Source organism: Dysidea avara, chromosome 11 (assembly GCF_963678975.1).
Source record: "Dysidea avara chromosome 11, odDysAvar1.4, whole genome shotgun sequence".
NCBI lineage: Eukaryota > Metazoa > Porifera > Demospongiae > Dictyoceratida > Dysideidae > Dysidea > Dysidea avara.
The window spans coordinates 6,822,070-6,893,719 of record NC_089282.1 but is presented as its reverse complement, the minus strand read 5'-3'; the positions used below and the strand labels follow the sequence as shown (position 1 = coordinate 6,893,719).

The 71,650-nt window shown below is 38.6% G+C and overlaps 6 protein-coding genes across 7 annotated transcripts; 4 read left to right on the top strand and 2 right to left on the bottom strand.

Moving 5' to 3' along the window:
* Positions 1–2,610: 2,610 nt before the first annotated feature.
* LOC136237855 (uncharacterized) lies at positions 2,611–3,613 on the top strand. The gene is made up of 4 exons (XM_066028081.1): positions 2,611–2,757; positions 2,814–3,035; positions 3,172–3,369; positions 3,435–3,613. Exons 1-4 carry the CDS (start codon positions 2,677–2,679, stop codon positions 3,477–3,479), a joined length of 546 nt encoding a protein of 181 aa, XP_065884153.1. The 5' UTR covers positions 2,611–2,676; the 3' UTR covers positions 3,480–3,613.
* Positions 3,614–14,156: 10,543 nt separating this feature from the next.
* LOC136237634 (52 kDa repressor of the inhibitor of the protein kinase-like) lies at positions 14,157–15,853 on the bottom strand. Its single transcript, XM_066027851.1, has one exon. The coding sequence runs from the start codon at positions 15,851–15,853 to the stop codon at positions 14,294–14,296; it is 1,560 nt and encodes a 519-aa protein (XP_065883923.1). The 3' UTR covers positions 14,157–14,293.
* A 6,939-nt stretch (positions 15,854–22,792) lies between these two features.
* Positions 22,793–38,890, top strand: LOC136237832 (tyrosine-protein kinase Fer-like). The gene is made up of 14 exons (XM_066028048.1): positions 22,793–22,929; positions 23,074–23,327; positions 24,277–24,557; positions 27,130–27,297; positions 28,017–28,154; positions 28,685–28,810; positions 33,685–33,792; positions 34,067–34,154; positions 34,279–34,407; positions 34,830–35,015; positions 36,233–36,409; positions 36,755–37,438; positions 37,540–37,650; positions 38,682–38,890. Exons 2-14 carry the CDS (start codon positions 23,094–23,096, stop codon positions 38,856–38,858), a joined length of 2,607 nt encoding a protein of 868 aa, XP_065884120.1. The 5' UTR covers positions 22,793–22,929; positions 23,074–23,093; the 3' UTR covers positions 38,859–38,890.
* Positions 38,891–39,603: 713 nt separating this feature from the next.
* On the top strand, positions 39,604–43,049 carry LOC136237851 (tyrosine-protein kinase Fer-like). The gene is made up of 5 exons (XM_066028077.1): positions 39,604–41,255; positions 41,457–41,567; positions 42,086–42,443; positions 42,521–42,742; positions 42,790–43,049. The coding sequence occupies exons 1-3, from the start codon at positions 40,974–40,976 to the stop codon at positions 42,263–42,265; spliced, it is 573 nt and encodes a 190-aa protein (XP_065884149.1). The 5' UTR covers positions 39,604–40,973; the 3' UTR covers positions 42,266–42,443; positions 42,521–42,742; positions 42,790–43,049.
* Positions 43,050–46,665: 3,616 nt separating this feature from the next.
* LOC136238008 (tyrosine-protein kinase Fer-like) lies at positions 46,666–70,274 on the top strand. Its single transcript, XM_066028315.1, has 13 exons — positions 46,666–47,072; positions 55,182–55,450; positions 56,587–56,754; positions 57,372–57,509; positions 58,709–58,834; positions 58,880–59,002; positions 60,364–60,451; positions 61,592–61,702; positions 62,207–62,401; positions 63,890–64,063; positions 64,864–65,550; positions 68,257–68,367; positions 69,842–70,274. The coding sequence occupies exons 1-13, from the start codon at positions 46,839–46,841 to the stop codon at positions 70,016–70,018; spliced, it is 2,601 nt and encodes an 866-aa protein (XP_065884387.1). The 5' UTR covers positions 46,666–46,838; the 3' UTR covers positions 70,019–70,274.
* LOC136238009 (uncharacterized) lies at positions 51,217–52,454 on the bottom strand. Of its 2 annotated transcripts, none has more exons than XM_066028316.1 (2): positions 51,728–52,454; positions 51,217–51,679 (listed from the first exon to the last, which is right to left on the bottom strand). In XM_066028316.1, exons 1-2 carry the CDS (start codon positions 52,419–52,421, stop codon positions 51,384–51,386), a joined length of 990 nt encoding a protein of 329 aa, XP_065884388.1. In that variant the 5' UTR covers positions 52,422–52,454; the 3' UTR covers positions 51,217–51,383. The 2 variants fall into 2 exon arrangements, with proteins under 2 accessions (XP_065884388.1, XP_065884389.1); XM_066028317.1 differs by having other exon boundaries at positions 51,217–51,676.
* Positions 70,275–71,650: the final 1,376 nt, after the last annotated feature.

Here is a 71,650-nt window from a genome sequence, read left to right as displayed (position 1 = left end):
GTGTTTGGTTTCATTTGAAGTCTTTGAACTAATTAGTGGCCAGACTGTGTGGTCAAAAGGAGGTACTTAGCCATGTTACAATTATTTGTAAACCAGTTTACAACTGATTTGTAACACTGGCAGCAGCCTTTGATCTTCCCATGCACCATACTACAAGCATCTTTGAAAGTAAAGGGTGTCTGGATTCAGTGGAATGGAATGGTGGAATGGACTGGAATGGTGGAATGGAATGGAACGGTACTTAGGTAATTTCAATTAGTTGTCACCTCTTTTAAAAGACCACCTTCTAACAAAGACCACCTCTTTACAAAGACCATTTTACTGTAATATCTGAATTGTTGTTTTAGAGCCCTATAAGACAGTCTTATTGATGAATTGTGTGCCACATGTTATGTCCCCTAGAAAAGCCAGTGATATCTGATTTATTATACAATACAGTATTAGCTATATACCCCATACAAAAAACAGCTTGGCTATACAAAAAAATATGTACATGTGTCCACAAAACTAAAAACAACTGGTGACTAAAGGAGCTAATATCTAGTCAATATATACTGGCAACTAAGTATAATTTACAATAATCTTGGTCCTTTATCATTGACTTGTACAGTCTGACTGTATTAATTCCTAATTGGCTAGTAAATTGGTACCTTTCTCAATAGTCCGGTGTTGTAGAGGAGAAAAAAGGCAGCTAGTTCTAAGTCCTTGAATTAGGTTAGGTAATCCTAAGGCTGCAGCACATGTTGCTGTCAGACCTTCAGTGCTGGTCACTGTAAAGTGTTAATAATAATAAATTACTAGCCAATTAGAGTTACAGGGAATTAATTAGGAATGCAGCAAGACTGTACAAGTCAATGATAAAGGACCAAATTTTTATAAATTATAGCAAGTTATTTGTCAGTATTTCTTGGCCTCACCCAAATAATAGCTCCTTTAGTTGTCAATTACTTTTAGCTTGATGGGGACGTCACTTTATACAGTCAAACTGATTTTGCATAGGGTATATTGCTGTATTACAAATCAGATATCACTCTGATTTTTCTAGGCATGTGGTGCACAACTGATCAATAAGACCATTCTATGGGGTACACTCTAAAACAACAAGATAGCAGCATTTTAAACATTAAAGTAAAACGGTCTTTATAAAGAGGTGGTCTTTGTTAGAAGGTGGTCTTTATAAAGAGGTGACCACCAATTAAAATTACCAAAGTACCGTTCCATTCCACCATTCCATTCCAGTCCACCATTCCATTCCGTAACCTTCATAGCTGCCCAATCTCGGTCAAAGTGAGTTGTTACAAGTCACTTATTAAACCAATCCTAGAGTATGCCTGTGTGGTCTGGGACCCTTATACACAAAAGGATATCTTAGCTATTGAATCAGTTCAAAGACGGTGTGCGAAGTTTGTGTATAATAATTATTCTTCATATGCAAGTGTCACAAACATGTTGCAAAATTTGAATTGGCCACCTCTGGCTCACTGCAGAAACCAGCTGAAAGCAATCACAATGTTTAAGATCATGCACCAATTAATAGATATACCGACTGATACCATACTCATACCAGCTCCATCTAACTACTCTCTACGAGGTCATCCAATGAAGCTGTTACAGCCAAACACAAGAGTAAACTCAAACCTTAACTCATTCTTCCCTTCAAGTATAAAGATTTGGAATAACTTACCCAAAGACCTCATCACCTGTCCAAGTTTAGACCAAATTAAAGCAAGGCTAGCTGAACATCAATTAACCACATAATTAATTTTGCTGATTTATTATCTGTGCTTGTATATACTCTTTGTAAGAGGTTTTGCACAGTAAACAATAATAATAATAATTCCAGTCCACCATTCCAGTCCATTCCACCATTCCATTCCATTCCATTCCAGTCCATTCCACCATTCCATTCCAGTTCATTCCACCATTCCAGTCCACCATTCCATTTCACTGAATCCAGACGCCCGAAAGTAAATGCGTTTATCTGCAATTTCTTGATTTTCATAATTTATTAAATCTAATGAAGTATGAATTTGTCAAACAACATTTCTTTGCGTATGGTACCCCATAGCTACAGTTATTGTAACTGGTGTATCATTAACATTTATGGTACTTTAGTAGCCATACCAAGGGCTTAATAGCTAGTTGATTTAAGCAAGGATGACAAAAGTCAAAATGAGGAAATTCATACAAGAAATGAAACTGAGGGGTCACTGAGTAAGTGTGTAGACAATTTCTAAGTTGGTTCACATGTTCAAAATTAACCAACACAAAATTGGTTGACTAAGATTGGTCCACAATTTTGGTCAGACTGGATCAAAAATATTTTGGATGCCGAAGTTCTGACCAAAAATAAGTCGGTTAAACTGAAAATGGCCCAGCTGGAACAAATTTTTCCCTAGATCTAAATTTTCCCTTTACTTAGTAGGTGCCAACACTGATAGTTGCCATGTGGCGCGAATTACATAGCTGAATGCATGCTGGTGTTGTCATTGGATACATCATCTCTCAAGTGTTGAAATGTAGGCATGGCAAGAGTATCACGATTTGTGTGGCTTCATGTTACGTCATGTTTGCGCATCACGTGCAAGTACGTATAAAATTGCTGGAGCAATGTAATAGCTACACAGTACCTTCAAATACAGAGAGGACTGATCTGTTAACTAACAAGAGATAGACATGGGCATACCAGAGCTACCTAGTGTTAGTAAAATTGTCTGCACAATAATTGTGGGAGCCATTCCCAAGCTAGTCGTCCTGGTAAGTGTTAGTATATTAAACAAGCTTGATGTCGCGTTACATTGTTACATTTGCAGATTTTATCAGCGGTCGTGGCTGCTACGATAGCGGACATGTACACTGGAGCAGAAGAAACGCCAGCCAGCATCTGCGCCGTGTTGGATCTTCGTTATGGACAGCGTCGTGACCGCGCGCCAAGAATTTGCTTCAACGGAGTGGCTACATCGATTATATCCGTATTTACAGCACTGACTCTTATCCAAGTGGACTTACTTCTTATTTGCGCCCCTATAAAATCGGTAAGTCTCTGTCTGAGTTATTAATATTACTTAGCAATTTGACATAGGCGTAGCTTTAGTAGCTAGCTATAGCTGTATTGCAAGGTTTAAAAGCTAGCTATAGAGTATATAGTTAATTTCTCTGTATCCATAACAGATCAAACGTCTTGGGCATGCGTTCAACTTGTTGGTCAGTTTTGGCATGGGCGTCTTCTGGCTGATCACCAGTGCACTACTGGCTGATCTCTACAGAGATTATTGTGATAAATTGGATGATAGAGGTGATGAGTGTACCGACACAGATGAGAGGTTCATTGCTACTCCTATACTGGGATTCTGCACATTAGTGGGATGGGTAAGTGTGAAGTGTAGTAATATCACCCACCGTGTAATATGCCTGTTTTAATTTTCATTGTATAGGGTGTAATTACCTTGATCAGTCTCATCCGTGTGATAACAGGCTGAACAAACTATACAGACATGTAGTTAGCTAGCAGAGATTTGTCTATTACAGTGCCACTATTATAATAACTGCAAAATTCTTGTGTGTATTGTTGTATCGATTCTTGAATTAATGATCATTGAATTATCAGGACAAATATTATTGACAGATACTGTAGTCATTGCCATGCACTGTGTATGAAACGTGCTTGCATAATATGTGTGTGACTGTGTGACAATATTATGTGGAACCAAGCTTGGTGATCTGTAGCTATAGATAAGCTAGCTAGCTAGCTAGTGAGCCACATTGTGGCATGTATAATCAGACATTCAAATTCACTACTATTGAATGTCAGTTCCCTGACATTTTTGAACAGTAAAGCTGAGATGTTGGCTTTAATTTTACTGTGATGGTTTTTTGATGTGAAAAAGGGAGCTACCTTAAACCTTTTGGCAGCTCCTATAGTAACTTGACTCTTCACCAGAGAACAGTAGGGAGGGTAGATGAGGCTGCAACAGTAAAAAACAGAATGTAGCAGCTAGTGCATCTACCAAAATTTTCTACCATGCTCCATCAGTAACAACCTTCCCACTATTATGTATGTGCACATTCACTGGTAGTTATATTGCTGCAGATGGTTGACAAAGCATGATACCGGGGGTACATGCAGAAGCAACTGGCCAGTGATCCCAACTTTTCAGTGTTGCTAGCTAGAATGGTAGCTATTACACTTCGTAGTTGAAAATAGAAGTACTTTAAAACACCCAGCTCTAACAATGTTACGTGCAGCACAATATAACTAGCTATTCATAAGGTAGCTATACAGATTTAGAATTTAAGTCTTCTGCATGTGAACCTGTACATACGTACCATATCAGTTTTGCACATTCAAGATCCTCCGCTGTATATTCATACATTATAGTTCTGTCTGTCTCTGTTTGTCTCTCTCTCTCTCTCTCTCTCTCTCTCTCTCTCCCTCTCTCTCTCTCTCTCTCTCTCTCTCTCTGTCTCTCTCTGTGTCTCTCTCTGTGTCTCTCTCTCTGTCTCTCTGTCTCTCTCTGTCTCTGTCTCTGTCTCTGTCTCTCTGTCTCTCTGTCTCTCTCTCTCTCTCTCTCTCACACACACACACACACACACACACACACACACACACACACACACACACACACACACACACACACACACACACACACACACACACGCATGCATACGCACGTACAAGTGTACACACACATGCACTAACACATGCACACACGCACACACTACACACTACACTACACACACAATGTATGGCATGTGTTGCTGATGTACCAGACTATCTCTCTGTATGCATGACATACAACTTGTTACCCACTACATGATCAGATTTGTTACATATTAGTTAATATCAAGTTAACATTGACAGGTTTTGTACATTTTTAAGTGTTCATGTTTCAGTATAATGATCAATTACAAGAGTTACACTCCATGAATGTGCAAGTTGTAAACGTCGTGGGTGACTGGCATCATGGATTTGTTTACTAAAAGATCACTTATACATACATGATATATGCTTGCTACATAGAGAACATTATTACAAACTGGTAGAGAGATGTACTGCATCCTATTATAGCTCTCCTTAAATTGTATATACATACAGATATTGTCAGATTCATAATGAACTTGTGTAAAAGTTATATCTAAGCCTTTGCTGTGGACACAAATGTTTTAACTTCAAAGTAGTGGTATAATTGGAAATGGAAAAGTATTATGGATGAATTTTAAAGCATAATAGACTCAACAAGCCTAGCAATTTAATGGTCATTGCTACTTTTTCACTATTAATAGTGAATGAATAGTAGTGACTGTCACTGGGCAGAAAATTATAGAACTGTTTAAAATAACCTCCACTCATTAACCACCCTACATAACCGGCTAATCATCGTTCTAATGAAGTATGTGGTAGTACTAAGTAAATTAGTAGATTCAAGAACCTAGCTGAAGATAAGCACAAACACACTGATCAGTATATAAGACATAATACACACAGGACAACATCCTCAGCACCATACAGGCAGGCCAGTTTCAGTGCTAAATAAACACAACTTGATTTAAAAGCTATCTAGGCCTGTACATGTACATATACGCAAGTATCCTCTATTGTAGCTGTGATTACTATGCATGCATGCATGCGCCTATCAATTAACAACCGAAGTCATGTGTTCACCTGCATTGCATTCTTTATCTTGTATTTTACCAGTCATTTTTTTAGGTTCATTGATTGTTCCCTGTTATTAAAACAGTATACACCCTTGTATTATTTCATTTAATAAGAGTTCATGTTTATTTACTTTTGTATGCTATATATGGTGCATGGGATTAAGACAGTGGGATACGCCTGGTTAGCTATCATGTACATATATACATACATGTACAGATTCACTGTAAACAAACTGTTAGCTAATAAGCTAGCTTATAGCTTATAAAACATTCTATTTGTTAATCCAGTGCAATAACCATACGTCATTGTATGTGATGGGATCATTTGCTGATCAGTATGACAGTTGGTCTCTGATTCTCAGTGCCCCCTTTGGAGTAATGGTTATACTCCCTAGGGCTGTTAAATCCTCAGCCCATGCAGCTATATATAGTTCAGTATCATTAATACTGTACTACTAGGCTGTTAAACAGTTCCTACACTCCTACACCTGTGTGTACTGTATGTAATAATTATTACTTAGCTAAAAATAATTAAAAATACTATGTATTTTATATGCACCTGATCATACATGTCTGATTAACAGAAGTAAATGGAGTGGTTACTGATGACCGATGTATGCATCATTGTAGAGCTTTCTAATGAAACAACCAGTGCAGTACCTATGCATGTTGTGTCTAATAGAACAGTTACATGTGTGTCATTTTGGTTAGGCACCTACTAGTATATATGCTGGTATAATTTTAAGCACATGCATGCAATAGTTGCCTGAAGCACTCAGCATAATGCTAGCTTAATAGGCAGAATTAATGCAGGGGCGGATCTAAGATTCCTCAAGGGGGAGGGGCCAGTCACTATTAGAGTAGTTGACTGTTCTATTAGAATAGTTGACTGTTCTATTAGAGTATTTCGGATCTTTTAGTAGTTTTACCCTTTGATCCCCTCTTAGAGGAGATTGGCTCTTTTCTTCTTATGTTTTCATTGCCCATGTATGCTACTACACCTGTACTGTAGCTTCTGCTCTTTCTAGCCAGCACATAGTAAAATTTTGGAGGAGGTGCTCCAACCCCCATACACCCACCCCCCTTGGAACCTCTCTAATCCAACACCTGCATAATCCAACCAAGTTGTCATTCATTTTACCAACATTTTGTATGGAAATAACCTCTGTAGCTAGCTACTCCATAATCCAACACAAAATTTGAATTCCTAAACTTGAAAATACATTGATTTCAGCCAACAAGATAGCTGCAGTAAAATTTTAAGCATACTAATTATAAATTATAGGAAATAGTTTATGTTCTGTCTTCCTGGCAATTTTACAGAACTAGTGTCAGATTACAGAGATGGCTTGATAATCCAACAATCTCCTAAATCCAGAAATTATGTCGGATTAGAGAGGTATGGCTACATTTAGAAAAACATTGACTTACTCTAACAGAACACTCAGTAACTTTAATAGAGCAGTCAGGTAGCTGTTTGACATAGTCATTTTGTTTGAGTGCATTAAACAAAAAGCAACCAAATTGATACACTTCACTTTTGAACCGTTGCTCACAAGCCTAAAATTATTATACGTATCTATATATTGGGATTTCAGAACAGCGAGCTTATTGCTAAAACATATGCTGAGCTAGATTCATTTGGCAGTATAGCACAACAATTCTTCTGTACTCTACATTAACTTTTCCACTTCCATCCCTTGTATCTTCAATGTAATAGTCTTATGACTATAGTTAACTGTGCAGTAACTCACATATTAGCCTTGTAGCCAGACAGATTTTTAAAGTGTGTGTCAGTGTAATTGAGCGGCAGCAGCTTGATTATACAATGGCTTATATACATAGGAATATTTGTTTTGACCATGGACAGACTGTTAAAATTCAAGAATCTTTTGTCAAGTACCACAGTGAGACCTATGAATTAAGGACACTGCAGGACTGATCTGATTATCAAGATGCAAGTCCTGATTTTCCTGGTTTACATGCTAATGGATTATGTACTTTGTGACCATGACCATTATCCAGATCATGCAAGTGTTTTATTTTCAAGTGTCCTGATTAAAAGGCTCACACTATCATCTGTGTGCACTTGGGTCTTTCAATCTTCAGGGATTTCTTTTCCCAAAATATAAATGTTTTGCCATCATAACTCGCTGTGTGTTGAACAAGTACAACATTACAGTCAATTTAGGGTAATCTCTTTGAGTTAGTTATTACACACATGGAACTCCCAGAAACTTCTGCTGGACTTCATGTGAGAAATGAAAAGCTTACATTTACTGGGTACATATCTACTATAAAAGATAGACTTTTTGGTTCAAGAAATGAAAGATGTTTTGATTGATAATTGTATAGAGCACATGAGCATATGTATATCATCTGCATGTTTCATGCAGTGGTGTGTGTGTGTGTTCCAGCAGGTCACGGAGCCTTTAGGTTCCGCGACCTCTCAGACCTGGACAGTCCTCCTGCAGGGTACTAGCCCAGCCCCAGGATGAGCTACCCAGCTGTTAAAATGTGACCTGGTGGCCTGCCCACCATCAATAGGTACCTAGGGAAACACATTCCAACTGTCTGAAGGTCCAAGTGGGACTTTTGGTGACCACACCTTCACTTGTCAGACATGGCAAAGCCTCCTGCGGGTTACTAGTTCTGCCCCAGGAGGATTTGCCTGTGCTGACTCCTATAGCACCTGAGCAGTGCACAAGTGTCCCAGTGCAGGTACAATGGGTAGATGTGACCACACCAGCGGCTTGCTTTGTGTGTGTGTGTGTGTGTGTGTGTGTGTGTGTGTGTGTGTGTGTGTGTGTGTGTGTGTGTGTGTGTGTGTGTGTGTGTGTGTGTGTGTGTGTGTGTGTGTGTGTGTGTGTGTGTGTGTGTGTGTGTGTGTGTGTGTGTGTGTGTGTGTGTGTGTGTACATGTGTGTATACAGGGGCGTAGGGAGGGGGGGTTCCGGGGGGTTCAGGAACCCCTCCTGTAAAATGTAGACTTCTACAAGCAGGATCCTAACACACCATTTAGTGTGGCAGGACAAAATGAGTGAGCAATATAGTGTAAGGCACAGCACAACAATTAATAAAACTTATATTCATCTCTCAGGGAAGGATTTACAGAGGTAACATGAGCCCTCTTCAAAACTTGTTAAAAAGATCGATATACTCTAATAGAGCAGTCAGGTATATACTCTAATAGAGCAGTCAGGTATACTCTAATAGAACATGCATTTAAATATCCATGTCCATATGAAGTTTTTCAGACATTCCAACATTAAATGCAAAACTTAGCATGACCTTATACTGATATAGCTTTAGTGTGCAGTGTTTAAAGATATAGAGCTCCAGTAATTTATCACTTGTGTTATGCAAAATGAATTCATGCTATGCATATTTGTATAGTATTATTGTTTTGATTGTCATTTGTATCAGTGGATTCATGGCTCCTATATACCACAGTGAGATATAACCATCACATACAGATTACTATATGTGTTCTCTCTATGTGTTATGCTGTCTGTTTCCACTAGGTGACTTTATCTAGTACTACCTTCATCCCAGGGGCCCTTAATGCATCATAATTAATGTACTTTTTTGCATAAAATATAGCAATTTGCTGAATTTTGATTTATTAAAATATTGAAAGTCTCCCAGCGGCTGGGGGCTGCGCCCCCAGACCCCTGCTTCTAGTAACTCAATGCTGGAACCCCCCTTCAAAAAATCCTGGCTACGCCCCTGAGTATATACGTGTGCATGTGTGTGTGTGTGTGTGTGTGTGTGTGTGTGTGTGTGTGTGTGTGTGTGTGTGTGTGTGTGTGTGTGTGTGTGTAATTGAATCTGTATCATTCTTTCATTACCTAGGGTATGTGATGGAATTACATTGGTGGTGCAAATGCAGCTGGAGTGTCCTGTGCTATGGGAGCTTTGCAAAGATCTGTCCTCTCTGACAAATTGTTGTCCTTGCAAACAAAGAGAATAGTGTACCAGGCTGTAGTATTGGGTGTCTTACTGTATGCTGTAGAAATATGGCCTAGAAATTTAAAATAATTTTCCATCATTAAACAGTGACTGTTAGATATAACTACATGCAATAATTTGTACAGAATCTTTCAGGACACTTTAGATTGATCAGTTTTATATAATTATGCCAAATGTTATGAATTTAAACAAAAAATCAAAATCACTTAAATTATTTGCAGCACCATGCCATGGACATGCTGTACTCAGTAGAATTTAATTGTAAATGGAATACATTTGTAGGAGGATTCTTAGTGCAGTGTGCATGATGACTGTTCTATTAGAGTATTTGATGGTGCAAACTTAGTTAATGTTTGAGGAGGAGGGCTAGTGCCTGCTACATGTTGTATTTACTTTTTGTGAAGTGTGTCCATTTAAACACTTAGTAACTTTGTCAACACGTTTTGCCAAAAGCACTTTGAGTTTTTAAGGAATAGTATTATGGAGTATTGTGGTGGCAAATGTAGATAACACTTTTCTATGAATGTACGATGTGGCATTTGTGCCACTTTTATATGCATAACAAGAACCTTATACCTATCACTATAGTGTATAGCTAATAGTTCATGGTGTAAACTGTAAATCTCTTGTCCAAAGAACGTGAAAGTAGCTATAGACTGGCAAAAGTATATTGAGCCATTTATCCAAGAGTACATTCAAACAAAGATGAGATACATATACAGTACATAGCTATATTAAATAATACTTTAATACAGCAACCACAGCCACTTAGTTATAAGCATTCTAACAGAATATTCATACAGCAATAGGAATCTTCAACTATCACAATCAAGGAGAATTTTGGGGCATATTCCTCAATAGTTTGATAGCATCATTGAACATACAGTGAGACCGTACATGATACACAATTTCCACTAGGGATTCGTAGCTGTGAGAAGATCATAGGCCAGGACATGCACATGCATGCAAATTGTGCATTGGTGATAGTTTTGCATTTATTCACAAAGTGTATCATATTTGATTGACAAGTACCTCTACCAGTAATTTTGCTGGCAACATGCATGGAAGGTGCACCAACCAGTTGGGCCTCAAAGGCTAAGATAGGTCCTCCTGCATTTGATATTATTCCAAGCCAACTTCACAAAGCCAGGTTACTTCAATTTGAGTAGCTATATAGATGCAAGGTGTCCAAAATTATAATTATGCACAATCTGTATGTAATCTTAATATCACAAATAAATTAAAATGTTGACTTCATTGAAAATTCGTCTTGCAGTCATCTTATCTTTAAGTGTATAATTAATTTAATTTTGATTGCTTTTACATTCAGATACATCTGTGAATGCTATCCTACTAGGGACCTGTGGCTGTGAGAAGGCTAAAGCCTGTGAATACAGGGAGTCATAAACATGTAACTGAAACGTTGAAGAATGCAGAAAGAAATCCCAGACCCAGTGGTCACTTGATCCCCAGCAACATGCAGTCTACATACACCAATGTAAGAGATAAAAGCTACTGTACGTAACTAGCTAGTTAGAAAGAACACTAACATAATTATTATGCTCAAAGAATCAATAATCCATTTGCCAAGCTGATTCTTTTATTCAAAGCTCTGAGATGTAGCCATGCTATACACGTACTTTCTAAGATAATATAAAATCTTACGAGGATCTGTAAGTGAGCTGATTTGAGAGATAAGCACATACTGTGCCCCATTTTGCTGAGTGTTAGGACCAAATACAGTCATGCATACATCATGACATAGAATTCAGAATACCTCATGACCATGCATACTAAATACAGTGGAATCTCTCTCTTAACAAACTCCCCAAATTAAGGACACAAAATAAACTTTCATAATTTTAAGGACAAAAATTTTGGTCCCTACATGCAGGTCTGGTTAATACATTTTTTACCTCTAAAAGAGGAAAACTTCTACATTACAGCAAAATGTGGCCAAAAATTCTAGGTCCCAAAATGTCCATAATAGAGAGGTTCCACTGTAGTGGCTATAAGATGTCTAGATTTCACAGATCTATTGCATTCTCTTGGACGTATTTTAATGCATGAAATCAACTTAGTGTAATTATACACATATTCAGCTAGTATGTGAAATAGTTAATATCATACAGAAGGGTCTTCAAGAAACGCGCTGACATAATAAGCCACATATTAAAGCCAGTGCTGGTTTCAAGTTTGGACTAAAAGATGCTTGCTATTTTATTTTGACTTTTACAACTATAGCCCCATTATACTTGGGTGCCTTACAACTAGCCTTTTGGCCATAACTATAGCCCCCTTTTTAGCTCCTTGATAACTAAATATTGGACCAACATGTAGCGGATCAGAGGAAAGCATGACAAGTATGTTTATTAACTATATAAACAACACGTGTCCACTGTTACAATGTGAGAAGAAGGTGAAGGCAATTGTTTTGATGTATCAACAACAAAAATTTAGCACCACTTAGACTTGGAATTATTTCTGAGACCATGTAGTAATGCCAAAGCTGAAACTGAGTTCCCAGTGGAGAATGTTCAATTTAGCACATGATCTGGAAAGAAAATAGATGGCTATGTCAGCTCGCCTACCTCACTGGGTTAAATTTGAAAATCCATTGTGTACATTTAAACTGTATGTTACTGACTGAGTTTATCACCTGTCCGTTCCTTCTATGGTAACCAATCCAAATAATGTATAGATATACCACTGGGACCTCTGGCCATATCCTGTTGCAGCGGCTGCAACTCTCTCTGTATCCAACTGCTTCTATTTATATATGTAATAACTGTAGATTTTCATTATAGTACAAGAATCATCATCCTTCAAGGTCACGCATAGTCACGGCATACAGTCATAGGCGGCGGAAAGGGGGGGGGGGGGGGGCTAGGGGGCTAAAGCCTAAAGCCCCCCTTCGGTCTGCTTTAGCCCCCCCTCAGAATGATATCACGCGAAATTATCCTTTCTTGGGGTGTGGCTGAAAACCGCGATGAAGATCGAGATACTCTAATAGAGCAGTCACAGTATTAGAGCAGTGTGTAGTGAGCTATATAGGGATTTTATGTAGTTTATCAGCTATAAATGCGTAGATGATAAACCCTGCATACAGTTATGCGCATGGAAACAATTTGCTTTAAAATAAACAATGCTTGCCTGTATATTTTCACGAGATCAATGTAGCTACAGGATATAGCTATATTGGAATGCTACTCTCTTTAACATCCTCAAATAGAATACCCTGGACTAGATTTTAGAAAAATTTCAGTAAACTAATCAACAATCAGCGGAAGCCAAGGATCATGCAAGGGTTTTTGAACTTTAACCATTCCAGATCAGTGACTTGAAGATCAGGCTGGGTCAGTACAGCCAGGAGACTAATAAAGTACACTCAGCACCCCCTTGAGGTTGACTACAGAACAGCTTCTACCTTCAGTTGCTAATCCGAATAAAATCCTAATTAGCTATATACAATGGAAGATAACCGGATCATATTCCATGCAGGAAAAACGAGTGACATGCAAGTCTCGCAAGTCCATCTTACAAGATTCTTGCATGGAAGCTGTCCCTTTGGCTTTTCTCACAATTTTTTTTACATGCTTTGCAAGTAGCTGAATAGCTAGCTAGCTATAGCTTTTGCTCCTTCATAGTCAGTTCACACCTGCAAAGCCAGAATTAATTTATTGCATGCCATTTCTTCCATGTATTGTATTAATTGTACATGTATTAATGCTTTACAGTGACCAGCACTGAAGGTCTGCAGCAACATGTGCTGCAGCCTTAGGATTACCTAACCTAATTTCAAGGACTTAGACTTAGTGGCTTATAACTGAAAAGGTGTAACAGAAAAGGGGCCAAAGTAAGGAAAAAAATCCCTCCAACCCCAGGAATCGAACTGCAGGTCACCCAATGTCTATACAACTACACTGTAAATTAGTGGTATGCCTCCCTGGCGTCCTTGCGGCCACTTTATGCACTTGTCAATTCCCCACACTCCAGGTGGGGATTTGACATTACTTCTTGTCCCCACCCCTGGGGCAATTGACAGTTGTCCAATTCACTGACCGATTTTCGGTAGTTGCATCTCTAAACAATAAAATCGCACTTGCTATAATTTTACTAGCTACAGGCATAGATAATATATACCTTACTATCTATGCTACAGGCAAGGGCGGATTTAGGGGGATGCTTGGGGTGCTCACCGCCCCCCCCCCCCCCCCCCCCCGGCCAGGGGCGGATCTAGGATTTTTACAAAGGGGGGGCTTAGTGACCTGGTAGCACTGGGTAGTAGTAGGTGTGCAAAGCACACCCCAGCATGCTGATTCTAGGGGGGTCTGGGGGCATGCCCCCCAGAAAGTTTTTGAAAATGTAGTATCAGGAGATTGAATTTTAGGGCATTTTTGGTAGTTACAGGAGCATTTATAATAATACGATTTTATATGCTTGACTGTACATGTGGTATTAGGGTGACTGTCAATTCTCTCCACACTATACCAGCATATTTATAGTACGTAGTTACACGCCACCTGATGACTAGTGCATAATATCATTTTACAAAGAGATGGTGATTTATCTATACAGTGTACTATTACATTATTACCTGAATACAACAACTACATGTAACTGATTAATCTTTTACAATAAACTACATTTCGACCAATTAAATAAAATTAGTTTAGAGTCATTCGCCGTGGATGACAGTGAGAAAATTCATCTACTACTTCTTCCGGTGTTAGATTACATGTATCTTGATGACTATGGAGTAGTGCCAAACCATTTAGCCTTTCTTGACCCATGCTACTCCTCAAAGATGTTTTTAGTAACCTTAGCAAACTGATAGCCGAACATTCACACTCACAGCTTGTTACTGGTAAAGTAGCCATTATACTTAGAAGAACATGGATGTTCGGATAAAAGTCACAATCTGCATGAGGTAGTGCTTTTTCTGGGGTGTTCAATTGAGCTGCTAGATCGTGGTCAATTTCCCAGTGCTGCTGCCACATTTCAAGCTCAGCATCAAAAGATACTGCAGAAGGAAGATCATCTCCATAGAGTTTCAAGATTGATTGAAACCTCTCCCTATCTGTTACACTATGTGAAGAACTAATCATCGAAGGAAGGAAAGAAACAAATTCCATAATGGTTTGAGATGAACTTTCTTCAAAGCGTGACTCTATTTCATGGATCAGGTGATCCAACAATGGAATGGTAAGATTGAGGCGATAATAATCGTTGCAGTTACTAGCTAGAATATTTTGACGGTGTTGCTGTCTGCTTGCTAAACGTGGTAGATTCTCTTCCACATCTACACTCTGTGCAATGACCATTGTTTGTCCGTGAATGCGAGAATGAAAAGTGTTAACGTCTGAACGAACTTTCTTGAGGGTCTCTTTCAAGTAGGTTATTTCATGATGAGCACGAGCTACATCAACATATGGACCCTGAAGTTTTACACTCAACCCTTTTGTATAAGCCAAAACACTTTGAGTAGTCACCAATGTCACAATGAAGGAAAACTGTGACATTGCCAGCAAGAAAGACTGAGCATCAGACCTTGTTTCCCTATTCCATTCACTACCACTACTGCCTGCAATGCTTTCAAAACAGCAGAAAATGGGTAGAAACAAGTCACAAAATACCTCAAATGCATTGTGTCGTTCCACCCACCTAGTTCTGCACATTTCTTTCACTTTCTTCCTTTTTTCACCAGCCAAAATATCTTCAATCCATTTTTCTAATGCAAGCTGCCTTTTAGGTGAATTTTTAAAAAAGCGAGCTATTGCATCAGCAGTCTGCATCATGTTGCTCACCTCACGTATATCGCAACACTTCATTACACAAAGGTTGAGCCTGTGAGATGCGCAGTGTGTATATATTGCCTTGGGAAACTTGGAAACAATGCATACAGCTGCTCTCTTTGACTGGCCTGCCATTGCACCTGCACCATCATATGCTTGGCCTCGCAGAAATTCTGGCTCTAGCTCCCAGTCATTAAGCTTACTTAGTATGTTTTGTGCAATTGCTTCACCTGTGAGGCCTGTTTCACAAGCATGAAAACACAGGAATTGCTCACACAGAGCACCATCTTTATCTACAAAGCGAACGCTAATAGATAATTGCTCAGTGTTTGAAGCATCGGTTGCTTCATCTGCTATTATGGAGAAAAATCTCGCCTGCTTTACCTTGCACAAAATTTTATTCCGTATCAGCTTACCACAAACACTAATCATGTCATTTTGAATTGTCTTGCTAGTGTATATAGCATTTTTACTAGCAGTGTGAAGGTGCTCCTTAAGAACACAATCACCCGCATCAATGCGAAATTGCAATAACACATGAAAATTACCACTACAGCTGTCAACTGAGTCATCATCAATAGTTGACCAATCATCACGATGACCTCTTAAGGCAATTGCTTGATGACCACAGAAAATCACAGTAGCTGCAATAGAGCGAAGCTTCAAACGATTCTCTGCTATTGTTTTAGCCACCTGAGAATTGACCTGCTGTTCAATTGACATGGCTTTATTAGCCATCACATTAGAGAAAGCCTTTGCTTTCTGTACTGCTAGCAAATGTGATTTTCTAGAAAAGTGCCCATTCAAGATTTCACTTGCATGCTTTAAATTGGTAAATGGTTGATTGACAAGCACACCCAGTTGTTGTCCTGATACTTCCACTTGAGCAAAGAGCACACAAAACTTACAATACCCACCATCTGCACTTTTAGAATAGGTCAAACCTTTATATCTTGTCAATCAGCTTCGCTGAAAACGTCTGTGTTGCTTTCCAAAAGTGTGAGCTGGAAATTGGTATGTAGCAGTGGGTACAAAGTGATGATTGAGCAAGTAATGTTTTTCATGATCAACTAACTCTCTCCCACTGGTGACCTTGAACTGCACCACTTCATGGAGATCTCCGCATCTTACAGCTGGTACCAGGTTGCTCTCAGGGCTAACAGATTCATTATCCATGGATTGCCCTTCCTCTTCTGGGGTAGCTAGTTCTCCTGCGTTATCATCATAGTCTTCCACAACTGCAGCAACCTGCTCTTCAATGCACTCTTGTGCGTCTACTATCACAGATACTTCTGATAATCCATGGCCAGTCCCATAAGCAACATCATCTTCAACAAGATCAGTACTTACAGGCTCACTGGATGCTCTTTCTGGTACAGGATTGACCCCAGAAGACAACAATGGTTGACTAGGAACATCTCTCTGCTGGCTAATAGAACAGCAGTAATTAGTAGCAAAAAGTTATGAAATGATCAAATATAGCTGTGCATTGTTTCAGAATAACCTGGATCAGTACAAATTATATTATTAACATTGTGACTGTATTGGCTACAAACAAATTTTATGACATACACCAATAAAATTAAGCTGTTTATATCAATTAAAATAAATCCTATCATATGTAGCTGGCTACTAGGCATTTATAGTAGCTAGCTATCATACCAGTAGCTAGAAATGAAGCTAGGAATTTAACACTAGCACTTATACAATCTTAATTTTAGTACCTGTTTCTTGGTGAAAAGAAAGAAAGAAGATTTTTGGATCCAGCTTTAGATGAGGCCTTACTAGAAGAGTTACTTTTATTAGCCATGGTAAAAATCCACTGCTAAAAATTGAAACCCACAATTAAACTTTAGTAACCATGGAAATAAAACCCACAATCAAAAATATTCAAAAATAAGCAGTAGGCAGTCTGTAGTCTTTCTTCACTGAAACAGATAAAAGAAATAGGTACAGTGATATAAAGTAATACAGTTTGTATTTTTAGCAATGTGTAATCCTCATTTAGTCTAATAGCAAGGCTGCTTTTCATAAAAAAAGTAGGTTTATAAGGGCTCAGTGCTACAAAAAAAAAGAAAGGGGGGGCTTAGCCCCTTTAGCCCCCCCCTAAATCCGCCCCTGCCCCCCCCCCCCCCCCCCCCCTCCAAACTTTTACCATGAGCAAGCTAGGAAACTTCTAGAAGTTGCAGTATAGATGCAATTACATCTTATATGTATGCATGGGCAATGAAAAGATGGAAAGAGAATAGCTAATCTTTACTTAGAATTACCAAGAGAGATTCAAATTATACTTTTGGTGTAAGACTTAACCTAAAAACTGCTAAAAATCGAAATACTCTAATAGAACAGTCAACTATACTCTAATAGAACATCCAATATAATGTTTTTTTAGAGAAGTTTTTCCAGGGTGTTTTCTTGACCTGTGCACTAACAACTTCTGTCAAATAGTTTAATTTCAGTTGTTATACATTGATGCTTGGGTTGACATGCTTAAGTAAAACGGTTAATTTCTTAGCATGCATACAGTTAACAAGGCCACAGTATCTGAGAACTCTTTGTTTTTGCTTTATCAGTACCAAAGTTCCATGCTGAATTTATCTGAATCTAGCATCAATTGAATTAGCTAATAAAATTTAATGTCATGCAGGGTTTTCACTCCCAAACCCCTTGAAGCTCAACCTTATAAACTCTAATGATACCACAGCATTTATGCTGTCACGATATATAAGGAGGTTAGTTGTGGCCAAAAACTAGTTGTACAGTGCTGGTCACTGTAAAGCGCTAACAACAACAACAACAACAACATATAAGTGATTTTGGGACTCTGGTTGTAAAATATTAATATGGTGATGGGGCCATATAGTTGTAAAAAGTCAGATTGAAATAGTAACAGAATAGTCTGTGGCTATATATACTACAAAGTTGAAGTTATTTTTGTGTGCATGTTAAATCTCTACAGTGACCTTAAAATCCAATCCTGAGTATGTCTTTGACAATCCACTATTATGTATTGCCTTATAATCCAATAGCATTTAAAAGTATAGTTCTGTTTTTCTAAAATTGCTTACAACTGAACTCATCCATCTTGTACCCCCACAATTTTTTAGTACAATAGAGTATTTGGTTAACAATGGCTTCCAGATTCAATCTTGTGATAGCTATATTCCAAATATTTCCCGAAGGAGCATCACCCCTAGCTGGAAAATTCTACGTGTGTGTACTCTACACACTGCATGGCGAGTGTATACTTGCCCTCTCAAGCCCTCCCTTCATTGTTACTGTTTGGACGTTATAGTTTGAGCCATGAGACTGTAAAGCACACTAGCTATACCTTAAGCCAAGCAATAGCTACACTATTAATTTAGCTATCTTGTATATTGATGAATTCAGCATATAAATTTTATTAATTCATGAATTGATGGATCAATTAGCAAAAAACCAAACTCTAAAATTGCTAAAGGTATTTCAAACACAAAATTAATGGCAAGTATTGATCATATGTGTAGCTGCATCCTCAGTTCTCTTTCCTGTTCTTGTAAAGAATGTAATTTTAGTTACTGGCTGTGGCTGTATATGACATGCAGCTAGACAACTGTTCTAGAATAATGGTGTCGTTTCAACGTTATTACACCTAGGTGAATCATAATGCTTTAATTACAAGCATTGTGAATCACTTAAACAAAGTGGCCTTTTTTTTTTAGTCAAAATATTGCCGATTTTAATACTGAACTAAATTTGCAAAATTTTTCTGTGGGGGCATGCCCCCAGACCCCCCCCCCCCCCCCCCAGATAGAGCATGCATGCTTCACACACTATAGCTAGATGTAACCAGTTTCACTTTTCTTAGCCAACCAACAATTGTTAGCACCCCCCCTTCTGAAAATGATCCGGCCTAGATCTGCCCCCGGCAGGGCAGGTTTATTACTAGTCGCATGCATGAAATATGCGCTTAGTCATCCTTGAGATGTTGTCAAATCCCCTACTACGAGGGTGGGGATTTGACAGCCGATTTTGCCCCAGTAGTGGGGAATTTGACAACACGATTTGTCTGACATAGCTACATTGCTACTTCAGAAGTAGCTAGCTAGCTACTTTTTTTAATTTTTTTATTTACCCGGGCTGGATGGACTGCCCTTGCCTACCACCCCCAGCACAAAGAAAGCACGTGCTGGACAACTGAATAAAAAGGACCAGATTGCTAAAAGTTTAAAAGTCCCTGTACTCATCAATGCGGCCCATCTCAGGAGAGGCATCAGAGGAGCGATGCGAGATGGACCTACTTCCACGTATGTACATTGTAGCTGACCGAAGTAGAGAAAAAGACAATGTGCATCGGATAAAAGCCAGAGTCTGACTGTAACTAGTAGAGCCGCGGCGAGATAGATGGTCAGCCAAACAACGGTAGAAAACTATTGCCTCCCTTCCCATACCTCCAGTGGTCGCAAACACAAGCAGGCCCGTAGCCAGGAATTTTGAAAGGGGGGTTCTTTTTGACCAAAAGTGGACCTTTACTTGCATGATGATTAATAAAGGTACTGAGACTGGGTGTGCAAAGCACACCCAATCTAGGGGGGTCTGGGGGCATGCCCCCCCAGAAAATTTTTTGAAAACAGATACTAAAAGGTTGGATTTAGTGGCATTTCAGTCAATAAAAATAACAATTTTTTTAGGTAAGCTGAAGACCAGCTGTATGAATGATATCTGGAAAAATATCTCTACTGCTACTGTAATTATACCATCTGCACATGCATGTGTCTAAATATAATATATTGGAATGTCACAATGAATAAGAATGGGAAAGATTGAGCACTCTGCCATGATCAACAGGGGCAGTGTAGCAGAACAAAGGGTGTCTTAAACAATGAAATTTACACATTGCATGGAATTGAAGCATGGATGCTATTCGTGGGCTCTGCATGGAGGGGCTTGTCCACCAAAATCTTATATTTTAATGAAAGCTCGGTTTAGACAATCTACATGTAAATTATGTAGCTTTTAAAAGAAAATGTAATTGTGACTGTTCTATTAGAGTGATTGTTCTATTAGAGTAGTTGACTGCTCTATTAGAGTATCTCGATCTTGCATTGCATTTACTGCAAGCACTGAATGAGTTACTCGGAGCACTTATTTTAGCTTCTTATTATAGTGGTATCTAGTAATCTGTAGCTAATGGACTTTTGCTCCTGAAAATTTGGACTTGTATACTAAAATTGTGGACCTTTTTGCTAAAATTGTGGACCTTTTACTGAAATTGTGGACCTTTTTTCCAAGAGGGCGGTTCTTCAGAACCCCCCGAACCCCCCCCCCCCCGGCTACGGGCCTGACAAGGGGAGTGAAGGAGGCCTGCTCAACCTCTCTGACACGGTCACCATACTCACGTTTCTTCTGTGCCTCGTGACGTCGATACAAAGAGGGGACACTGGTGTTGCAGTAGTTCGGTGCATTAGGATGAAACACCCTTACGTCAAAAAAGGCACTTTGCCGCTTCCCCCAGAATCCCCTAGCATGTATGTCTGCCCTAGCCTCATCCTGACGGTTGGCAGTCTTAGGTGCAATGATCTCCCCAGTAAGTGGCTGTAAAGGTGGCTCAAGGGCCACACCATGACATGTCTTGGAAAGCCACTCTGCAGTGATGTTTCGCAAAGCATTGTGGCGAACAAATGTGAGGCCTCCATGTCTGCAAATCATAGCATGATCCGCAGAAAATGGGACTCCACAAACACAGTGACTGGGTATGTTCAGGAGCTTCCAGCCATATCTAAGATGCAAGGCATCCCAAAATTCTTGCTTCATCAGATGGAATCCCTGCTCTGCTAAAGGCAATGCTGTCAGCCAGGCAGAAGCACCCGGTTCACTGTTCAGGTCTAAAACTCTTTGGGATTATGACGAAAGATTAGATTTGATCGTAGAAGCCCTCCCCCTCAAAGTAGAGCGATGATCCTGATGAATCTGAGCCTTGATAGAACTAACGTCGGGTAGAGGGGCTAGTAGATTCTGAGCAACAATCAAAGATCTCAGAGAGTGTGTGATTTTGATAGATGCAGTAAACTGAGAATCAGCAATGTCTACAGGATTGACAATACCCAAGCCACCTAGGCGGCAGGGTAGAGAGAGCACATCACGCTCTAAGGCAGAACAAGCACCATGGCCAGTGAGGGCAGGGATCAGCTTCAAACGGATGGCATCCTCTAGAGGCTGAAACAGGGGTCCGACATTGGGGATGGTCCTCATGATGTATACCCACCGGCCTATCATCCCATGAGTGAAAGCACAAAAAGCCGCATGAGGACGATTTGTAGCAATCTCAGCCAAAGCAAGCACTTCACTAGACCAAGAACAAACCTTCTTGGCCACAAACCCCTCTGCAAATTCTCGAGAGCCCAATGCAGCCCCAAGATGGTGCTGGCCCTGATCAGTAATCTGCATACCAGCGTCAGCAAAGATAGATTTTGCAATAGTTAACAAATGAGGCTTTACAATCAACACTGTCTTAGATGCATTAGAAAAATACCCGAAATTAGGTCCCAAAGAGGATAGTGTCTGCCACCATTTATGCAAAAGTTTCAGTTTCCCCACCGCAGTGGCATCATCTGCAAACCATACCTGCCCAACACTGGGGACTGCCACACGGAGTCTTTTAATTAAGGGAACCACAGCCAGGGCATACATTGCCATTGCGAAAGGATCTCCTTGAGTTGTTCCTTCACAAGATGGGATTTCACCCTCTCCAACTACAAACAATCGGACTGGCTGAGCATAAGTGTTGTTCAGGATAGTAGAAAATGCAGGACAAAGGATGGATATATTATGTAGGGCAGCTTGGCGATTCACACAATTGAATGCATTAGTAGCATCCACTAAGAGTGCAGCTTCACAATCACTGTCATCAAACATATTCTTCATAGCATGTACAGCAGCCTCAAAGCCAGCTGATTGTCCCGCACAGGTCTGTAATGGGCCAGCAGCCAGTGCAATATCATCACCTATAACAAAGGATCGCCTTAGCAACAATTCTACGGGGCACGTCACCAATACCAATTGGTCTCACACCTGGGCGTTTGTCGAGAGGTATCAGCCTGCAAGCAACAAAAGGCATCAAAATTGCAGGTTCAACTGTAGTTATGGATAAGCAGCAGGCAACAGAGGTCAAGGCTTGGCACACGGAGTCTTTTAATTAATTTAGTGAGTAGATGACCGAGTAGCTAGCTAGCTACTCGGTTAGCTATACACATCTACTCACTAAGTGCAGGGGGCATACCAAATTTAACAGTGCAATGTATTTGTAGCGTCACAGAGTGACGTGTCGTGCAAAGTAAAATGTCACGCGCATCAGAAATAATTCACGTGACAGCTCAGTAAACTCTAAACAATGCCCACCGTTTTGTGAACACGACAATCGAGAAAAGTCCCCCAAAAATCTGATATTAATAAAAATGTCTTCCAGGTGCTACGCGCCCTAGAAGTTTGCTACTCTTCATTCTCAAGTAACGTCCGTAATTTAATTTAAGGTAAGTTCAGTGCACTTACTACACGGTCCTCTACAATACTGATGTAAACGAAATACAAATTAGATTACCCTGAAAAGTGAATGTTTATATGGTGGAAAGCTTGTAACAAGTGTCACAGCAATATGTTTGTTTCCTGTTCTTTAGGAAGTAAGTTGAGTTCGAATATGGAGCCGCGGAGTCCTGGAGGCGAGAGCTTCGGCACGAACCTTCTTCGCTCGGTCCCCAAGATCACTGCGCGCCACGAAGAAGAAATGAAGCTGCTGGAGAGCCTTCACCAGCACATGAACAAGCGCACAAAAGCTGACATGGATTATGCTGCACAGCTGGCTAAGATAAACGCCGCAGCTGTTAGAGCCTGTCCCAAAGACACCCAAGATGAAATATCTAGCATAATTCAGGTATGTGAGAACATAGGCTGTTTTCTGGGGGAGGGGTAGCTGCTTTTACACAAGGAATCCTTCACTGGCCCTCCTAGTGAAGTGTTAAGGTGTGTACAAATTCCCATAGACCTGTACCACACCTTGTAATTGTAAGAAGACTGCTTTCCTAGAGTGTACAAACAATGCAAAACAAATCCACAGGGATCTTTTTGTGTGGTCTATGCAGAGACATGAATTCTTTACCAGTTAACAAGGCTGTATGAGTATTATCAAGAGTATTATTTACTCTTGGTATTATGTATTGTTACATACAATTAGTGTATTAATTGTTGTGTCTGGCTGTATAGCAGATTTATGCCCCCAATAGACAAAATAGCTGGTGGTTTGAAAATTTAAAATGTACACAAATAACAAAGTCTTAGGAATACAGCCATGGTATATTGAATTGTGTATTTTAAACCAAACACACTGGACTGGTTATGGGTTGGTTTTCTGAACGTACGAATGCAGTTTGTAGAACTTACATATAGTTTGTCAACACCAATGTGAACAATCTTAAGCTACACTAAGTTGCCATGCTACGTGTGCATTATATATAACCACGGAGAAAGTTAAGCTTTTCATTGTGGGCTATTAGAAAGGGATATAATTCATCACTGAAAATGTGATGGATATATGGAGTGTTTTTAAGTGCAAAAGACTCTTGTTAATAGCCTCGTGTTTTAGAAGGAAAAGCAAAACAGTTGAACATTGAGTATGGCCAGTCACAAAAATGACACTATGCTAAAGGTTGACCATAAATGCTGGCTAAAGAAAGAGAACATGAAGTCGATAAAATGCAAGACAGCAGAAGGCACTTTGTTGTGTTGTTTTAATGTTTATATAATCTCCATAGTACAAGGCAATTAATTGTTATCTTGAAGTCAGTGTCTGGTTTTAATTGCACAATTTTAACCCTTTTGTTTAGATCTGGAGTGTTTTCCTGAGAGCTACTGACAAAATTATTGCCAAGATTAATCAGAGTGCACAAGAAATGCGCACCCTCTTGGCTACGGAGCTTCAACCATTGATCAAGAACAAGCGTAGTGCAGGGATAGCGTTCAACAAGGACAGACTGAAGGCTGAAGATGATTATCACACCTCATGTACTGAGGTTGACATGTTGCGAGAGGCCTATGGGAAATATGCTAGGAAGAGCAACAAGAATAAAGATCTTGTTAAGAAGGCAAAACCAGCTGAAGCAGAAAGGTAACAGTAAATTGCCTGTAATATGAAATACATGTTTTGTATGGGTGTGTGAGTTCGTGCGTGCGTGCGTGTGTGTGCATCTGTCTGTGCGTGCACACTAAAAATATTCATACCTAATATTAGCCAATGGCTGCTGGCACCAAAGTGTCTTTATTTATAGGGGCTTCTCATTGAAGATTAGTAACTGTGTCAGTCAGTCTGTGTGCAAGGATGTTGAGCTTGTTGCCATGGTCACTAAAGCAAATACGTTATACTTATGTACTGTAAAAAACCAGGCTCACTTTTGATGATGAAGCAGTATTGGTTAGGTAAAACTCAGCCCAAATAACCTTCAGATTGACTTGAAATGCTTTCAACAAGTTGCTATGGTTTTTTTTTGTAAAATTATAAAACGGCAAGATATACGTGGTAGGGATATAACACTTCTTATTGTATTACTGTGATTTAAATATCATGCACTACTCCAGCTTGTGTCAATACTTTTTATTGATGTGCTATGGTCCCTACTCTTCCAAATTTTGTTACAAGAAGCAAGTTATTGTTCTGTATATTGTTTTAAAAAAAATTATGTTATTTATGTTAAGCATATTTATTTACTTACATTGTTGTGAGTGAAATCCTTTGCCAGCATGTTGTCTAACTGGTTTCAGTTCGTAGGTTTTTTTGGTTTATGGGCACTGTTTTGTTAGCTAGACTACACCATATTGCAACAGTACATGTCAGGTAGTATCTACTAGTATTCCAGTACAATGGAATTCTCAAGATGTTCCTAAATATGGACAGATTAATTAATCAGGACACTTGTCCACACACATTTACATCCTCTGAACAGAAGACGTCATCATTCATCTCACAATCTCAAAAGAAACGTCAATATTGGGACCTCACATTAAAGGACAGAGTATATCCATGTGGCCCCTCACAAACTTTCTCAGTATAACACATTCATTGCCTTCTTACTGTAGCTTTGAAACAACAACTGGTGCAATGCTTGGGTGAATAATTACATAATATAAGGTTGCGGCATGTGACTAACTTTCTCTGCCTCTAAACTAGCTGATGGGGGATATTCCAGCAAAGAGAAGCAGCCAAACAAGTTTGTACATTAATTAAATTAATGGTTCAAGTGGTCTTGTTACAAATTGCTAGTATCCTACACATCCAGTATTGGTTATCACAAGTGTGATTTCTATGGTATAGAATTGTAGAGGTTCCAGCTGGGTAAGATTGTAATTTTATGCCAAGTGGTAAACATGATTTTTTTTTTTTTTTGAGGAATGTGCAAATGATGCAAATGGTATATGTTGTGTTAATTAGCCAGATTGGGTAGTTAATTTCCATGGTTGGGAATTTAATAAAATTACCACTGTATATACCCATATACTGGAATGTTCAACACATGACTGGTGATTAGAAACCTCTTGAAGATAAACATTTAAACAAGAGAGATTTGTAGAACTACTATTTACTATTTGGTGCTTTAAGACTGGTTTAATTTGGAGGTTGTTTTAGTTCTCTCATAGCAGTATACAGATACATTATTTATCCTAACGTGTTGGGAGTGTGCAAGTCTTCATTGTAATACTAGATTTTTGAAAGGTCTTCTTTCAAGGGTTCCACTGTACCACTGCTAGTGGAAAGGCAGTGTTTTAATATTCACACCTTTCAAAATACTACGCCTGTCTCAGTTTAGGATAAATTGTAGCAAGGTAGTCCCCTGTTGATATAATTATAGTTTTTAATGGTATAAATATTTCAGTACACTTTGTTGTGTACATTAGTAATGTGGTACCTGTGAGCTGTTTTGTTGTGGGCTGTCACATGTTTTGCATGTGTTTCCTCTGTTGTAGAGCTGGTGGGCTAACATTGTTCCATAATTCCATTTTGACAGTACTCGATTTGAAATGATAATTGAGTGGTGATTAATCAAATATAGCGTGTGTGTCTGTGTGAACCCAAATAGCAGGGTTTTTTTATAAATTGCATCTTAACATACACACACATCCACAATTCCTGAAATGATAATTGAGTGGTGATTAATCAAATATAGCACGAGTGTCTGTGTGAACCCAAATAGCAGGGTTTTTTTTATAAATTGCGTCTTAACATACACACACTTACACAATTCCATTTTGACTCTACTGATTTGAAATGACAAATAGCATGTTATTTTATAATTGCACGCACACTCACCTTATCACCTTATCGGCCTGTCAAATGACAATAGCAGGGTCCTGAATCAAATTGGACCTGGCATAAAACTCATCTTGAACAGTATTGCTGATGGTGGGTGAGGTCACCTTTGCGATGGAAGATGGAAAATTCTGCCACACCCACAGTATAAGTCAGTTTGCTTTGGTGGAGGTAAATCTCCTGAAAGACTGAAAGTCCTCACACACACATGCATGCACATAGCCATTATAATGATGCAGTCTTATGAAGCTATGTTTGTCATCTCATACTTGACACAGTTATTACAGTGAGGTGGTCTTATCTTTGGGATTTAGCCCACTATTATTAGAGAGGGTAGCTGTTAAATGAAGTTTTACTGTACCATACATTTATCTTACAGGGTCACTCAGCACTATGCCGATGTGTCATGTCGTCTACACAATTGTCACAACACCTACATACTGGCCATACACAATGCTAACACTCACCAACATTACTACAAGACTACTCTACTACCACTGGCCTTTGATACCTTCCAAGAGAGAATGGAACTGCACGTTGGAGAATGGTCAGTTGAGTATTGTGTGATACAGTAAAACTTCTCTTAAAAGACTCTTAGGAGAAAGGACACAATAGAAAAAGCACCATAAAGATGTCCAAGAACTATACTCTCTTTTTTACGGGCCTAAAATTCAAGTTTCCATTATAGAGAAGTTCCACTGTATGCAACAGCGTATCTGTAGTAAGACCTGTATAGTCATGGAATGGCAGACACAGTTTTAAAGTACTAAGCATTTGTTTGAATTGTTTCCAAAGGTATACGTGCCTTCATACCATGCAATCAAAATATTGATAAATTTAATGTATTGTGATACGGCTAGTATTACGATATGCTGGAACCTGTTAATGTGGATACTTAGAATTGGCGACTCCTTTACTTATAATTCACACACTTTAGTTAAGGTCTCAATGTATCCCTAAGCAGTGTATGGCTAGGCACTCTTGTAGGGCGAAAGATTTTGCAGCTTTTGTAAATCCATACAAATATGTATTTCAGTTGTTAGAAGTACATAGCATGCTATTTGCTTATACTTGAAATCATCTTTGGTGCATCCTCGAAAATATTTTTCACGAAATGTCAACAAATTAAAACCTTGCCCCTCAGTGCAAAAATCAACTCAAAATTTATGGCTACACAATGTAACTCCCAATGAGTCCTGGTTATGTTATATACGTATCAAGTATTGCTAGTATTGTGTGCGTTAGTTGTATTGTGTTGTTTTGTAGGAAGAATATTATGGAGAAATATGTTAACTGCTTGGATTTGTATGAGGTGTATGAAGAAGCCAACAAGATGCTGTTCTCTGCCTTGGCAAAGATTGAACCAACCACTGAATACGGACCATTTATTGAACAGAATAGGAGGTTGGTTGGAAACTCTTGCAATACTGTTATACTACTCTGCAGTCTGCACACTACACGCACATCCAAGTTTGGCAGAATGTACGCTGGCTTTATTTGACTATTGCAGTATGCCAAATACCATTGCACTGTATATTAGCAGTGAGACCAAGTACATTCAAAAGTACCTTCTTCATTTAGGAGGGAGGGGGTACTCACCCCTTTGACGAAGTCTGGCTGCCCCCTTGTATTTAAATAAATCTTAAACGGTTCTGGTCACTCTCAGGTAGAGACTCTAAAATGCAAATTTCCTGAGGGACCGTGTCCCCAGACCCCTGTAAATGCTATATATACACATGAACCTTTACACCATCCACCTCCCCCATACCCTTGAGTCATTTCCTAGATGAATGCTTGACCTTCTTAAGTGAGCATCAATACGTATTACGTACCTATGTATTTGTGTATGCGTATGTGTGTATGTGAATTGTCCGTTATCACCACACGAAAGCTCTTGTATTTACTGCTATTTATTTTCATGTCTGCACATGTAGCAAGGATGGTCCTCAACTGGTGTCATATGACTTTGATGCTGCAGTGTCAAAACTGCCAGTAGTACCAGTGGCCCCTGTTGGACAGATAGCTATTAACAACCTCACTGGTACTCCACTGAAAGAAAAGTGAGTTAAATGTTTATTGAAACCTTAATAAGGCCACCTTCAGGACCACACTATAAGGCCCTTTATAATGAAGCAGTCTAAATTTCAACTGATTGTCATTTTTGGGACCTACTTGACATGGTCACTATAATGAGGTGGTCTTATTACTGAGGTCAAGAAATACACCTTAGAATGTACTTGACATAATGAGTTGTTTCTAATGTGTGTGAATAAAGAGCATGTACAGGCTGTGTATATGTGTCTGATAGAATCGCCATTCTGCATCAAAATGTGTTTAAAATTTTATGTGGTGTGTTAGGGAATTAGCTCAGATGGTAGAGCACCTGCTTTGCATGCAGGAGGTACTGGGATCGATACCCAGATTCTCCTTTTTTCCTACACTGAACTTATTTCTTATGGTGGTTTATTGTTACCATATGTGACCGTCTCAGCAAAAACCCGACTTGTTCGCACAACTATGTGTATTAAGAAAATTGAAATTAAGAATAAAATAAAAATTTGCATGCTACAGAGAAAAATACACAAGTTTATATCAGCCAGTACTCTGAGAAGGAAGCCTCAAATCTATATACCATCTTATTCGCCAGCTCATGGAGAGCTTTGTTTCATTTCTGTAGCCCCAACAGTATGCGTGTCACGTGCATTTGTTTACAATACGGTAAACATAAACGAGATCTTCAATTAAACTGCCTTCATGCCCATATGCTTAAGTGACTACTGGGTTAACACTCTACCTTGGCTGATTTGCTAATCCATGGTGAACATTTAAGCCAAATTTCAACATTGTAGACTAATGCAAGCGGAAGTTATGACTGCAAATATAACCACCTGTAGTTTATTTTCAGTATAGTTGCTGTACAAATCAATTGTCTTGCTCTTCCAACTGTCTAGTACTATAATTCCAAAACTACTCACTACAGAAGGCTGAAATTTGGAAGTTGGGAAAACAAGTCAGGTTTTTTGCTGAGATGGTCACATATCATAGTGTGTAATTTATCTCAGATGGTAGAACACCTTCTTGCATGCAGAAGGTGAATGCTAGGATTGATACCCAGTCTCTTTGTCCCTCTATTTTTGCTTTGTACTGTAGCATGTGTTGCAGAATCAAAGGGTGTATCCATTCGCTGGATTGGACTACTGGACTGGATTACTGGACTTACGTTCTATTTTGTTTTCTTGCCTAGACTTAACCACGATAGTGTTATAGCATCGCCTATAGCCTTTCAGTAGCATTTACTCTTGTTTTGCTGGCTCTTAGGCTTATAATGTTTATGAATAGTATGCAACGAGTGCACAGTGTTACAGTTAACAAAGAGAAGTGCTTTCCAATGCAAACCTTCAAACAGGAAGGTAAATAAGGCTGCATACAGAGGAGGTTGGACACGCTGTAAGCGCCGCTAAAATAAATTATACGGAAATCTATTTTTATAGTGGAGTAAACAGTAGTATCGATATAAAGCAGCGAGACATCATCATTTCTGTTTATGATTACGTACATGATCAGTCTGATGAAGTTATATACGCAAAAAAGTGGTTTGGTATTTTCACCCAAAACCTAAGCGCTTATGCAAAACAAATTATATCTCCTTAAAGCTTACGTGGAGAGTGATCTGAATAGAAAGTCTACCCCGGTCTATCCCACCGTTTGCTTATTTTGTATTGCGACTATTGAGGGTCACGTGAAATACCCAATGAAACTATGCAATTAAAGACAAGTGTGTCCAACCTCCTCTGGGCTGCATATATTTGGAAAAACTACATTAAGTATATCAACAATTAATTATGAAGTCATGCCATTAAAGAGACCACTAAAACTATAGTTGTATGTGCCTCTAATATGCAAGACAAGACATGGAGAACCCTCCACATGTGGTATACTACTTTATGTAATTGTTTAGGGTTTTGAGCAAACTTTATGTCAGTCCAGTAGTCCAGTCCAGTGGATGGATACACCCAGAATCGAATCTGTTTACAGCACCAAGACAAGCTTTTAGTATATAGTATAGTCTTGCGTGGCAAGACCTTTACTCCTGGAGAAAGGCTTACCGATTAGATTTTTTTTCAGCGTGTGCTTAATTATAATCATTGCGTCTCACGGCACTGAAAACAAGTCCGTCCATGCTAGCTCAATTCCTGAGCTCACACTAAGGATATCTTGAAGGATATTGTCAACTGGCAAGTCGATCACTGGTTAATTATTGCTGATATACATTCCATACAGCATTACTGTACACCAGGGTAGGGAATAAGTGTTATAGGACATAATAAATCACAGCAAAAATATTAAAGGACAGTTATCGCATACTCTACTGCTCATATTCAGCATTTAGTAGTGGGCTGTAGGTTCCCTCAGGACCCTTGACTTGTGAGACTCAATAAATTTTAACCACAGAATGTGCAAAAACCAAAAATATACCAGTCCAGTAGTCCAGTCCAGTGAATGGATATACCCATCATATTGCAATGTGTGTGAGCTAGACACTGTTCTATTAAGTGCTTAATTTGGGGGAGCTTATTAAAGGTTGTTTTACTATATTGGTTTCCCTGTGTGCTGCAGTGATTTCAATTAAAACCTTTCACAGCTAAATTTTCCTGCACGCTTGGCATAGTTGTCCACATATAAACTTACAAAATGTATGAAACTACTTGTATTGTCTCTTCGAGTTTTATCACAATTGTGGTGTCACACATGCACATACGCACGCACAAATGATTAATGCCACGTGACTGAAAAACCACCAGTGGGCATTATTGTTGGTCTATGTGTAACGATGTGTCAATGCAGGGGGGTAGGACATGATGTCATAACGCATACGATTTTTGCATAATGTAATTGAATTCCAATGATAATTACATGATGAAAAACTAATGTACTAGCTACTTGCATCAGTGTAAATGCCAAAGTCGATTGCATTTATTACTAGTGACTAAGAATACAGCGAACAATAACACAGGTACCTGAAAATAAGATCAGATTTTATTCTAAATAATGCTCTACTGCAAAGTTCATCGTAAAATCGCTGGAGCTCGATGAAGTTCATCACATGAAACGATTTCTACACTAGTGAACTACTATTTCTGGCAATAAATCCAGCACTAAACTTCACAGTTTGCTAGAACTATACCCTATGCTAAAAATGTACAGTACGCAAACGTCACACAATTATTGTGACATCATGTCCTACCTCCTCTGATGTCAATGTTTAAAACATGACTATCAATTTGACAAAATAGTCCTATTACAGGTAATAGATCTCAGAAACAGGACCTATAATAGCATGCCTGAAGCACATTGTACTATGAAATGCACAATAGAAAGCTAGCGTGTTAGTAGCATATCTTTTATGTTGGTTACAGCAATGAAGAGGCTAATGTACCAAGCCTAATGCTTGTTATTTTGTATTTGGTACATAGGTATGCATGAGGACAATATATGTTATGGATTTGCTGATGTTGTCTGTACTTGTGTTCACCGACAAACCAAACTTGTGGCAAATTAGACATATAAAAAATGCAACCCTTCTCTTTTTATTCCCCATGGAATGTTTTTCATATCTGTGGAATTGCAAACTTCATGTTGGTCATTTGGTTGTGTCCACTGGCAGATGAAATCATCTTCAGCAATAAATTTTATAATCTATTTATGAAATTTGATGGTAGCTGTTTACTGTTGTAACTATTGTGGTTTTCACAAAGGATATGTGTGTATAAATTTTGTGGTATTGTGGCTGCTTATAGTTTGTGTGGCAACTAGAAATTTTCCTCACTTGAAATGTACACTACTTAAGGCCACCTGTCGGAATAAAATTACAGCTAGTGTGGTTTTTGCTGTGGTTTATTGGTAAGAGCCATAAGATAATGGATATGGCCACTGTACATGTATTAGGTACTTTCACAAACTGTTTTTATTTTCTTCCTCTGTGTGTGTGTGTGTGTGTGTGTGTGTGTGTGTGTGTGTGTGTGTGTGTGTGTGTGTGTGTGTGTGTGTGTGTGTGTGTGTGTGTGTGTGTGTGTGTGTGTGTGTGTGTGTGTGTGTGTGTGTGTGTGTGTGTGTGTGTGTGTGTGTGTGTGTGTGTGTGTGTGTGTGTGCATATGAGTGAGAGTGTGTGTGTGTGTGTGTGTGTGTGCATGCATGTGAGTGAGAGTGTGTGTGCGTGTGTGTGTGTGTGAGACAGAGAAAGGTGGGGTTAAAGTCTACTCAGCTGTATTAATGAGGACGTTTTAGATGGTGAATGCTGAGTGAGGGGTCCAATGTTACTCTATATGCACGATCAAGCGTGTACTAAAAGCTTGTCTTGGGGACATAAAATAAAATGTTTTACATGTACAATAGCACATTTCCTCTTGATTTTTTAATTTGATTTAAATTCTAGACAGTCAGCAATAGCCATTCTGAAGCATAAAGGCAATAGCCATTCTTCCCTCTTTAAGTATTTTAGTTTTCAAGGTATTCAGAATGCTTTAGCAGTGGTCTAGGGTACTTTTTCAGATTTATTTGCTAGTGATTAAAATATACCACCACTCAATGGAAGCCCAGTCTATTCAAGGAGGGCTTCACTGGAATATGGTCTTCATTCAAATGCACAGCACTTATTAGGGTTCCAAATAGAAGCTTGACTCTCAAAACTTTATACTGTATTGAAACTGAAACTCTTACATTTTAAATAAATAGTGTTGTTGTTTTGTTAAGGTTTGTTACTATCTGGGAAGTAGTGTGTTGTGTTGCGGGACTGAGACTTGCGAACTTCACAACTACAAATATTTTTACAATACATTATTTTGGCTGCTTATATACCTCTCATGTGGACCTGCTTTACTGTATCACAACACCTATACGTTATATTCAAAACCAAGTCATTTAATATGTACTTTAGGTTGAGTGAACTCCACAAATCCCTGGAGATGTTGAAGAACCAAATTGGTGAGAAACTGTCAGAGGTCGAGACTGCCAAGAGGGACCTGTCTGAAATGGAGCAAAAGGAGTGAGTATTATAGTTTGTACATTGATTATTGTAAGGTGGTTGCCTTCGGACCCAAAATTTCTCAGTCTTAATAGGTACTACCAAAAGTTCGTAATATAAAGAGGGAACCCTCTCTATATTATTATTTTTAAATATATTTTTAAAAATCATCTCAACTACTGTGTATTATATCAGTCAAAATAAGCTCATCCTAAAGTTTCCTTATATAGTGTACATACATAGAGAGGTGATCCTTTCCCTACTAAAGACATTGACATGTCATTTTGTTGTTTAGTGTTGACAGGGCCCAGCAGTTGATGGCAAGGATCAGTATTGTCCAAGTTGAGGTGGAAAACTTGAAGTGTAAAGAAGCTCGTCAGCAGGTGAGTGCTTGTGTTGGTACAGTGAAGCTTGCTCTAATCCAGTCACTCTTGGGCCAAGCAGCAACTGGCTACATTATTAGTTACAATTATAGAATGGTGTTATGAGTAGTTTTGTGACTTACAGGCTCAAGCCAATGTGATCCAGCAAGCATTTGATAAGATGGGTGGTGAGGGTGTTATCCCGCCACAATTTGATCCTGATATTGGTGATGTCACCATTGACTTTACTACTGTACTAGATGAGAAGGGAAAGGTAGTGAATTGTTTGTAATATGCTGGTTGTGTACATGAGTGAGCAAGTGAGTGGGTGGGTGGGTGAGCAAGCAAGGGAGTGAGTGAATAAGTGTGTCTGTGTGTAGTGTCTGTGTGTAGTGTCTGTGTGTAGTGTCTGTGTGTAGTGTCTGTGTGTAGTGTCTGTGTGTAGTGTCTGTGTGTAGTGTCTGTGTGTAGTGTCTGTGTGTAGTGTCTGTGTGTAGTGTCTGTGTGTAGTGTCTGTGTGTAGTGTCTGTGTGTAGTGTCTGTGTGTAGTGTCTGTGTGTAGTGTCTGTGTGTAGTGTCTGTGTGTAGTGTCTGTGTGCATCAGTCAGTCAGTCAGTGAGTAGTACTAATGCCTGTACTGTGTATGCCTTGTTAGGTTATGTTACATGTGTTTATTATCTCAATCATACCTTGCAGGAGTTGATATCCTCACGGGAAGGCCACAAGACTATTGGCAAGAAGCTGGGAAAGATGTTCTCCAGGTTCAGGACACGTGGCAAGTCAGTAACACTTGACAATAACCCTGGACCAACTGCCAAAGCGAAGCTTAATTTGCCATCATCACCGAGCTTGGACGTAAGCGATGATGAAGATACTGAAGAGGTAAGAACTGCAAGTGTAAGAACTTTATCGTGCGTATTGGTGACATGCATTCATTATGGCTGTGCAATAATAAAGATAATAAGATTATCGAGATAAGCATCATTGCAATTATCGTTATTGTGGCAGTTTTTCATTATTGTGATAATAGTAAACTTCTGCATACTACAGGAAATCAATCTACAATGTCAGAGGAGGTTGGAAGCGTAATAAGCACTACGAAAATTTTCATTTGCCTTTTTGAGATTGTAAGGTGGGGTATAATATTGAAGGAGGATTGAATGGTGGCCGTAATACTCATTTCTAACCTTCTTCATGGCGGCCCATTGTTGCTATCATTCGTCTGGAAGCTTTCTTCATCTGTCTAGTCTCGTGTGATCCCTGACTAGGGTGCACGTCACTACAGTCTTAGTGAAGTACGCTGCATAGAATGACTTCTTGGGTGTTTATTCATACTTTTTTCTCGAGTGGGACTCCTCTCTCTATCTGTCTAGCTCCTCAACAAAGACATTTACTGCATCCATGGCTTGGCGCGAGATCTCGTTTGATTTATATGTAGTCCAAGTTTAAAAAGCTAACCTATTCAGTGGGGTTTAACAGGGCTTATTGTGCCAATGCCATGTACTTGTCATATTTCATCAATCGAGAAGTATTTCAACACCCAAGGAGGTCCAGTACGCTTTTCAATACAAAACCATTGGGCGCACATGCATGCTTCCAACCCCTTCTGCTACAATGTATAAACAGCAGTCTTTTATCACTTTTCTTGTAACAATTTCCAGGTAATTATTTATGCTGGTATTCCAAGAGTAAATTTTTACAAAGAGTAAAATGTCTGTAATGGTATTTGTGGTTTATGTAACTACCGTGGTAATTGTGATAATGAGTAGCATTATTGAGATACCAGAAATTTTATTATCACGCAACCCTAGCATTCATATAATAATGAATGGGGTCCAATAAAGGATGTCTCTGTCTAACAGCTGAGTAGTCACAATACATTTACAATGCACATGTGATTCAGTGCAGAGTTGTACAGCAAAATTTATTGAATCATCACTGCACCAATATATTGTCAGTACTCTTCATTTTTAATAACTTGTATGGTTCTCAAAAGTATGATTTTGTAAATTAACTTTGATGTCAATAGTCCTTATTCCTCTCTACTGTAATGCTCTAATAGTGTACACCTTAGGTTGACTTGTTCACTCGTCATGTAGTTACCTCTGGATAAAGAGTTGTGGTATTACGACTCTCTACCACGTGGTGATGCTGATCGGATGGTGAAGAATGATGGAGACTATCTTGTCCGATTTTCCGACACTAAAGGATACGTGTTGACCACAAAATGGGAAGGACAGGCCAAGCACTTTGTTATACAAAAGTTAGAGGATGAGGTATGGTGTACCTGTTGTCTATACAATATGGTGTTGCGTGCACACGTGTGTGCGTGTGTAGTGATGAATGTTGTGTATTAACTTTCGATTAATTGAACAGTAGAAGGACTGTTATATTAGAATACTTTGTCATTAGATTTAGTGTATGTTCTATTAGAGTAGTTGGCTTGTATTAGTGGGCTACAAATGGGCAGATTTGTTTAGCTGGCATACAGTATTCAGACAATGGAGGTCCCACTGCATTACTATACACTTTTCCATTTGCCATGACCTTATAGTAACAGTCAGTTATTATACCATGTAACACATTTTGCAGGTTGCTATTTATTTGTTTGTTCTTTACAGAATGGATATGGATATCGTTTTGAAGGGACAGCCTTTCCATCAATAGGAGAACTCCTCAACCATTATCAGGATGGCCAAGTGCCCATCACTAAGCGCACGCAAGCTGTGTTGAAGAAAGCAATTCTTAAGCAGACGATGGAGGATGACCAGTACACTATGAATAGAAGTAATATCATGCTCGACAAAGTGCCTCTTGGCAAAGGAAACTTTGGTGATGTGTATTCCGGTTCACTGAGAGATTCAGGAAGACGTGTTGCTGTGAAAACGTGTCGTTCTGAGCATATTCCAGAGACCCAGCAGTTTCTATCAGAGGCTAAAATCCTCAAGCAATACAACCATCCCAATATTGTCCGACTTTTGGGAGTGTGTGCAGACAAAGAACCAGTGTATATTGTAATGGAGCTGATGACTGGTGGAGATTTCTTACACTTCCTGCGTAAACAAGGTATCAACCAAACTCCATACCAACTTACCAAGTTTTCACTTGATGCTGCCCTGGGAATGGAATATCTTGCGTCACAGAACTGTATTCACCGAGATTTGGCTGCCAGAAATTGCCTTGTGGGTGACAACAATGAGGTACTGAAGATCTCCGACTTTGGCATGAGCAGAGAAACAGAGGAAGGTATCTACACTCCCAGTTCTGGGGCCAGACCAATACCTGTCAAGTGGACAGCTCCTGAAGTATGTAGTGTGTGTGTGTACTGTGTGTGCACTTGCATGTGCACGCGTACATGCAATGTGTATGTGGTTGTAAACTCTTTCATTTCTGTGCTGTATTGTAGGCACTTGGTTATGGCAAGTTCACCAGTGCCAGTGATGTGTGGAGTTATGGAGTGTTGTTATTTGAGACTTTCTCATGTGGATCATCTCCTTATCCCGGGATGAGTAATGCTGTAAGCCATGTATATGCTTGTTACCAAATTCTCTAATAGAGCAGTCGGTGTGCATTTAGGTTATGAGAATTGGTAGTAAAATAATTACTCTGATTACAGAACTCTAGTGTACATTGGCATGAAACATAACATGAATGCAGTTGATCTAAGGGCTGTAACTCTGTAGTTTTATATGTGACCCGCTAATTCTGTATTTGAGATAAATATATTCGGTAAAAACGTGTGCTACATAAATAATTTTACATACGTTTTAATTGCTTCAATAAACGGTGGAGGAAGACACAAATTTAAAATATCCAATATACCAATGGATTTGCCTCTTCATGCAGAGTAAGAATGTTTTTGTTTCATTTCTGTACCATGAAGCAAACATGTGTTTGATTGTTGCAGTGAAATGTAACGTTATTGTCACCGTTTCTAAGCTTGAAAAGCCTTCTTGTATGATAGTGTGGGTATATTAAGGCCAAAAACTATACCTTGATGAATGCTCCAGTTCATGGTCAATAGAATGACATAAGTCCCAGCTCCGTTGTCTGTTGAATTTGAGACTTCTGATCAATTAAATGAGCGTTAGTAATTTTTTCGTATAGGCTCTGTACAGTTTTGCTCTTCTTTTTGTCTATTGCTATAACTCCCAAAGCACTTACCAGATAAGATAACAGCCCATTGGGTTCTCCCTGTAGACAACAAAAAAGTCATAAAATGAAGTGGAAATAAGTTCTTAGTGGGTCACATATACAAATGATTCACAGTTGTAAGAAGGTACACTACTTGGTTAAATGATGTAAATGGTTTTCGATTTAATTCTACCAGTTTACCTTGTAATTGTGTCTTAGGTGAACATTGGTAACATTAATCACAGGATGTCTAGGGTCCAAAACTGACTTGTGGAACATAAACCCTAAAGAGGCCCCCTAATTGCTAAAATCCTCAAGGGAACACAGGGCTACTCAAGCATAAAGTCACTAATATTTAGATACACTTCTCTGTTTTGGTTGCATACATTTATGTATGTTTGTTTATAATCACAGCAAGCTCGGGAATCCGTGGAGCAAGGTCACAGGATGGATCCACCTGAGGGTACCCCCAAGGAAGTGTACGACGAAGCAATGTGGCCCTGCTGGTTCTACGAACCAGAGGACAGGCCGACATTCAGTGAATTAGTCACCGCACTTACTGCAATCATCTCCAAGATGTCGAAGAAGTAGCTAAACATTTTTTTTATTAAATACCATTTTTTTTAAATAACTGTGTGGGTCCAGTATTATGTTGTGTGTACTTGTATGTTTTGTAGCTACTCGTTGCAGTGTGGTATATACATAGATAACAAGTAGATGTATAATCTATAGATAGAAGGTTCATTTTTGTAGCACTCAAGTATTTATAATAATGCTACTTTTTTTTATTCAACTGTGTGTAGTACCTTGATAAAATGGGGAACAGCAATCGGTGCCTGAAAGCATCAAGTACAATGTACAGTGTGCTCATAGTTTATAACAATTCACGATGGAGTGAAATGGAATTACATGCTGAAAAGGACATGGAAGAACTACAGTGGAACCAGAGTACAGTAGAACCTGTTAAATCAGGACACTTGAAAATGACACCTGTGCAATCTGAATACTTAGCCAAAGTATCTCTTATTATAGTGGACACCTTGATAATCAGGACACTGGTTGGCCCTGAGGAGTCCTTAATACACAGGTTTCACTAATATACATTCCTCAGATAGTTTATCAAGGCATCTGTGTTCTGCCTAAATGTGTGTGCACCAATCAATACAAATGGGCTTGGATTTCAAATGTGTGTATACACCAACACAAATGGGACCATGGACAAGTAGTTCCTATATATATATAACTAGTATTTTTTTTTTAAAATGAAGTAGGGATCGAAATGAGAGATGAATGATGGTATTACAGCATATTTCAGTGGGAGAGTCCCTACTTCGGCACATTAGCTATAACAATTATTTTGCTCAATGCCAAAGTAGGGACTTTCCCACTGAGCTATGCTGTAATACCATCATTCATCTCTTGTTTCATTACTTTTGTGGAGCTGATGTAAACATTTCTGCTTCAAGATTCAGGGGAGGTAAACATTTTTGATGTCAATAATGCATCTTGGTACCCAAGTATCCTCACTTTGTCGACATTTTGAACGTGAGAAAACAACAGAATGTATTAGGAAATGGGTTCTTTTACCCCACTTGTATTTTCAACACTAAGGGGTCATGCTGCTGTTGTATTTTACAGAAGACTTGCTTTCCTTGTCTCTCTTCAGAAGGAGTTGTCATATAGTTCTGTGGTGTGGTGTATGATTGGCTGTTATGTGTTTGAGAGGAGCTAGATCACATCAGGGCTATCCACTTTCACCAGGAGCACTTGACCTTGCACTAGCTGAGGGTTGGGTGGTTCCAGCTCATATTGAAATTTGATCCTAGAATTTTTAACATCTTTAGCAGTAGGGGTGGTAGCAAGGGGTGCTAGTAACCCGAGGAATAATAAAAAAAGCTCTAAAAAACAAAAGTTTTCATGTATTTGTAGCTCCATAGTGCTTTAATGGTACAATTAACTATTTCTGCTGTGGAAGCTTCCTCAGGGTAGAACATCTCCCATGCCTAACTTGAGTCAAATCTGCCTAGCTATTATTGGGGTATACACGCCTTCAAATTTGTTTTATTTTAGTTTCTACTCAGTCTTTGATGATTCCTGTAGTAAAGGGAAAAAGTTTAATAAAGGAATTATCAATAAGCTGGCTTTAGAACTTGCAATTATAAAAAGAAGTGATATCAGCACAAAACAGCGATGCTGTGAAAAAAGGTGCATGTTAAAATTATTAGTATTAACATCATTGTTGGCCACCACCTTTAATTTCACAAGGCCACGCCTTATTTCACAACTTGATTTCTGTGCAGATTTATATATATGTTTGTTCTTTACAGAATGGACATGGATATTGTTTTCAAGGGACAGCCTTTCCATCAATAGCAGAACTCCTCAACCATTATTGTGATGGCCAAGTGCCCGTCACTAAGCACACACAAGCTGTGCTGAAGAAGGTAGTTCTTAAGCAGACAATGGACACTATGAATAGAAGTAATATCATACTCGACAAAGTGCCTCTTGGCAAAGTGGTGTTGTGTATTCTGGTATGCTGAAGGATTCAGGAAGATGTGTCGCTGTGAAAAAATGTGATATTCAATGGACCCAGGAGCTTCTATCACAAGCTAAAATTGTCCTGGAATACAACCATCCCAATGTTGTCCAAATTTTGGGAATGTGTGGAGACAAAAAAAAACATTGTATATTGTAAAGGAGCTGATGACTGGTGGAAATTTCTTGCACTTCTTGCGTAAACTAGGCATCAACCAAACTCCATACCAACTTACCAAGTTTTCACTTGATGCTGCCCTGGGAATGGAATATCTTACATCACAGAACTGTATCCACCAATATTTGGCAGCCAAAAATTGTTTTGTAGATGACAACTACAAAACGCTGAAAATTTCTGACTTTTTTGACTCTTTCATAGTAAACCTGTTTAATGAGTGCTGTTGGAATCCTTACTGCAAACTAATACCTACCAAGTGGACTGCTCCTGAAGTATGTGTACAACTTGAATGTATGTTAGTGTGTCTGCATGTTATATGTGTGTATTGCAAATAGTGTGCTTGCTTGTTGTGTGTAGTGTGTATATGTAGTAATGGAATGCTTACATACATTTATATACTAGTGACGCTACTAATGCACTGACTATACATGTATTGTGTAGTGTGTATTCTTCATTTCTGTATTATATTGTAGGCACTTGGTTATTGCAAGTTTACCAGTGCCAGTGATGTGTGGAGTTATGGAGTGTTGTTATTTGAGATTTTCTCATGTGGATCATCTCCTTATCCCGGGATGAGTAATGCTGTGAGTTTTATTATGAACTAATTGAATCTCTTAACAAAATGCTCTAATAAAATCTGCAGTTAGATTTTGTGGGATTGCTGGTAGTTGTGAGAAATAATTATTTTGATTGTATAGAACTGTAGTGCACATGTAGCATGGAATATGGCTTGAATGCAGTTGATCCATAAAGGCTGTAACTCCATAGCTTTTGTGATTTGCAACTACAAATAGGCACATTTCTTGAATTGAGTTGAACAAGTGTACAAACTGATTTTCTCCTTAATTCTAGTACTATTTTACAGGTACGTTGCAGGCTTAAGTACATACTCTTTAGTAGCATCATATATTATTAGCATGTATCACAGGACGACAAGGTGAATTTGGAATGTGAAACATAAAACCCCATGTAAGGAGAGTTTTACTGGATAGTAGCATCATGTTGTTTGGGGCTGAGAACACAGGGCTACTCGTGCATGAAAATTGCTTTATATCTCTTACAATGTATTTTGAGACTCACATATATTTGTTTATAATCATAGCAAGCTCGGGAAGCTGTGGAGCAAGAACACAGGATGGAGCCACCTGAGGGTACCCCCAATGAAGTGTACGATGAAGTAATGTGGCCCTGTTGGTACCACGAACCTGAGGACAGGCTAACATTCAGTGAAATAGTCACTACCCTTACTGCGATCACCTCCAAGATGTCTATAAATAGCTAGGCATTTTTTGGAAATCTATATGTACTTGTATTGCATGGTTTGTAGCTACTTGTTGAAGTGACGTATTGTTGTTCTATTTTTGTAAGTGCTCAAGAGAGATAAATGTCATAATAATTGACAATTACATGAACAAAGGGTCAGGAGTCCAGTCTCAGGGTTACCAAGTCATTACTAAAAGGTATGGAGCCCTGGCAAGACCAAAAAAAAAAAAAAACTACATACAAAACTAAACAATTATACATGGCTTCTCAACAGGGTAAACAGATCAACTACATCCCAAGTAGTGGAAGCACGGGAATTAAAGATCCTGTATGAAGAGGAGATTGCAACACAAGCTGCTTGCTGAAGAATACAACAAATAGTATTCTTTGGTAGATGGCATACATCGCTTAGTTTAGAGACAGTCTGTGGCATGAAATGGCCCAAACAACCAACCTCAATTGTCACAAGATTAACTGAAAATCCAGCCTGTTGAAGGTCAGTCAGTAATGAACCATAGCGATCTTCTTTACGATTCCTTGCAGCTAAAAGGTGATGTTCAGTATTAGTAACTACAGAGAGTTCTAATAATGTGATGGAATCTGTGGAAACCACCACAAGATCAGGTCTGCTCAAGGTAGATGTAATATGAGGCAGAATAGTACTTGGGGGACTAACACTTGCCTGGTGGCCAGGAAGATCTGCATAAATCTCATAACATGGTGGTAAATCTTTCTTAAAGTTGCGAACAAGAACCTGCAGAACAGCTAGAGTCATGGCGCCAAGTGTATCTGCCTTGATCAAGTGCAATGGAACAACCAGTTAAAATATGGTTAGTTGTTGGTTGAGTACAGTGACAAAGGGTACAAACTGTATTAATCTGTACTTTACTCAATTGTGTATATTAAACATTGTATGCAAGAAAGCCCCCATGTGATGGTGCGTGATAATTTTTTTGTACAGAGTTAATGCTTTATGACTGCTCTAGCACCTCTGTAGTCCACTGAGAATACCTCTGTAATCTATAGTACTCATGCAGTGTTGGGAGTAACGTGTTACATAATATTATTACTTTTGTGGTAACTAAGTAATATAACGAAATACGCTATAAAAACAGGTAATATAACTCAAATTACTTTACTTACAAATGTAATGAGTAATATAGTTACTGTAACGAGTCTAATATTACGTAATATTATTACTGTAACGAGTCTAATATTACGTAATATTATTACTACAAGTAACGAAGTTACTAATATTGTTAGTTATCATCTGAGTAATGCCTAACCACAACGAAGTAACGAAGCCTACTGAATGAAACTTATTCACCAGTTCTTCTTACTTATGACCAAGATTTGATCATTGTCCAACAACGCAATCATGTCACGTCATAAAGTGGTAGTTTCACACGTGACAACTTAAGGCTGTGGACACAAAGTAATACAATATGTAATATTATTACAGTTACTTTATTTTATGAGTAATATGTAACTGTAACTAAATAGTTCAGTTGCAAGTAATATGTAATATGTAACTAGTTACTTTTACAATGTAACTAGTTACTTTTACAAAGTAACTTGCCCAACACTGATGTTTTATATACTGTATACATAATGTACCAGCTAGAGCGAAAACACAAGTATGATATATTCAGCGCATCTCATGATGATTTGTTGCATTTCATACCTTTGTGTATCATTCACTATGAGTTATGATGTTAAAAACTTATTCATAATAGGCTGGCAATTTCAAATGGCATAATGGGTAGAATCTACAAGCGCAAGCCTTCAACCCTCAAAGGATTCTGAGGTGTTGGTGTTGGAAGGAAAGCCAGAAGTTGGCAGCTTCATATTAACTAATAATATACTCTAATAGAACAGTCAAAGAGCTGGCAAAAATTGTGATATAGTGTATCTGACCTTCTACCTCTGAAGTGTTTTATATATTGTACCAAACTTTCACCACCATCTTTTGCCAATGACTGCTAAACTGTATAATAATTTTACTTTTACTTTAGCATTTACTAGTAGCATATTAGGTGTTGTTGATTTGTTTCAAGCAGTTATTGTGTAGAGTGATCTATTACTGAATGACTGTATTTCTGACTGCTCTATTAGCCAATAGCATGTATAGATTGGTAGCTTGTTGCTGATATAGTATCCCATATCTATAGCGTATTACAACAGTCAATAATGCTTGCAACAGTATTGTGTCATCAGGTATTAATCCTATCTGACTATACTCAGTTCCATGTCAGGCTCATGGCTATAATGAATTATATACTCCTCCTCGTTCAAGGGCCACAAGTCACGTGATTACATTATACCATGCATGCATTAAAGATTAATTATCATCACTATGATGAACAAAGTATAAACCACAAAACTAGTGCATGAGTCCTCGGACAATGTTCATCCACATAACTAGCTATATATCTGATCAACAAGGTAAGACAGTTGTGGTCATTACTATAACAATTACAAAACTAAAATTTAGTAGCTGAAAGTAATTATAAATTGAAACAGTCTGGGTTAATTGTTTGAATTCTTTAGAGTTTTTAGAAGTAGAGATTGTGACTCCATGCATCCATCTAACACAAATTTTATGTACATGTAAATAAGGATCATGTCTTTGGTGACCCAAAACATCACACTACTTCAATCCTGTAGCAGTGAGGAACCTTTAAAAATATTTGCATGTAGACTCAATATGTCGTTTTGAGGACATGCACATTAATATTACCCATCGATGAGTACATATAATAGACAAACACGTTAGATCGACCAAAAACAGTTGAAGGAATCGTTTCTGGTGGAGAATCATTGAAGTGAAATCCCTGTAGACACTGACACCTTTGCAAACAGTGAAAAGAGTTGTTAACATGGATACCAGGCTGCCGGTGTGATGCCACGCATTGTGTGATTCTTCTGCTCACATCCTGCATGCCAGGTGATTGTCCAGTGGTATAGCTATCTCAGCAATAGGTATCAATATTAGTACACCTATAGACATAATCAAGTCACAGTATTACTATATTGTAACAGCATAACTGATACTATTACGATAGACAATTGGTTTTGGACAGCTAACAAGTTGAACTAATCCAAATTGAAATTCTGAATTTTTCCCAAGATGGAGGTGTAGCTAAACCTATGCATCTGTTGATGTACTAACATGAGATCTACATTTTGCTTCCCTAGACACAATGGGGCAGTATAAATACCCAGATAATATTTAAGGTCACTCGAGTGGCACTTCTCGGAAGCTGTATACTAAACCATTTTATAAGATAGTGGGTAACCACTGAGTCATGATCAATCTGTTTAATCGTATGTTTACAGTAAATGAGCCTCAGTAGAGTGGTGTAGATTTTATAGCTAAATCCACTGTGACAACTTGCACTATCCTGATATTGATATCAAATGGTCTGAAAGTGACGATTTGATGCGGGCATGTATAATATTGACAAGTAGCTACCTATTGAATGGCGGCTCCTGTAAACTTGTCACAATGAGGACTTGAAGAAGGTGACCTTCATCAGGTAGACTACATGAAGGCCTTGCAGTAGGAGGGCAACTGAGGAGGTTTGACTTTCACCTAAGTTTGTTGATTCAATTTCTCACTCTGTGAAGGGCTGCTACACTGATAATGTTAAATTATTGAATACATTCTTCTGTGCTTCAAGAAATTGATAGAAAAACTGCAGACCTGGGACTTTGACTTGCGGCACTTAAGTCATCCAAATGTGTCTCGTTTCTTTTTGATGTAGCTATAAGCATCTACCACAAGGAATACCATGCATTGGGGGTACCATGACAACAAAATTAATTGGCACAAAATTCCTGGGAAAACTAATAGATATGTCATTGTCATACCAAGCAGAAATTAACTGGATTACTATTAACTGTCACTGACTCTCTGGTAAACTGCTAATCGGAATTCAGTAGCCACGCACTGGTAGTTGAAACATATAATAATTATATATATATAGCCATGCATGCCCCGTGGACAATTAGTTAAGACTGTGCAAATGTAGCTGGCAGTGGATTAACAACAACACTAAAATCAACCAAGAGTATAGCTATTACCCTGCAATAGCCCTTTGAGCTTTGAAATGGCCATACTATAATATAAGTATAAGTGTGATCTCTTACAGTGACTGACAATTGTGAACTGAATATAGCTAATAGCTAGCTAGCTAGCTACCTAAAAAGAGAGTAAGGAGGACAACACTTTTACTGCTCTTAACATGTCAAAATAAGATCTGATTTAACCTCCAGGTAATCGGCTACAGTCGTTCTAAGACGGTGCATGTTAATTCTTATGCTATTCTCTGGCCTGTAATATTTTGCAAAGTTCTAATGAATTACTAAAAATAATCATTCGCCTTTCGGGTAAAATTTATAAAAATACGTGCCTTTCGTAGATTCTGCGAAGGTCAGTCACGTTTCCTCCATTCCGTTTTATAAAGTTCTTCCAACGTTTAGGAAAGACTATAGAGAAAAGAACAGTTGGACAAGTCTTATGACCAAGAAATAAACTACAGCTGTTATTCATAGTCATTAGAGCCAAGTCTGAAGTTTAACTTCTCAAAATGGACGGGCGCAGATCTAGTGGTGAAACATTTGGAACAAATCTTCTCCGCTCAGTGCCCAGTATCACAGCACGGCACGATGAGGAAGTTAAACTATTGGAGAGTCTTTACCAGCACATGACCAAGCGAGCGAAAGCCGATATGGATTACGCCGCACAACTAACCAAAATCAACGCTGCAGCGGTCAAAGCTTGTCCTAAAGATTCCAAAGGCGAAGTCAGCAGCATCATGCAGGTATTGCAATACATCTGTTTAGTATTTTGATGTTAAATTGTTCAATGTTTGGTGTTTTAGTACTATTGTTTTGAAAAAAACAAAAAAAAAAACAAACTATTGTTTTGAAATGAAATCGCTTAATTGAAGCAAAACGTTGTCTTTGTTGACTGGTGTCTGTGTTGTAGTGAAGGCCCTTTAAATGTTATTATCCATGCCCTGGACTATGCCTCTGACCACAACACAATTATATAATTAGAAAGTAGTCCAACAGCTGGTTATGTCTTGTACAACCGCTAGAGCCAAAGAGGTAAGCATATTGACCATTTGTAAAAATTAGCTTTCAGGCATTAGCAAGTACTTACAAGCACTGGTAACCTTTGTTGAAATTAATTTTGCAGTTCTTTTCTGCATTGACAAAACATGATGTCATAATTGACAAAATTGCAGCAATAGTGTGGGTGCTTCAGCACGCAATAGCAAAAAAAGCTTTGTGGCTTTACGACATACGCATGGAATGATTAGATAATGAAGGTGAGAGACTAGCATGTTGTGGCAACCTATCTGATGGAACCGTACCTAACTTCTGACAGATATGAAATAGTGTGTATTTGTATTGTATGTATGCTTCACCTTCACCCCTGCTTGAATATATAAACAGTATCATAGTGAAACGCCCTCTGTACGAAGTGCCGCCATTTTTATGTTGTGATATAATTAATGCAGATAAGGTCCATATACTGTACTTACCAAGTGGTGCATTTTGTGTACTGTTTATCACACAAGTTCAGTAATAATTAAACCTGTCCTCCTACAGTTTATCAATAGTTTTGTTTTATCCATTGCTGGTGACGTAATGTGCTGCTGTTTGCCTATACAGCATTGACAGTTGTTTGTACTCCTAAGATTTCTGTTTCATTATCAGAGAGTTGCTAAACAAATTGTCTGTACTTTCCCTTTTCCTGTTCACTCATCTTTTATTTACACATTTCAAAGCTACCTTGTTAAGTACACTTGTATGGTATCCCTGTCTGTAGTGGCTCAGGGAAAATTTTTGGTGTGGTGGGACATAATTATGTAATTTGTGTGCAGCATGGGCATTAAACAGAATAATACTGGGCATTGTCAACTGGTTCTTGTAATTGCCAACACGTCACCAGAGGATGTTTTGAACTTCGTATGTTACCACATGTTATTCAACACTAGCAAGCCCCTGCTATGTGTGTAAAAATAGTTATCAGAAGGACTATATACATGTAGTAGCTACAATCCTAGCATCTTTTCTGAATTTATGCTGCAGCGAAGCGTTTTGCCATTGAACTATTGTTACATATATAGTATAATGTGCAATCTTCATAATTTATAGGATAGAGTAGTCAGTAGCTGAAGGTCAGGCTTGTAAGTTAATTGTGTTAGATAGAGCCAAAACTATCAATTTTCTGGCATGCTGTACCTGTGATTGTAGAATCTCCTGTCTTTACTGATAATCAGCTGTGGTAGCATCTTTTGAAAACCAGAGCATTCTAGTATCTTGCACGGTCTGTCCATTGTAATAATGTAGTCTGCTTTGTTTTATTGTATTTTTTTGGCTGGCCAAGTATGAATAGTAGTTTGAATGAAATAAATGGTCATTTTGTATATGAGTTGAGTAACATGTAAACTTTTTCTTGCTTCTACTCTGTGTAATTATTCCCACTCAAGTTCCCATATGACTATTGGTCAGCTTTTAATGCATGCACAACATACAGTGGTGTTTCAAGCGGGAAGGTATAAAAGCCGGAACGGAACCGGAACGGAACCGGAACGGAACGCACCCCCTCCTTTAATTATTTTTTTATTGTCATAATTACATTTTGTGTTCATTTTCTACATGTAGCTACATGATTTCACCTCAGTTGAATCCTATCGTTGACTTCTACACCAACTGCATCAGCGATAATTTATCATCTCCAAATAGTGCACTGTTAATAGCACGTGACCGTAGCACGTTCTGCCCTGCTCAGTTGCGTTTTGGTGACGACGGATAGAGAACAGCGGTGATAGACTTTGACGTACTTAAGTGAAGATACAAACTTAAAGCAACAAAGCCTGCTGAATAGCTACAACTTAAGTGGAGATTGTAGAAGTAGCCGCCAGCCTCATGCAAGCGAACCCAAGTTCAGTACTGTACCTCCAATGTTATTAATTGTATAAATCACACACTTGTATGCAGTGCTGTGCAGTTTATCTAATTTAATTTAGCTTGAACAGTGCAATAGCGAAATACAATGATGTATCGAGTCTCGTACATTCATAGCTATGAATGATGTCGTATTGCTACCGCCATAGACTAGCCATATTAAAGGTACGTATGGTATATGTTGTCTATGGCCACAATCGGGAAAAGGAGAATACGATGAGCAGGGCAGAACGTGCTACGGTCACGTGCTATTAACAGTGCACTATTTGGAGATGATAAATTATTGCTGATGCAGTTGGTGTAGAAGTCAACGATAGGATTCAGCTGAGGTGAAATCATGTAGCTACATGTAGAAAATGAACACAAAATGTAATTAAAAAATAATTAAAGGAGGGGGTGCGTTCCGGTTCCATTCCGTTCCGGCTTTTATACCTTCCCGTTTCAAGCTAGAATTTTGAGAATATATGAGAGGTTTCCAAACTCCCTCAAAGGATGGTTACACTGTTGACATCATCATCAATAGTTGTTGTTAGCTCTCATTCATACCAGACCAAGCCAGCTTGGGTCTGTATGGTGTGTGGTATCCATTCAGTTGTGTGGTGTTTGCCTTTCAGTCTATTGTTGATATAGAGACTATATGTAGGTGTTTATTCAGGAATCAGCTAAGGCTGTGATGTATGCTAGTCTGTTGTCTTCCCATCTTTTCATGCTCTGTGGTGTGTGTGTGTTAGTGTGTGTGTTAGTGTGTGTTAGTGTGTGTGTTAGTGTGTGCGCGTGCGTGTTTTCGTGTTAGTGTGTGTGCGTGCGTGCATGTGTGTGTGTTTTCGTGTGTGCGTGTTAGTGCACGCATGCGTGTGTGTGATATGCATACAAGGGTGGGTACAGGGATTTTACGGAATCTTGCAATAAACTTAAAAACGAAAACCAAGTTACCAAGGAAACATTTGAATTGTCACGTGATAATGTCTATTGAAAGAAGCAGGTGCTCTGCTTACTCGGATGATCTACGATGGAGGATCGTGTGGCATAAGTTGGCTTTAGGGATGGATGATAAATCCACCGCTTCCAATCTCTGCGTAGACCCTTCAACTGTGTTTAGAATCATGAAACGGTTCAATGCAAGTGGCGGTAGTGTAAGTAAGAAAGAATATCCAAAGGACTGCCGAGTGTTAAAGCTAACCAAGCCTGTGGAAGCAGTTATATTAAACATGTTGATGCATAAGCCAGGTGCGTATTTGAGGGAAGTACAGGAAGAATTAAGTCGTGTGTATGGTGTCAATGTACACCAGTCTACGTTGTGTCAGTTTTTAAAGAAGAGTGGATTTACCAGACAGAAAATGAAGATTGTAGCTGCCAGGCAAGATAAACATTTAAGGGAAACATTTGCAGTAGATGTAAGTTTGTATGATTCAAGTATGTTGGTGTTTGTGGATGAAACTGGTACAGATATGAGGGATAGTTTAAGGAAATATGGATACAGTGTCAGGGGTAAACCGATCACTTCACACAAACTTACATGTCGTGGTCAACGTGTATCAGCCATTGTAGCGATGACGACCACTGGTATTCTGGATTACAAACTTACTAAGGACACAGTAGATTCCGATGAATTCAAGGACTTCATTGAAGGTTTACTTCCGATGCTGATGAATTTCAATGGAACAAATCCAAATAGCATTGTTATTATGGATAATTGTGCAATTCACCATTGTAGTGATGTTACAGGATTGTTGAGAGAAGTTGGGGTTATGGTGCACTTTCTGCCACCATATTCTCCTGACTATAACCCCATAGAAGAGGCTTTCTCTAAAGTCAAGACCGTTTTGAAATGTATGGAGAGTACATTGCATAGTGGTGTTGTTGACCTAGAGACATGCATAGCTGCAGCTATTGCTTCTGTCACTCCTAATGATTGTCAACAATATGTACATCATTGCCAGATTTATGGATAACTGATTTTTTAATCATAGTTAGATAAGGCATTGTATTTAGTATCTAGCTAAGTTTTTGAAATAACTTTTGTTGAAAAGTAAGTGCAACACCATTATAACACAAAACTAATAGTAACAAACAGTATACAGCTAACTAATGGTTGCTGTTCATGACAAGTAGAAGTGAATCGAAATTTATAATCTGATCAGTATAATGTAAGTCTACAATAACCTCAATGAGTCCATAATCTTCCCTTTCTGCTCTAGGAATTCTTCCTCACTTAGAATACCATCATCAAACATCTTGTGTAAATACCGTAATTGCTCATAGTGCTTCATTCTGACATCTGCCAATCGAGATGGGGAAATTGCGGCTACAGATGTGGCGGTGGAAGTGGTCACTGTTGGTTGAGTGGCAGCTGTGGTACATGCCGCAACAGATGAATTATGTACAGCAACATGCTGTGATGTTGAAGGCGATCCTGTGAATGCCTGTGCCATTGCTTTAGCAGCGTCTACTACAACATCATGTAATGACTCTCGCTTTGCACGTTTGGGCACTGTACCTGTGATCATTGGTACATTAGGTGGCTCCTCTGTTGACTCGTGGACACCATTAGCAATCATTCTTGCCCATAACCTCAGTTTTGGCAGTTCCATTTCCTTGTGCTTCATCTTCAAATCTTCAAAAATATCGCTCACTTCCTCTTCATGTCGATCTCTCTTAGATGGTACACGTTTGTTATTATTGTTACCTGTTGACTCCTTAACCACCGACCTTTCACACCACAACTGTATCTCACAATTAGCACCAGTAAACACTTTGTACATCATTTGTACGTCAATATCATCGCATAACCATCGCTTCTGCTTTCCTTCGAAATAGCCAACTGCACTGATTTCGCTGACAGAATGTACATCTGTACAGAATGTCGTAATTATCTTCGTCTTTACCGCAGCTAAATCGACAAATTTCTCTTGAAAATTATGTAGTTGACGAACTATGAATTTTGGAGACTCAGCTGCTGAAGAGGCTGGATTAAAAATCTTCACATTATACTTGTACGTAGCTGTTGCTCTAGGCACAGGACTCTCGGCTTGACGTGAAGCTACTGAACCACCACCATTTAAATTGAAGGTCAGCTGGTTTCCGAGGCTCTGGTTATTTAGGAGTGGCAACAGTTGAAGCGCATTTAAACCCAGAAGATTTGGGAATCCAACTCCCGCACTCCCTGCTTTACCACTGGCTTCTTTCGACATGTTTCGCGCCAATTTCCACGTGATTTTTAAAGGTTACCTTGGCAACTTAGTATTGAGTTTTCGATATCATTGCAAGATTCCGTAAAACCCCTGTAGTTAAGTGTATTGATCTAGAGTAGTGTTAAATGCAGTGATCTAGTGGACCAACCAATAGTGTAGTGTGTGTTATATATGGTAGTGATTTGATATGGTAGTGATCCTTTTACTCATGATTGACTACATCACACAATTTGTCAGATGTATTATAAGGTTTCAGTATCAGAAACAAGTGTTATATTTCAAAATAATTGAGCTATTATACAAGTATTCTGTTTTAATTTGTTACTTGGTTTATTACCCAACCCTGCTACCAAGAAGTGATATGAATTTAATCATCTAAATAGTTTTTGAGAGAAAGTGAAATCAGAAATCAGATAGGAAATTAGTAAAGCAATTGTTAATGGGAAATCATACTTGTACAGTAAGCCTTCAGTGTGTATGCTACTATAAGGATTTTTAAGTACAGTTAATCTTGATGCTTACCTGAACAATAGCCGAACTTCTACAGTAGTGGCTGGGAGGGGGGGTAGTGGCCATTCCTATTTTGTCATGACAGCAGAACTATAATGTGGTAAAGTCTGTTTAGCATTTAGTATTCGTGCGTTTGTCTGTTACATGTGCACAGTTTACTATCAATAGTGGGTAGGACACGAGGTGTTAGCTTTCATCACAGCTCGAATCCCATTGTACCAAAAATGCTTCCACAGCATTTTCGGTGTTATGTATGTTGCGATGTTATCCCAATGCAATCAAACTAGTGATGTACAATAATATTGATAGTGTGATAATCGTATCATAGTAATCCATTATCGTGATATGATAATGACTTGTGATTATCATGAGTGCAAATCAGATATTCTTATCTCAAAGTACTCGATTGAAGCGTTTGTTGGTTTATTTCAATTATTTAATTAACTTGCAAGATTTGCTGTATTTCTGAAGGTTTGTTTCTCTCAACATTTGCTGTATTAACATTTGTTACATTTCGGTAGACACATCACACAATGTAAACATAAACACAAATTTCAAATAATTGCAATGCTTTATGTAATAGTTATACCATGGCTGCGAGGGATTTTGCTGATATATACACCCAAAGCCCAAGGGCCGCAGGCCCGAGGGCTGCGGGTGTATATGTCAGCAAAATCCCAAGCAGCCATGGTACAAGTGATATATATCACTTGGGGCGTACTCACCTAATAGGTGAAAGATTTAACAGCAACTCATCCCATTTGTTTTATACAGTAGCATCTGAAGATCGATTGTGGTTTTAATAGCGTGGGCTAATAGCCATCAAAACGTTGTCCATACGTTAAAACGTCATTAATACGTTACTATGCTTCAACACGCAATGTTAGAAAACTTGCGATTGTGGGATGGAGTTTATATTGTTATCATTTTTGTACTAAGTTAAGCCAACTAACTTCGCTATTGGGACAGTAAGTAAGTTATTATATTAAGTTAAGTACTTAGAACTGTAAGTTACTAACCTATTTCAACGTAGCAGTAGTAGCTTTGCTGTTCTGTGGTCTGTTCAAAGGCTGATACGCGGTGGGTAGAAATATGCATCCACAATCGCCCAAACAATTATTTTGTGCCTTCATTATCCTTTAGTAACAACCAACTACTCTATGTACTAAGCTTAGCAACCTCTACAAAACCGAGTCCCACAATACAAAGCTCTATGTCGCTCAATATAATGAGTCAAAGTGCATCGATTCTTTGAACTGGCTGGGTATCAAAGTCATTGGCAAACCGCTTTCCCATGATATTGCCCGGGCAATATCTTGGCAATATCTTGATATTGCCCGGGCAATATGCGAGTTAAACACCTAGCGGCGCCTTTGAACGCCCACGCTAAAGTGGTATATATTTGAATATGATACAAGTAGACGGAAGAATCCTAGCAAAAAGAAGTTGTGTTAAGCCACGCACTTATCATCTTCCCTCATGCCAACAGTACTATATAGTTACACAACTAATATACACATGTACATGCATGTACGCACACACAGACTTATACACGTAGCAGAGCTACAATCAACTGGCTGTCATATAGGTAACAAGTGACTGACGATCACACTACAAATTACTCCAAAAACTTTTTTTTGTTTTGACATGCCTGAATGCATACACATTTTCCCAAAAGGTGTACCATTTGGGTTTCCAACACATCAATTTGGCTACACACTAGGAAGGAAGCCTTACAGCTGCTAGGTATTCTATGATTCAGGAAACAAGCACATCAGCTGGTAACTCAAGAGTCATATCAAATTTATAGTGAATATACTTTAGTGCATGGTTCCCTGTAGTAATGTACAAATTGTAGAGTCAAATGTTCAATTTATTGACGTGCGATAATGATTTTGCTATTATATTGATTATCACATTACTTGCATCACAATATGATAGTTTATCACGATAGTAGATCCCAATAATAAGTAGCATAATTTAGTAGTGATTTATTGATCCTACGTCAATAAAACAAATGTAGCTATATTCGAGTATCTGCTTTTTAACCAGTAAACTATGATAGTATAGAGTCACCAAATGATCATATTAGTGATACCAAATTGTCACATCTTGTTACATGGGAGGTTAGGTGATCACTGCACTTTTAGTAGGTATCCATGTTGTACTGTGGTGTATTGTATGGCAACACATGACCATACCTTGTTTATGTGCTCATAATAATTGATTTATTATATTATTGTTCTACAGATCTGGAGTGTATTCTTACAAGCCACTGATAAAGTCATCTCCAAGATCAACCACAGTGCTCAACAGATGCGTTCCCTTCTCTCTACAGAGCTTCAGCCACTGATAAAGAACAAGCGAGGGGCAGGCGTGGCTTTCACCAGTGACAGAGTGAAGGCAGAGAATGATTATACTGTGTCATCACGTCAAGTCGATGCCCTACACCAACAGTATAAAGATAATGCTAAGGTTGCCAACAAGTGTAAGAGAAAAATGAAGAAATCGAATGAAAAGTGAGTGGAATTAGAGCATGTACATGCATGTACTGTACACTTGCACACATGCATACTATTGTACACCCCAGCATGTAATGTATTTTGCATTGTCTACTAAAATAGGAGTGCCAGCATCGTATGTATTATTATTATAGTTGTGTATTTGTGTGACATGCTCGGTTGACATTTGCTTCTCTTTTAATATGGTATAGACTGGAAGCAAGTAAAAGGCCGTCATTATTTTAGATATTGTTTACCGTCATTTCCCACATTAATGTTTATGTAGCTGCACCAAATTGTTAGGTAATAGAGATTTAGGGAGGTACCGGAATGACCGAATAGTCAAGTGTTGAGGTAAAGCATTGGCTCGTGTACATAACAGAAAGGTAACAAAGGATTTCAACTCTCCAGAAGATGCACAGTCCTTGTACCTTTCTTGTACCTTTCAAGGTCAAGATACTCTAATGGAGCAGTCACATGTACAGTCAAGTGCAATTGAGTGTACAATTAATCACACATCAGTTTTTGCTAAACCTATACACAAGCAATAGAGATGGAAAACAAGAATGATGGTCTAAGCACTGAACCTAGCAACTTTCTATTATCAGTCCATTGCTCTACATGTATTTACTTGCCCTGGATCATCTGTGAGACACCCCTAACTTCCCTTGTCTACGTGACTCCTAGTCCTAGACTCTAGCTGTTTCCACTATGTTAATATTCCTGGACATGAAGAGTGCACAGTAGCTAAAACGGCTATAACACTGTAGGACCAATTGTAGGTAGTTCTGCACTACAACTTCAATACTGTATTAAGCACTTAAATAACCGAAAGCTTATGATGCATTATGCGCTTATTATACATATATAGCTTTTTTTAGCACATGCTGTTGTTAGATGCCCAATACCAAACCCAGGTTTAGTAACACAAATACTGGATGAGAACTTTTCAATAGTAGTTATGGGGTGTGGTATTCCAGCAGCCTGGCTTATGGAGTGTGAAAGTGGCATTTTTGTTTGTGTGTTTGTTACTGTATGTGCATAACTGCTTGTGCATGCACGTGTGTGTTTGTGTAGTGTAGTGTTTGCATATATGTATATAGAGCGTGTATAGTAGGTTGTATACACATGTGTGTACATGTTCTATTATACAGGACAATACAACAATATACTGAGGCCTCCAGTAACCTACACAATTGTCACAACACCTACATACTGGCCATACACAATGCTAACACTCACCAACATTACTATAAGACCTCTCTACTACCACTGGCCTTTGATACCTTCCAAGAGAGAATGGAATTGCACGTTGGAGAATGGTCAGTTGAGTAGCGTGCGCACGTGTGTGTGTGTGTGTGTGTGCACGCATGTGTGTGTAGTGATGTGCAATACACCTAACAGAATATGTCTGTATTTAACAGCTGTGTAATTGTCAAGAGTTTATCCCCATTAAACTAACTCTTGGTATCACGATACAGTTAACTGTTACAGTGGAACCGGGACACTTGAAGATGAGGGACACCTGCATAATCTAGAGACTTGTTAATGGTCATAAAGTATACCTCAGCATGTTACAGTGTAACTGACCTGCTAAAATTAGGACCCCTTGATAATCTGGACACTTGGTCAGTCTTGAGGTTTCCTTAATGCACAAGTTTCACTAATTGAATGGCTGATAAATGTGACTGGATTTTTGAAAAGGAGTCTTCCTGACACATTCAACTTGGCAGCACAACTTATCGTACAAACCTGAAATTTTATCTGTCCCATTAAGCTACTGAACAAATTTCAAGCTTTTTCCAATCTGATTTTACGAATCATCTAAGTTGGTACATTGGATGTGTGTGGAAGACCCCTTTTTGCAAATCCAGTCACAATTTTTCATTGTTCAGTACTAGCTACAGTAGTTACTTCTAAATATTCTGTTTTTGTGTAGGAAAGCAGTATTGGAGAAATACACAAACAGTTTGGACATGCACGATGTGTATGAGGATGCCAATAACATGATAACCTCAGCTCTGAGTAGAGTTAGCCCTGCTACAGAGTATGCTACCTTCATACACCAACATAAGAGGTTAGTCTTGTCTATGTGTCTCTACTTTTCACTACTTTTCACTACTTTTCACCATACATGGGATGAAGCCTCATTAATGAGACAACCAGTAAGGCCTTAATTTAATGGACAAAGTGGTCTTATTTATGAGGTCATAAAGTCCTTAGGGACCTACTTGACATGGTTACTAAAATGATGTGGTCTTATTAATATGGTCATGAAGTACACCTCAATGTTTGGGACCTACTTGACATGGTTACTATAGTGAGGTGGTCTTATTTACAAGGCCACGAAGTACACTAACTTGACATGGTCACTATAATGAGATGGTCTTGTTAATGAGGTTATGAAGTACACCTTTGCTATTTTTGGGATCTACTTGACATGGTTACTACAGTGGAACCTGTGTTACGGTCACCTGGATTAAGCGGTCACCTCTGCATAACGGCCATGGACACGAGGTCCCAAATATTTTCCCATACAAATGTATGCATTGTTGTCTGCATTAAGCGGTCACCTGTCTAACGCGTATAACGGCCAACCAAGAATTCGCCTATGAATCACTGTATACATAACTTTCTCCTTCATATAGCGGTCGCTACCTTTTATGGTGGCTTGTTAAGCCAACTGTCTGGCACCACAGCACTGTTTCAATTAATGCACAATTATCACACTTCCTGCCGTTCAATGAATACTATATAATCTATCAGGCTTCATTGCTTAAACGTATTCAATAGCTACAACCAACATTCATAACAAGCTCACCTTGTCCTTTCTGTACTAAAAATATTACTGCATTGCAGTTGGCGTGAGCCTCTTAATAATAATCACTCATTTATAACAGCCATAGCCACTAAAATGCTGCTGACCACCTTATACAGGTTTTCTCTATAACAGCCACCTGTATATAAAGGCCAGATATATCTGGTCCCAAGGTGACCATTATAGACAGGTTCCACTGTATAATGAGGTGAAGTCTAGCTGTTTTGGACCTACTTGACATGGTCACTTCAAAGAGGATCAGAAGCTTTCTAAAGAGGATATTCTACAAACACAAGCATGATTTTATCTCAATGCATGCACCTACTGTAGTTCATTATTAAGCACAGTGTGTTCATGTATATACACCCCTGTACTGGAAGTTTAGTTCTGAAGACCAGTAGTTGAAATGTGTATTACTACTAGTACTAGGTGTGCTTCAATTAGAATGTGTCTTACAGCAAAGATTCACTCAAGATGGCTTCTTATGACTTTGATGCTTCCGTGGCTAAAATACCATCAAATCGTGTGGCCAACCCAGGTGTCATTGCCATAAATAACCTCACTATGAACTCTCTGAGAGAAAAGTATGGTTCATTGTCCGTGTTGCTGTTTCACTTGTTTGTTTATAGGTTGAGTGAACTAAACAAAACTGTGGACTCGCTGAGGAAACAGATTAGTTATAAGGAGTCAGACATAGAAAATGTTAGGAGGGACTTAGCTAGTTGTGACAGCAAAAAACTGATGAAGATTGAGTAAGTTGATATATATAACAAACCAGCTACTGTGTATGTACTATTAAGTGATACTGCAAATCCAGACACATTTTCATCAAATAAAATTTTTGGGGTTCACGAAATTTAGCAAATTCTATGATAGGTTGATAGTTCAAACACTAATAGTGAGGGGCAAGTGGAAATTTGTGAAGAAACATTTCACAAAGTGTTTCACTTGTGCACAATAGTCTCTTCCCTTTATCAAAAATTTTATGGTATCAAGGGTAAGTATTAAGTATTTTGATGGCACTGTTGTTTTCCCTTGCATAAAATGTCCAGGCTTGCCAGCAATTTAGACCTGTGAGTATATCAATTTTCAAAGCAGAGAAATGTTGGACATTTAATTCATCTATTTTATTAGACTGTTAATGTCTTTAAACTACATACACCTTTCTGTAATCGTGCATTAAGTCTATCGCTTTTGCACAAGCCCCAGTTTAATTGCAACAATGGTAATCAAGTACTGTATTTGACTGGTTAATAGCTGCGGATCGTATAATAGTTGCCCCCGGATAATAGCCGCTCCACAGCCTAGAATTATTGTGATAAGAGCTGCCCTCGGATAAGAGCCACGGCTTGTATCTGAACATACTGTTGCAAGTGTTGATAAGACATGTCTGAAGCAGAAACTGGGCTAAGGCAAGGGTAAAGGAGTTGTTTTAAGCCAGGAAATACCATTTTTGAGAAAAGTTAAAATGAATGATAATATTGAAGGATGATTAAACAAGGTCAGTCACTTGTGAATCTGTATAAATGCTGTGGGCTGCTGTCACTCAAGCCCATAGTAGCCGCCTTTGCGTAGTAGCTGCAGTGTTTTACTTGCATGGTAGCCGCAGTTATTAACCAGTCAAATACGGTACTCAAATTCTAAAAGCAAAGCTCCATTCAATTACTCTAATAGAACATACACAAGCTTTGATGAAAACATTCTAATTGAACAGCCTCCGTAGTTTGTCTGGGCAGTCAAATAGAACAGTTAGTATTGTGGCCAGTAAAAATGATCACACATAGTAAACACTGGCATGCCAATAAAAAAAGGTGTAAAAGGCTAATAGCAATAACTTCTTTAGCACTACTACTGTATGTGTTCCTGAACCATGTTATGTAACTTGCTGTACACTTTAATGCAGTGATGTAATGGAATAACTGGTCAATTGATCCTGATAGTTGTGGGCATGTTTATTTGATCCATAAACTGTTGCCTCTTTGAGTACTCTGCATCTAATGATGCTGGGAAGGTGTTGATTTACACAGCAACTATGTAGCCTACAGGTGTAATCTTAACTGTGTAGTTCTGTAGCAAACAATTGCGCATAATGTAATGTGTTTCTCTTGTACAGCACTGACAGGTACCAGCAGTTGACTATTAGGATGAGTATTGTTCAGGGTGAGCTTGAGAAGTTGAGATGTGATGAAGCTTGTAGTCAGGTATTATATTTTGTGTAGTGTGTGGCTGAGCTGTAGTGTGTGCGTGTGCGTGTGCGCGTGTGTGTGTGTGTGTGTACATATTCCAAGCCCAGATGGTTTCACTTGTCACACATTGCCTTTACAGAGGTTTGCAAGCCTCTCAGGGTATAACAACACACTAAGAACAGATACAGCATGGTGAGATTGTCACTACATACCGTATAACAACAAATATTGGTGAAACTAATATTTGGTGATTTGCTATAAAATTGCAGTTGGTAAAAATTTAATTTGGCAAAATGCTCTCGCTGAAAAATTGGCAGTGCACACAAGTGGTGTAAGAAGAAAAAAAGTGGTGTAAGGACAAAGTGTGTGCATGCTGTTACAGTAGTGTACAATCCTTTTTGTGGTGAAATGTTATGGATTCAGTCACTGCATGCATTTAGTTGCTTTCATGATTGAACCGGTCCAACTGGGTTTGGGCTTTAAAGAATATCCGGGTCCTGCTGCAGCCCAATTTGTTTTGTGGGCCACATCCACTTATCAGGATCATTAGTCTCACCCGTTTATCAATGGCTGCTTATGAATTCACGTCTGTTGCTATCTGCAAGCTTACGTGGAGCCATGCCCACTGATCGAGTGTACGAGTTCTAGTCTAGTCCGTAAGCCACACCCATTTGCATGTGTGGAACCACGCTAATTTACCAATAAGGTAGTATCCATGAAGTCACACTTGGTTTGTCAAAACCAGTTTCAACAACCGCTATCAAAGGCTTGGACACCAGGTATGAAAATAATATTCACAGAATTTAAATTTGGCAGTTTAGTGACGTATCGCCAATTCACCAAATTTAGTTCACCGCCAAATTTAATTGAAATACGGTATATCAGCAGCACATGTTGCTGTTGGGAGTTCCAATGGGTCCTCTGATTTCCACACATGCACGCACGTATGAATTAATAAAACAGAACTCATGAAATACTCTGTAAGAGATATAGTTGCTAGTACTTCACTACTCACTTTTCTGCCTCCATACAACATACAAGCCAGGAGGGTTCTGTGTGCCAAATAGCATGAAGTGTGGGTCAGCCTTCACCAGTTGTCTGGTTTCTGGTATGAACAATTCTCTGTTATCATCCAGCTGTTTATTTCCTTGTCAGGCTCAAGCTGAATTGCTTAAACAAGCATTTGAGAAGATCGGTGGTGAAGGCGTTATCCCTCCATTATTTGATTCTTCCATTGGTGACATTGACCTTAGCTTCCTCACTGGGGTAAGCTACTGTATGCTGATGTGCACTATTGTAGTTTTGCATAGTAGTTGAGTATAGCTAGCTATCATATAGCTATGTTTCAAAAGAATCTTAAGTATATGTGGCTACATTAGGCAAGTGGGTTACTCTGTAAGACTCCCATCAGAAAATTTATTTTTAGAGATTTGAGAACAGGTTCCACTCATAACTTTTGACATTGGTTTAACGTTTATCTATTTAGAGATTTGTAACAAACTTTAATATAGTACTTTTTGTAGATAAACATTTACACTTTGCTTTCTGTGGTGCAGGATCATACCTCTATAAGTTGTAATAGGATGCTTTTGTAGGCTTATTTAGCTTGCCCCTTCCCAAGTGAAAGACAGTCAACTCAAACTGTGTTCCTTGAGATGATTAAAAGTAGAATTTTTTTCTCTCTAGTAGTGCTTGCAGTGCTATGCTATGATAAATACAATGTTTGTCATAGCCTGTGTACCTAGCTATGTCCTCTGTTTGTGGTTACAGGATTTATCAAGTAGTCGTAGCACTGGCAGTGGCAGTGGTCATACTCTCAGTAAATTGTTTGGATTTGGTAGTAAATCATCCAAAACTCCTCCACCTGTTCCAAGAAAGGTACCCAGTCTACCTAAAGTGCACGGAGCTGCCCCAATCCCTCTCATCCCTGATGGAAACGGAAGTGAATCAGATGATGATGAGGATGTAAGCATGGATACTTGTTAAAATATGCTACATGTACATTGGAACCTCTCTATAAAGTACATAACAAATAACAGACACTGTACATTCAATCTCTTGGTAAAGGATGGCTCCATTCAGACCTCTACCAGCACAATTTTATCTCTGCTTCAAGAAAGATGACATGTAAAATTTAAATTAACTTGTGTCTGTTATATCTGATGTAAACACTGAAGAACCAAATGCATTATATATAGTTTGAGGCTCATGACTAGGTCAATAAGTTGTGTACATTGTACATGACATGTTTCCCACAGTAAACACTCTGGGTGTAGCAGTTAAGTATAGGTATCTTTTAGTGTTGCCACGATATATCAATATATCAAGGTGGCGATATGATATGATATAGTCAATCAGTTATATCGATGATTGATAGTGGTGCTGCTTAGTATAATGATGTGGGGGAGGCAAGACATATGTTATTTGGCATTTAATTAAGTTATTTGTTGATGGTGTAGTGTGGTAAACAAGCCAACCCCAAACCAAAGTAAACTGGAGGTTTTAAGGTTTCTATGTAGTGCCAGCCACTTGTCTCAACTGTAAAGCAAAAGCAAATTGTAGATAAACAAGAGTAGCTTTTGCTTATGGTATATGTTAAAGCATTGCTACAAGTGCTGTATGAAATTTAAAGTGCGAGGTGCGTGGCCGAGTGCTTTATTTTTCATATAGCACAAGCAAGGCTATGCTTTAAATGATTTATGGAACTTTCTAGTCGTGTAGCTTCACCATACACTAGGACTCACAATTAACACGTGTTGCACAAATTATTAGCAGCCTGAATGTACACAAACTAGTTTAACAAAGTAACTCACGCGTAGTTCACCATAGTTTGGCATGGTAGACGTTCATCGCATATTTTGGCAAGTTTTGCTCACATCCCACAATCACTTCTATTGTAACACATAGTAAAGTATTTCTGTGATATCTCCAGGACTTGTCCGTTTACATTAACAAACATAACAGCAACATTACCTTCTCCCACCCATCATCAAAGCATTTAGGTATGTCTGTAAAAGCAATCCAGTGGTAAAACTTGTAATGGCTGGGGTGATTGACCACTCAGCGCGGCGAGGCTATCAGCCTTCACTGGCTTGTGTGAACGCCGCGGGCTATTAGCCTGTACTAGAGTACGTGGGCAACTGTGTTTTATTGCACCGCAAAAGAGTTCTTTATTGTACGATTAAAGCACTGTTTGCTGGCGTAAAGTGTAATTTAAAGTACACTTTCCCCTTTGATCTCGCCCACGCAAAGTTTTATAAATCCAACTTAAATTTAAGCTTACAATGAAGAGTATATATATACAAATGTTGCAGTTAGTTCTATATCGTGATATATGTTCATAAATCTTGGTGATATATGATATAGAGTTTTTTCTATATCATGGCAGCACTAGTATCTTTTCCTTTTTGTTATTTTGTAATGAGTCTATCAGGTATAGTGATTGTTATTTAGATTGATGAGGAGCCATGGTATTATGGTGATATCCCTCGAGATGATACCCATCAGATGGTAAAGGTCGATGGTGACTATCTTGTGAGGTTCTCAGGCAACAAGAGCTGTTATGTAACCACAGTGAAGTGGGAAGGAGCCATCAAACACTTTGCCATACAGAAGAAGGAAGATAATGTATGGATGTGCACTCACACACACTCACACACACAAACACACATACACCAACACACACTAATCTATTTTTATTAGAGGTGGACCGATACCACTTTTTACCGATACTTCTGATACACTGCCGATACTAAGCATTGAAGCCTAGACAAGTTTATTATAGAAATTTCACTGTTGTGATAATTAGCTAGCTATTAAAATATCGCAGTAATTATATAGTTTGATTGAGAAGTGATGATCTCAGTTCAATCAAGTTTCAAAATATTCATTGTATAAACAGCCACACATGATAAACATCATTGTGAATTACTAATTGCTTGATTTGGGGTAGTTTTCTTGTAAGCTTATTGATTAGGTAATTAATATTAATTGCGTGGGCAGCAGATAATTCTACAATGTTTGCTACAGCCTTGCAACCAAACCTTTTCATGAAAAAGCAAGCCAAATAATCATAAACTTATTTCCTTTAGGAACAACTGCACTGTCATTTAATTACAAAGGATTCACGTGCTCTAATATATTAGAGTACATACGGAGCAATTATAGCAATACTTGGAAAAAGAGTAACAAAGGCTTTGTTTTTACTACTTTGTTAGTCCAACTAAGTTACTTGCTATACTGGAAACTTAGCTAGAGATGGTTTAATAAAAGTGGTGAGTATCTACTGGTGGTATCTGTACCTTTGCATTACTGATACCGATACCACTGATATCGGCATCGATGCCGATACTGGTATTGGTATCGGTCCACCTTTAATTTTTGTCCCTTATTTACACTTTGATCACTTGTACCTCTTGTCTTCACAGAATGGCACTACTTTCTGTTTTGAAGGAACCACATTCTCAAGTATTGGTAAACTCATTAAACATTACCGTGACAACAGAATGCCTGTTACCAAGAGAACCCAAGCTATTCTGAAGAAGCCCATCTGCAAGATTACTGTAGCTGATGATGAATACACCATGCGGCATGATGACATTGTGCTAGACAGACAACCACTTGGTAAAGGAAATTTTGGTGATGTGTTTTCTGGTACAGTGAGAAGCACTGGTGTACGAGTTGCCGTGAAAACCTGCCGGTCTGAGCATATTCCTGCAGCACAACAATTTCTTGCTGAGGCTGAAATTTTAAAGCAATACGACCACCCTAATATAGTCCGACTTTTGGGAGTGTGTTCAGACAAAGAACCAGTATATATTGTAATGGAGCTGATGACGGGTGGAGATTTCTTACACTTCCTGCGTAAACATGGCATCAACCAAAGTGCTTACCAACTTACCAAGTTTTCACTCGATGCTGCTCGGGGAATGGAATATCTTGCATCGAAGAATTGCATCCACCGAGATTTGGCTGCCAGAAATTGTCTTGTGGGTGATAATAATGAGATAATGAAGATCTCCGACTTTGGCATGAGCAGAGAAACAGATGATGATAATATATACTTACAGTCATCTGGTTGTAAACCAGTCCCTGTGAAATGGACTGCTCCAGAGGTAATGAAATCAAATGTGTTTAAATTGTTGAGTAGAAGATTAATAAAGTAGTGACTGTTTCTCATGTTGTTATATCAAGAGTTAATAATAGTAGGGAAGGAGAGTGTCTAATGCTCAATAGGCCTGTATAAAATGAGCGCGTAGAGCACCCCGCTTATTATCGTATACCTTTGTAATTTCCTATAGTGCTGATGACCGCAATAAACACGTTATGTCACATTTTGTATGGCCTTGCAAAATCGATAGTTGGTGAGAAAGCAGTGATGCGAAGATGGCTACTACAGGGAGTGATGGAAGAACCAGAGAGAAATCGTTCATAACTTTCATCTGGCGCTTTTTCTTAGGTTGGGATTCTTCAGGCTGTGTTTCATCGGCGCCGCTTCTTTTCCTTGCCATTGCTTTCGTCTGACACTTCTTCTTCGTTACTTCCGGCTCATCACTCCTCGACTGACGCTTCTTCTTGGGCCTTATACCTCGGGACGTGGCTGAACGGTAGATTCGTGATGTAATTCTACCTGTGCTTCCGAGCGTACTTCATCTCCGCTTTTCCTCATTGATCTTCTCTGACGCTTCTTCTTGCTAGGCTGCATGAACTGTTTCTGCTTCAATTTCGGCCAGTAGTATACCTAGGGCTGTTCATCACAAATCGACATGTTTGATTGCACACGTTGCCTCGCACGTTGCTCACGAGACTGATTCGTGAACAGCTAGTAGTATCGATAACGTCCTTCTGCGGCGTGCCTCATTTCACATCTCCCTTCATGCAATCAACACGTCTGGCCAAGAAGCCAGATTGTCTTACGCGCTCATTTTATACAGGCCTATTGAGCGTTAGACACTCTCCCTCCCTACTATTATTAACTCTTGGTTATATGGTATAGCTTTGTTTTAACCATTGCTGGGTGCGCTGTGACACTGAGCACTGCTACCCAATACAGCTCAGCCCCATCATATGGCATACCTGTGTTCTTGTGAAGGCTACTATTGTATGGTGAACCTTTGTAGTTACTTGAAACAAGGGATTTTAATTATGGCTGTACGATAATAGTAAAACCTATATCTTGAAGATTAAAAATTAGCTATAAATTTAAAAAATGAAGTAGGGATCCAAGCGATAAAAAATAGTGAAGCAAGAGAAGAACAATGGTAGCTATTACAGCATAGCTCAGTGGGAAATCCCTACTTTGGCATTAATCCCTACTTTGGCATTAAATCCCTACTTGCCATTGAACACAAAATAATTGTTATACCATGCCAAAGTAGGGATTTCCCACTGAGCTATGCTGTAATAGCTACCATTGTTCTTCTCTTGTTTCACTATTTTTTATTGCTTGAATCCCTACTTCATTTTTTAAATTTATAGCTAATTTTTAATATACTAGTTTGTTTAGTTTTTTTTTTGTTAAAGCATACAGTTAGCTATAACATACAACTGTTCTATTAGGGTGACTGCTGTATTAGAGTATCTAGAGTCATGTGTGCTTGCCCAAAAAGGGGTGTGGTTTCGACCGATTATTAGACTAGAGTATCTCGAATCAGCCTACCAACTTGAAGGTGTGTAGTCACAAATGCAGTTAGCGTAAAAGGGGCGTGGTCTCGATTAATAGATTGATAATACATAGAATAAAGAATGGGCGTGATCTTGTGACCTATCGTGGAGTGTTGGTACCTCCGTACAGTAGCATAGTCTAAGCGCCTTAAATAATTTGCCCCAGAAAAGCCAATAGAGCTTACAGCTTTTGCTGTATTTGGCGGCGGAAAAACATGGTAGTGACAGCTGGAGCTGAGCGATGTACGGGCTGGCTTACTTGTGTTACTACAACAAATTGTAATGTTCCACCTGCCTCAAACTACACTGTAGCTACATAAAAACATTCAATATGAAGGGCTTCACCTTCATTTAAAACTTTTCACGCTGCTTGACTGGTTTTATGGGCTTCTCAAAAAGTATCGATAGGCATTCAAAATTTTGAATGATTGCCCGTGACTATACCGTAACCTTAAATGTTGGTGAATTTGTAGCAAATCACCAAATTTGCAAATGCTTTCCTCTATACGGTAAACACCAGTTTTAAAATATTTGTTGACATTGTTGAGTCAGAAATTTTATCACTTCCCCTGATACCTTTCCACAAGTTTTTCATCTGATTGTGGTTACTATGGATTACGAAGATTTAGTATTATCTCTATAAGCAAATTCATTATCTTATTTACGATAGGTGATTTAGGTATCTAGATAGTCTTTTTATCGAATTTATCTCCCAGCCCTAATTTTAATGTCGGTTGCTAGTGAGTCAATCCTTGTGGAGGTAAGCCCCAGCTACCAACTATGACATTTAATATTAACACATCATCTATTTTTACCTATATGGTATCTGCTGGGCATTAACACTTCTGACAAGTATATCCCCAGGGAGACACTGCTTTTGCTGCACCTTCAGAAAGTTACCTCATTTGTAGTAATAGTCATGAGTACATTAATTCTGTTAGTGACATCATTTCCTGTTGTGCTACTTTCATCTTGTCTGGTTGTAGCATGCCAGGCTCCCTCCATTAAGATTATTTATTAAACTGTATTTAAGTACATTTCGTGATGAGTCCTCATTCATTTCACCAACTAGGAATGAGGTTTGAGATTCTCTCTATAAAAGACTATTGCCTCATTTACTGTGTTGTTTGAATGTCTACTGTGTCTTATCATTGTAGTCCCTCAATCTTGGTCAATACACCAGTGCCAGTGATGTGTGGAGTTATGGAGTGTTGTTGTTTGAGACTTTCTCATGTGGATCATCCCCTTATCCTGGGATGAGCAATGCTGTAAGTTGATATTGTATACATACTCCAACTACTGCATCACCCATTGTAATTTTGTTTAACATCACAATAGTTACTCTGAAAATATTGCTTTATATATCTCAGTCGCTTCTGAAATACTTCACCAACTAAATGTTAATAAAAGTGTATTGTTTGTGTACAGCGAAGGTATTAAGGTTACCTTGGGACCATGTTCTGATTATCACAAACTAATTATGTCCGTGTCCTGACCATTGTAGATGTGACTTGCATCCAAACAAGAAGTTGCCTGAGATGTATTTTTATAGGCTACTGTGTGTAGCTTTGCATGCCAGTATTTTGTTAGAAAACTCTTTTAGATCAACTTAGCTGAAATTTCAGTAAAATACTTAAGAAGCTAAAATGCTTTAAGATGGCAATACAGAAATTGATTTGTACAGTGATAATAGGGAATATGAAGAGTCCAGATGCTTAATAACTTGGAAGTCTAACCATGTTCCCCATAAACAGGTAAATCCATCACTGAGCAAGTTACTGTAAGCGTATTAAATTTCATGGGTAAAATTTTCGTGGTTTGCCGAAAAGACAGGTTTGCAAGTATATTAAATTTTGTAGGCATAATTTTCTTGGTTTAATCTCGATGAGCCAGTTTATTTTCTTGAGGAGCCGCAGGGAGTGCTTTAATGTCGCGTTTAAGGTTTAGCTACAGCTTAACAGCTTTGGTTACTCCATTTATGCTGGCGTACTTATCTGAGACTAAGCAAACCATTTTGTAGGGTTGACTCACCACAAAAGAATCTTGCCTGCTGGAATCAGAGGAAACGGGTCTTAGATAAGGAAAGTGTATTGGTGGCAACAGTTAATAGGTCTGCTCAAGCTGAAATGCGAGTTTCTAAATGGATTAATTTTTTGTGGATCAGCTTTATGTGGATTAATTTTCGTGGATCAGCTGCAAACCACGAAATCCATGAAAATTTGCACACCATGAAAATTTCTATGCTTACGGTATGTCCTTCCCACAACCAGAGTGAAGGCACCAATTGTGAGAGAAAGACAAGAACAAACTGACACCAAGGTAAACCAACAGTCATATGCTTTTGTCCCTCCTTGGGAGTACTGACTTGAAATAAGGATTTTCAAAACTCCTCTTTCTTTGGTGATACCAATGTTTTTGCATTAACACCTTCCTTCATTGCAAAACAGGTGTTCAAAAAACAAAGTTGAATATTCATTGTATAAAGAACTTGGAAGCATTTCGCCCATTGTATTTAATGTGTTCTACTGTAAAGTTAGGTTTGTGGGGCCAAGTGACATTTTTGCAGATCCAGTCATGTTTTCACCAATAAATGACGTGTGTTTAAGAAGCCATGGAACAGCATAGTAAGCCAGTGAAAAATCCTTTGGCCATTGCCAGCATTTGTAAAGTGCATTTTTGCCCAATTCATTTAATGGATATTGAATAGTCAAGTGAGGTCTGTACTTTTTATCATGTTTATAGCAAGCTCGGGAGAGTGTGGAGCAAGGATACAGAATGGAACCACCTGAAGGTACCCCCAGGGAAGTGTACGACCAAGTAATGTGGCCCTGCTGGTACTTTGAACCAGATGACAGGCCGACATTCAGTGAAGTTGTCATCATACTTCAAGGAATCATCTCCAAGATGCCAAAGAAGTAGTACAAAAAAACACATAGGTGTCCTGTTATGAAGTTGTTATTTTTATGTGTAGTAATAATTATTGTAGTGTTGATAATGTATTACATTTTCTTGTACATATTTTTTTTCAAATCATGTGTACAAAGCATTAAGTTTTGATATTTTTGTACTGATATTTTGCAGGTGTTGTCTATCATGAGTTAATGTATTTTGTAGTTGTACTGTGTACTCTAGCAGTAATTATTTTTATGGTATAATATTGTAGTAATAAACTTAATGAGTCAGAATAACTGGTGTCTTTCCTGTTGATCTGCTTATTAAAAAAAAAAAGTTTTGTATGGAAGCACAGCACAGACCATTGTGAAGAAAGTACTGCAACATTTTGGCAACTGCATGCATGTGTGCATCATTTTAGCTTGCAGTTTAAAATGGATACCACTATGTAATTGGTTCAGTATTGAATTTCCTATCTATCTGATGTCCTGAATTGTATGTATTTCAAAGAAGCACAAATCTTATTGTGTGTGGCCTGCTCTATATGTATTTTTTACGGCATGTGATGCAAGATATTGGAAAGATTTTGTTCAGGGTATCTGGATAGTAATCGTAGCCATGTCAGCCCTACCATGGAGATCTAACAAACATCCTTTGCTAAAAATATAATAGTATAATGGTGGCGTACCAGCTGCCAAGCACGGAATTATACTCTTTAATTCAAATTTTCATGCCACCAAAGGAATATATATTTGGATGCTGAAGTTGTTTTGTCCTACCTAACTGGGTAATATGGTTGTTCCATGACACTGTCAGGTGATGTGCATGGTTGTTTATGGTTCTGCCATTTACACACAAAAAAATAAAAATAGCGATTGGCCATGAAAAGTTAATTATATCAATATTTTTATATCTCTTGAAAGGTTTTCATGTCTTCACTTGTAAACACTCTTCTTGTAAAGATGCAGCAACTTTAATATACATTAACTTTGTTTTTCTCTAATTCCACAGTGTTACTAGTGTACCACATCAAAAAGTTGAAGCCTGGTCAATTTTGGGGACCAGAAACATATAATTAACTTTGCATGGCCTTACATAATATAGAGTAACTATATAATTATATGAGTGCATGCATAGTAGTAAATGCAAGTTAAGTTTCATACCATACTGGCATACATTCCTGATGTCACAATGGCTTACATCTGAGTCAAAAAGCATGTCACCTTGCTTGCACTGTAACAGTTTAATGCATGCTCTGCAAGTTTCACAGTAAAAACGACTTGATGATAGTCATTAATTTTCATGGCAAATCACACAAAAAGTAGTGACAATCACTTGGTCACTAAGAAGTGCACATTCTATACACCTAAATCATATATATGAGGTGGACTACTGAACATGTTCAGTATTCTACTAAATGAAACTTTAGTGTGAACATAGCTAGGGAAAGCAGGAACCGCCAGTACAGCACAAAAGTATAACAAGTAAAAAATGTGTTAAAGCACAGTAATTTACATTATTCCCAGCTCAGGATCTAAAGCTTTAAGGCCCCATAGATAAGCCCTCTTAATGGAAAGTTTTTGAAAGATCTACATAAAGAGCAAAATAATCCAGTATAATTATTTTAATGTAACTAGCGATATTAAGGAACTCTAGATC

Excerpts from the sequence above, each read along its gene's own strand:
- LOC136237855 (XM_066028081.1), top strand. The coding sequence starts at position 2,677 with ATGGGCATACCAGAGCTACCTAGTGTTAGTAAAATTGTCTGCACAATA. Across the intron at positions 2,758-2,813 it reads TTCCCAAGCTAGTCGTCCTG|ATTTTATCAGCGGTCGTGGC; the intron begins GTAAGTGTTAGT and ends TTACATTTGCAG. Across the intron at positions 3,036-3,171 it reads TTTGCGCCCCTATAAAATCG|ATCAAACGTCTTGGGCATGC; the intron begins GTAAGTCTCTGT and ends TATCCATAACAG.
- LOC136237634 (XM_066027851.1), bottom strand. The coding sequence starts at position 15,853 with ATGATTAGTGTTTGTGGTAAGCTGATACGGAATAAAATTTTGTGCAAG.
- LOC136237832 (XM_066028048.1), top strand. The coding sequence starts at position 23,094 with ATGGAGCCGCGGAGTCCTGGAGGCGAGAGCTTCGGCACGAACCTTCTT. Across the intron at positions 23,328-24,276 it reads AAATATCTAGCATAATTCAG|ATCTGGAGTGTTTTCCTGAG; the intron begins GTATGTGAGAAC and ends CCTTTTGTTTAG. Across the intron at positions 34,408-34,829 it reads TACTAGATGAGAAGGGAAAG|GAGTTGATATCCTCACGGGA; the intron begins GTAGTGAATTGT and ends CATACCTTGCAG.
- LOC136237851 (XM_066028077.1), top strand. The coding sequence starts at position 40,974 with ATGACTGGTGGAAATTTCTTGCACTTCTTGCGTAAACTAGGCATCAAC. Across the intron at positions 41,256-41,456 it reads CCAAGTGGACTGCTCCTGAA|GCACTTGGTTATTGCAAGTT; the intron begins GTATGTGTACAA and ends ATTATATTGTAG. Across the intron at positions 41,568-42,085 it reads ATCCCGGGATGAGTAATGCT|CAAGCTCGGGAAGCTGTGGA; the intron begins GTGAGTTTTATT and ends TTATAATCATAG.
- LOC136238008 (XM_066028315.1), top strand. The coding sequence starts at position 46,839 with ATGGACGGGCGCAGATCTAGTGGTGAAACATTTGGAACAAATCTTCTC. Across the intron at positions 59,003-60,363 it reads AAAAAACTGATGAAGATTGA|CACTGACAGGTACCAGCAGT; the intron begins GTAAGTTGATAT and ends TCTCTTGTACAG. Across the intron at positions 60,452-61,591 it reads GTGATGAAGCTTGTAGTCAG|GCTCAAGCTGAATTGCTTAA; the intron begins GTATTATATTTT and ends TTTCCTTGTCAG.
- LOC136238009 (XM_066028316.1), bottom strand. The coding sequence starts at position 52,421 with ATGTCGAAAGAAGCCAGTGGTAAAGCAGGGAGTGCGGGAGTTGGATTC. Across the intron at positions 51,680-51,727 it reads TAATGTACCAATGATCACAG|TAGACGCTGCTAAAGCAATG; the intron begins GTACAGTGCCCA and ends ATGATGTTGTAG.